General features: G+C 40.5%; 2 protein-coding genes and 4 long non-coding RNA genes across 8 annotated transcripts; 3 read left to right on the forward strand and 3 right to left on the reverse strand.

The window, feature by feature from the left end:
• Nucleotides 1-12,805: 12,805 nt before the first annotated feature.
• LOC147644748 (uncharacterized) lies at nucleotides 12,806-16,258 on the reverse strand. The gene has a single exon (XM_086841173.1). The coding sequence runs from the start codon at nucleotides 15,398-15,400 to the stop codon at nucleotides 14,846-14,848; it is 555 nt and encodes a 184-aa protein (XP_086697299.1). The 5' UTR covers nucleotides 15,401-16,258; the 3' UTR covers nucleotides 12,806-14,845.
• Nucleotides 16,259-22,851: 6,593 nt separating this feature from the next.
• Nucleotides 22,852-30,138, reverse strand: LOC147644749 (uncharacterized). The gene is made up of 3 exons (XM_086841170.1): nucleotides 29,578-30,138; nucleotides 27,678-27,974; nucleotides 22,852-23,016 (listed from the first exon to the last, which is right to left on the reverse strand). The coding sequence occupies exons 1-3, from the start codon at nucleotides 30,136-30,138 to the stop codon at nucleotides 22,852-22,854; spliced, it is 1,023 nt and encodes a 340-aa protein (XP_086697296.1).
• A 13,691-nt stretch (nucleotides 30,139-43,829) lies between these two features.
• On the forward strand, nucleotides 43,830-47,737 carry LOC147644750 (uncharacterized). Of its 2 annotated transcripts, XR_015273544.1 has the most exons (3): nucleotides 43,830-47,383; nucleotides 47,461-47,513; nucleotides 47,590-47,737. It is a non-coding gene; the product is annotated as an uncharacterized LOC147644750 (long non-coding RNA). The 2 variants fall into 2 exon arrangements; XR_015273543.1 differs by having other exon boundaries at nucleotides 43,830-47,513.
• A 679-nt stretch (nucleotides 47,738-48,416) lies between these two features.
• LOC147644751 (uncharacterized) lies at nucleotides 48,417-51,024 on the forward strand. Of its 2 annotated transcripts, XR_015273547.1 has the most exons (3): nucleotides 48,417-50,670; nucleotides 50,748-50,800; nucleotides 50,877-51,024. It is a non-coding gene; the product is annotated as an uncharacterized LOC147644751 (long non-coding RNA). The 2 variants fall into 2 exon arrangements; XR_015273546.1 differs by having other exon boundaries at nucleotides 48,417-50,800.
• Nucleotides 51,025-53,669: 2,645 nt separating this feature from the next.
• On the forward strand, nucleotides 53,670-54,241 carry LOC110185130 (uncharacterized). Its single transcript, XR_015273537.1, has 3 exons — nucleotides 53,670-53,959; nucleotides 54,037-54,089; nucleotides 54,166-54,241. It is a non-coding gene; the product is annotated as an uncharacterized LOC110185130 (long non-coding RNA).
• A 10,199-nt stretch (nucleotides 54,242-64,440) lies between these two features.
• LOC147644752 (uncharacterized) lies at nucleotides 64,441-64,942 on the reverse strand. Its single transcript, XR_015273545.1, has 2 exons — nucleotides 64,771-64,942; nucleotides 64,441-64,712 (listed from the first exon to the last, which is right to left on the reverse strand). It is a non-coding gene; the product is annotated as an uncharacterized LOC147644752 (long non-coding RNA).
• Nucleotides 64,943-72,089: the final 7,147 nt, after the last annotated feature.

Here is a 72,089-nt window from a genome sequence, read left to right on the forward strand (position 1 = left end):
AATAGTGTCCTGCAGTGTTTTTATGATTGCCTTTAATGACTTTCATTTTGAACTTTGTGCAAAGTGGATCCTATTATTTTTGAATTAATGACTTCAACAGCTAAATCTTCGAATGTGCCTTTAGTTAAGTCCGCCAACTTCAAAGCTGTTACAAATCTGTTAAGGTGTATCATTTGTCCGTTGAATTCCGGAATGGCCTTCGTAATATCTTTTATGGTCGGTTTTTCTTCTACAACGCTATTGTTTGAATCTGAGGCAGTTAAGTCATGATCTGATAATTCAGATTAAACATCGACGGCGGGGATGGTGAGGTTATTTATGTCTTTTCCCTCTATTTCTGATTCTATTTCCTCTCTAGGTTCTATGGTCAATGGAGTGTTTAATATGGTTGGTAGAAAAATATTTAGGTCGTATCTTTGTTTTATTGATATTAAGTTCTATCGTAATTTGATCAAGAACTTAGATACTTGAGACCAATGGGCTTTGTCTAGCCGGTCTCTCTGGCCATACATTAGTGTACGCACTGTGTTGAATCGGTCAACTAATATTTCAGTATGTTTAGCTAAAGTGATTTGCTGTACTGGCCTATTTCTTGCTAATGACCTATGAGACTTGTCAAACTCACTTTTAAAGTTATTTAACTCCTTGTATAGCTCATTCCATTCAATTATTTAATGGAAAATGAATTTTATCTTGAAATTATCATATTAGAAAACAATAAAAAGCATAGTAACAATAATAATTATTACGACAATCGTAAGTGTTATTACACTGCAGTACCGCATGTCATCAATAGGCTACTGTAATCAACTGTCATCAACGCGCCGACTGCGACTTCCACCGAGGCGACGCTCTGCCGACTGCGACTTCTACCGAGTCGACGCTCTGCCGAATGCGACTTCGACTTTGACGCTCTGCCCACAATTACGACGGTAGTCTAGACGGCAGTCGTCGGCAGTACCATGGCCCGGCCGTTGAGAAATTTGTTGATGAATTGTTGATGATTCATCGATGAATTGTTGATGAATTTGTTGATGATTCATTGATTAATTGTTGATGAATTAATAATGAATTTGTTGATGATTCATTCATTCATTGTTGTTAATGACAGCGTAGGACATACCCATTTTAAATTCATGTACAGTTTGTATGGCCATTCATCGATGAATCGTCAACAACATCGCTGTTTGTAGGGGGGCGATCCTGCCGCTAAAGATCCTGGAAAATGTAGCCCAATGAAAATTCCCACGTCCCAAGCGAAGTCGAAGAGTAAAGGCGGGGGCGTCGTGGGCAATTCAAAATCGTCAGCTTTATTTCGCTGCATACATAAGACTAATTAGCTTAAACGTAAGGGCTGCGCTCCCGACCGATAAGCTAAGCTTAACAGTGCGACAGCGGGCCCGAGAAGTGGAGCGCGAACTAGCCGTCCCTCAGCTCGCCTAGCAGCGAGCGAAGCTCGGGAACTCGGGAGCGGGCGTTCGCGAACATCGAAGAGTGGGCGCGGGAGCGCTTAGAACTAGCCCGATGAGCCGTGCGCGAAGAGCCGACTTGCGGGAGTGCAAGAGCGGCCAAGCTTTGGAAACTCGGTGGACAGAGGCGGCGCCGCGAAGGGCCTCCTGACGTGAACATTCTCCCCCCCCTTGCAATCACTCGGGCTGCAACATATTCGTCCTGTCTAGCACTGCCGCTTTCTTCAGGGTGTCCTGGCTAGCGGCGGAAAGTGCAGCGGACGATCGGTGGACGAAGGCCGTGGAGTGGCTGAGGAGGGCCGGGGAGAGACGCTGGATCCTAGAGATGACGTCGACGTCGATAGCGGATGAAGTTCGGTGGCAACCTCGGAATCGGTTGGATCGGACCTCTGATCAGAGCGTTCGCGTGGTGCGAAGCGGACTGGAAAAAATATATCATTTAGAAGAGCGGTCAGTAAATAACGCGAATTGGGAGCACGGAGTCATCCGATGCTGCGCTCGGGGTGCGGGAACTGGACTTCCAGGTATATGCAGGAGCGTGTGGTGAAGCTAATTGCACGTCTTGCATCGGTCACCAATGCGGCACTTGCCTTGGGATTGTTCGTGGGCCAAACAGTTCGAACAGTAGCGGTTGGTGGACACCGCGCTAAGCCTCTTCTCAGCACTAAGCCTGAGGAACTTGTGGCATTTTCGAAGCGGATGGATTCCGCTGCAGACTCGGCATGGGTAGGATAAAATACCTCGGGAACGTCTGCTCTTGATGTCGTAGAGTACTCATTAATTGAAGGCGTTGGGAGTAGTGATTCGCGTGGAGAACGCGGATATTCTTTGGATCGGTGCGGTTACTGGTCTGGAAGGTTCAGGAGCAATCTGAACACTGGAGGAACAGTTTCTGGGATGCAGCAGGGTGTGATGCCGTCTGCGGCATGTAAGGCAGGAGTGGACACTGGGGCAATCCCGCTGCTGATGGCCTCGTGCCAAACAATTCAAGCAGAGTTGCTTTCTTCGGACGATATTTGATCGCTCGACTACGGTCATTTTGAGGAAACGGGGACATCTTCGCAGGGGGTGGTTTTCCCTGGAACACAGGTCACACCTTCTGGGTGTTGGAGTCACCCTGCAGTCGAAAGAATGTAGCCGGGGCGCTGGGGCCCTCGAAGTCGCCAACTTTGGCGGAAAATGCCGTGAGCTGGTAGTCGTAACGTCGTCGATGGTCTCCAGCGTACGATGGCGTTCGGTCAGAAACGCGTCTAGCTAGTTCCAATCGGAATTTTGTCTTTGTTGTGGATGGATTGTTCCCACAGAGAAAGGGTTACTTCGGAAAGCTTTGAGGAAACCATATACACCAAAAGACAATCCCAAGCCTCAACTTGAATGGAGGACATCTCTAGGGCGGTCAGGCAGCTTTGGATGGTGCCTTGCAGCTCTTTTAGCGCGACTCCCGATTCTTGAGGGACAGCCTGGATGTTGAAGAGGATTTTCAACTGGCTGTTAATCAATAATCTTCGATTTTCGAAGCGGTCGGTGAGGCTTCGCCACGCCGACGAAACCTTCATTGGTGAGCGGGGCCTTGGAAACAATGGCGTGCGCTTCGCCAGTTGTTTTGGAGAGTAGGTGGAACAATTTCTCCACCGGGGTGAGACGAGGGTTGTGGATATATACCGCCGTGAAAAGGTCTCTGAACGTAGGCCAACGAAGATAGTCGCCCGCAAACACCTCGGTGTCTACCGCTGGTAAACGACAATCAGTGGAAGGGGGTGTATGGACGCTGCTGGATGCCAGAGTTGACTGGGCCGCGCCCCTTTCTATTATCTCCTGCAGCTGGGCCACACACCTGGAATAAACGGAGTAGCAGAAGCTATACTTAGCTTCTAACACCGTTGAAGTGTCCGCGCCGTCGTCGGACACGGAGAGCAGTTCGGAGCAGCTCTCGTAACTCTTCTCCACCTTTTCCCACAAAGCCCGAATTTGGTCGCGACGCACTTGACACGTGGAAGGAAAGGGCTGGGTGGTTTCCTTGGGCGTCTAGAGGTTGGATCTATGCCTCGAATTGACTCACTCCATCTGTCGTGGCAATAAACTTCCTCAACGCAATGTCTTTGGCAGTTTGAGCCATTTTTGTGGTCGTCCGTGAGTGATGGAGCTGGGCTAGTATTTAAAGCTGTTTGCTCTTGAGCGGACAGCAGTGGACTTTGCTTTAAGCGGAGAGGGTCGCGGAGATGCGGACTGGGATCTTCCCAAACGAATTGACGGAATCGGCCGTAATTAAATTATGGGAATAATTTTAATTCGAAATTAAAAGTCTTGTGTTTTTAGAATATATAATATTTCGGACGTGAAGGTTTGCTTATATTTTGCTCAGAAAATTGGCCACGAATTGTGGATGAATCCCGTAATAAATTAAATACGGATTTAGGAACGTATTGGTCGGAAGTAATTAATTGTTGCCAAATTTATTTATCACGGATCCGAAATGGTTGAAATAAACCCTTGGCTTTTGTTTGAGGGAAAACTCAATAGTTCATGCCGTCGGCAAAGCAGTGCATATGGGCGGAACTCAAAACAACTAAGCGTCAAGAACAACACGCCTGTTGCGGCGGCTAAGTTGAAAAGGTTAAATTAAAAATTAATTAACTTAAATTAATTAATCAAGTTTAAATTCTGGACCTGGATGGATGTGTGTATGTTGGTATTTCTTTGATAATGGGATAAATAAAATTCGGATAATTTAAAATCCTTGGTTTACGAAATTTCTCCAAAGTTGTAGGTGGCGGATTTTGTCTCGTAGGCACTGTTCGGCTGTGGTATGTATAAGTGCAGGTGCTTGTACACGCTCTAGGCACAAAGAGGAGACGGAAAAAAAGACAAATAATTACTTGATATGCCCTTATGGGGGCGTTTTTTTTTTTTATATATTCGTATTTATTTATAAAACAACATCTAACGTAACATTAATACTTAGAGACTAGGAACGAGGCAAGGGCCCTTATTGTGCGGTACGGCCGCAAAGCAATGCTTCGCACAATAGTAGGCCTCTTAGCCCGTCCGCTCTCCTTCTCCTCCTTCTACCCCTCTCCAGCACTCTGAGAGCCTTCAGCACCTTGGCAGAGAATGCTGCTGTCGCTTCCCACAACCTGGGATTCTCCAACATCATCGGCACCAGCGTGTCCACCCTGATCTCCGCTCCTGCTACCTCCTCCAGGGCGGCCCTCTCCTCGTCGAATCTGCGGCATTCGAAAACTATGTGGTATACATCCTCCGCAACTCCAGAACCGCACTCCGGGCAACCATCCTCGTCGTCATGACCGAACCTCTTGAGGTAGCTACGGAAGCAACCATGCCCGCTCAAAACCTGGGTCAGGTAGAAATCCACCTGACCATGCTTCCGCTCCATCCATGCCACTAGGTTGGGGATCAGCCTGTGCGTCCAGCGCCCTTTGGACGAGGCGTCCCACTTCGCCTGCCAGCTCTCGTAGCTCCTTCCTCTAGCCGCGCTCTTCGCCTCGGCCTTAGCGCCGCCTCCTGGTCCTTCGTGACTTCTCAGCGCACACCGAACCTCCGCCTTCTCACGGACCAGCTCCCTCAGGGGGACCATGCCGGCTATCACCAGAACGGCGTCGTCCGAAACCGTCCTGAACGCGCTCGCCACCCTAACAACGCACAGTCTGTAGGTGGCCTCAACGCCCCGCATATAGGATTTCGTCGCGGCTGCTTTTGCCCACACCGGCGCCGCATACAATATTTGTGATGTTACGACGCTCGTCAGCAGCTTCCTGGTGATCTGCTTGGGCCGTCTGGTGTTGAGCAGTATGCGGGCGAGACGTCCTGCCGTCCCGCTGGCCTTCTTCTGGGCATACTCCAGGTGCTCCCTGAATGGCAGCCGTGTGTCGATTAGGACGCCGAGGTATTTGATCGCCCTCTGCGATCTGATCGCGGTTCCACCGACCCGGATCTCGGCCGTTTCCACCGCTTTCCTGCTCGAGATCAGGACTGCCTCCTTATGCGGGCGTGTGTATATATGTATGTAATAGCTGGGAGATTGATGCTCAGCGCAGAATAGCGCGAAGCTTGCCCAATATATATGTATGTTCGCCCAATATATATTGGTATGTAAATATGTAGGGTTTGAATTGGCACAGTGGAGCGTCGAGAAGTGGGCTGTATTGAATTGTGCGAACAGAAAAATGTGTATGGATACAGCACAAAAAATTAGCGAAAAGGCGATCAGGGTGAATTCCCGCAACAAGCGCACACCGACTGGCCGATATTAATTATGCCTTTCTTTTTGTAACACAATTTCACTGTTCACGGAGAATTTTTTTTGTACGGAAATATTAGCACAACTTTAGAATGCGTGTGTATGTATGTGGCTGCACATAGGCCTCGACCGTTGGCAAGTGGATGAACAAGGGGGAATCGAAGAGACGGCGGGTGGAAAATTTCGAAGTTCGGAGGCGAATAGAAAGTGGAATTTCTCACTGCCGTGCACTATGTGGAATTTGACCCGTTTTCGTGGCCAAAACTCATTTTTCTTAAGTATCCAAATTTGCGTATTTTCAATGATACCATGTTATGAATTGATCAAACTGCTATGTTACATACCCAAAATGTCAACTTAACAGTTCAATGTTAAAATAACAGCTGTTAAAGTCAGCTGTTGCAAGCGAACACTACGGGCTGTCTTATAAGTTGACTTTGCGGTGCAGTTTCAAATTGGCATATCTCTGACATAAAATCATTAAATAACCTAATTCAAACTGAATATTAATTCTTCAGGTTATTACTATGTGTTGATACTAATATGTTGCGTGTTGCGTTCGTATTTTTCTAAAAATTTATACATTTAGCAAGTGGTGTCCATTTGTCACTTTTGGAAATAAAGTTGAACTTTCCAAAGGGTTTTAAAAAAAGGTTCAAATTGTATCAGCGAGTGTCAATTCTGAATTCAAAATATATAGGCTCATTGTGCGTTTTTTGCGGTCTTTTGCGTAATTTGAAATATTAAGAAGCAACATCTTGGTCAGAAATGCAGAACTGCTAGTAGTGTGGCGTAAGCAAGGGAGGTTTAATTTCTCCGGAAATATATTGTGGAACAATCAAACTCCGCAGAATATAAGGTTTTCTTAACCGTTAAATCTGATATCGACGTTAGGGAAGACGATAATACATATTTTTTTATAATAATAATGAAATTGATGACAATGATGAAGTTAATAATTAATATGTAGAATAATAAAACCAAAAATAATGATATTCTTAAATAACTTCTACATTTATTATCCGATCTGAACCAAATTTACAGGACAAATTTAAAATAAGAAATTCATCCTGTGTTCCAAAATTGGGGTCTCTAACTTGAAAATTGCTTTAAATATTTTTTTTCGATTTATGTGGGCGGAGGGGGGCGTTGACACGCCCACTTTTCTAAAATAGCTTCCTATAGTCATAACCATAATTATAAGAAACCTGCAGTGAAAAATGTTAATAATTTCAAAAATTTTAATTTTGGCCATGAAAACGGGTCAAATTCCACATAGTGCCGTGGTGTCAGGAAAACTCGGACGGGGAGTTGACACGAACAAAACAATAAATTTTGCAGCGGTGCGACCGAAATTAAATGTTCGGCCCACTGTTGAAAACCGGCAGCGAGGACAAGACGGAAGCAAGCATATACTTATCTTTAGCGAAAAAAATTGCCGGGAACTGCTGGTGAAAGGACGGAAGGATATCCGTATCCGGCTCGAAGGAGCAATGTTTGTAGGGGGGCGATCCTGCCGCTAAAGATCCTGGAAAATGTAGCCCAATGAAAATTCCCACGTCCCAAGCGAAGTCGAAGAGTAAAGGCGGGGGCGTCGTGGGCAATTCAAAATCGTCAGCTTTATTTCGCTGCATACATAAGACTAATTAGCTTAAACGTAAGGGCTGCGCTCCCGACCGATAAGCTAAGCTTAACAGTGCGACAGCGGGCCCGAGAAGTGGAGCGCGAACTAGCCGTCCCTCAGCTCGCCTAGCAGCGAGCGAAGCTCGGGAACTCGGGAGCGGGCGTTCGCGAACATCGAAGAGTGGGCGCGGGAGCGCTTAGAACTAGCCCGATGAGCCGTGCGCGAAGAGCCGACTTGCGGGAGTGCAAGAGCGGCCAAGCTTTGGAAACTCGGTGGACAGAGGCGGCGCCGCGAAGGGCCTCCTGACGTGAACATTCTCTCCCCCCTTGCAATCACTCGGGCTGCAACATATTCGTCCTGTCTAGCACTGCCGCTTTCTTCAGGGTGTCCTGGCTAGCGGCGGAAATTGCCTATCCGCACCGGAGTGCAGCGGACGATCGGTGGACGACGGCCGTGGAGTGGCTGAGGAGGGCCGGGGAGAGACGCTGGATCCTAGAGATGACGTCGACGTCGATAGCGGATGAAGTTCGGTGGCAACCTCGGAATCGGTTGGATCGGACCTCTGATCAGAGCGTTCGCGTGGTGCGAAGCGGACTGGAAAAAATATATCATTTAGAAGAGCGGTCAGTAAATAACGCGAATTGGGAGCACGGAGTCATCCGATGCTGCGCTCGGGGTGCGGGAACTGGACTTCCAGGTATATGCAGGAGCGTGTGGTGAAGCTAATTGCACGTCTTGCATCGGTCACCAATGCGGCACTTGCCTTGGGATTGTTCGTGGGCCAAACAGTTCGAACAGTAGCGGTTGGTGGACACCGCGCTAAGCCTCTTCTCAGCACTAAGCCTGAGGAACTTGTGGCATTTTCGAAGCGGATGGATTCCGCTGCAGACTCGGCATGGGTAGGATAAAATACCTCGGGAACGTCTGCTCTTGATGTCGTAGAGTACTCATTAATTGAAGGCGTTGGGAGTAGTGATTCGCGTGGAGAACGCGGATATTCTTTGGATCGGTGCGGTTACTGGTCTGGAAGGTTCAGGAGCAATCTGAACACTGGAGGAACAGTTTCTGGGATGCAGCAGGGTGTGATGCCGTCTGCGGCATGTAAGGCAGGAGTGGACACTGGGGCAATCCCGCTGCTGATGGCCTCGTGCCAAACAATTCAAGCAGAGTTGCTTTCTTCGGACGATATTTGATCGCTCGACTACGGTCATTTTGAGGAAACGGGGACATCTTCGCAGGGGGTGGTTTTCCCTGGAACACAGGTCACACCTTCTGGGTGTTGGAGTCACCCTGCAGTCGAAAGAATGTAGCCGGGGCGCTGGGGCCCTCGAAGTCGCCAACTTTGGCGGAAAATGCCGTGAGCTGGTAGTCGTAACGTCGTCGATGGTCTCCAGCGTACGATGGCGTTCGGTCAGAAACGCGTCTAGCTAGTTCCAATCGGAATTTTGTCTTTGTTGTGGATGGATTGTTCCCACAGAGAAAGGGTTACTTCGGAAAGCTTTGAGGAAACCATATACACCAAAAGACAATCCCAAGCCTCAACTTGAATGGAGGACATCTCTAGGGCGGTCAGGCAGCTTTGGATGGTGCCTTGCAGCTCTTTTAGCGCGACTCCCGATTCTTGAGGGACAGCCTGGATGTTGAAGAGGATTTTCAACTGGCTGTTAATCAATAATCTTCGATTTTCGAAGCGGTCGGTGAGGCTTCGCCACGCCGACGAAACCTTCATTGGTGAGCGGGGCCTTGGAAACAATGGCGTGCGCTTCGCCAGTTGTTTTGGAGAGTAGGTGGAACAATTTCTCCACCGGGGTGAGACGAGGGTTGTGGATATATACCGCCGTGAAAAGGTCTCTGAACGTAGGCCAACGAAGATAGTCGCCCGCAAACACCTCGGTGTCTACCGCTGGTAAACGACAACCAGTGGAAGGGGGTGTGTGGACGCTGCTGGATGCCAGAGTTGACTGGGCCGCGCCCCTTTCTATTATCTCCTGCAGCTGGGCCACACACCTGGAATAAACGGAGTAGCAGAAGCTATACTTAGCTTCTAACACCGTTGAAGTGTCCGCGCCGTCGTCGGACACGGAGAGCAGTTCGGAGCAGCTCTCGTAACTCTTCTCCACCTTTTCCCACAAAGCCCGAATTTGGTCGCGACGCACTTGACACGTGGAAGGAAAGGGCTGGGTGGTTTCCTGGGGCGTCTAGAGGTTGGATCTATGCCTCGAATTGACTCACACCATCTGTCGTGGCAATAAACTTCCTCAACGCAATGTCTTTGGCAGTTTGAGCCATTTTTGTGGTCGTCCGTGAGTGATGGAGCTGGGCTAGTATTTAAAGCTGTTTGCTCTTGAGCGGACAGCAGTGGACTTTGCTTTAAGCGGAGAGGGTCGCGGAGATGCGGACTGGGATCTTCCCAAACGAATTGACGGAATCGGCCGTAATTAAATTATGGGAATAATTTTAATTCGAAATTAAAAGTCTTGTGTTTTTAGAATATATAATATTTCGGACGTGAAGGTTTGCTTATATTTTGCTCAGAAAATTGGCCACGAATTGTGGATGAATCCCGTAATAAATTAAATACGGATTTAGGAACGTATTGGTCGGAAGTAATTAATTGTTGCCAAATTTATTTATCACGGATCCGAAATGGTTGAAATAAACCCTTGGCTTTTGTTTGAGGGAAAACTCAATAGTTCATGCCGTCGGCAAAGCAGTGCATATGGGCGGAACTCAAAACAACTAAGCGTCAAGAACAACACGCCTGTTGCGGCGGCTAAGTTGAAAAGGTTAAATTAAAAATTAATTAACTTAAATTAATTAATCAAGTTTAAATTCTGGACCTGGATGGATGTGTGTATGTTGGTATTTCTTTGATAATGGGATAAATAAAATTCGGATAATTAAAAATCCTTGGTTTACGAAATTTCTCCAAAGTTGTAGGTGGCGGATTTTGTCTCGTAGGCACTGTTCGGCTGTGGTATGTATGAGTGCAGGTGCTTGTACACGCTCTAGGCACAAAGAGGAGACGAAAAAAAAAGACAAATAATTACTTGATATGCCCTTATGGGGGCGTGTGTATATATGTATGTAATAGCTGGGAGATCGATGCTCAGCGCAGAATAGCGCGAAGCTTGCCCAATATATATGTATGTTCGCCCAATATATATTGGTATGTAAATATGTAGGGTTTGAATTGGCACAGTGGAGCGTCGAGAAGTGGACTGTATTGAATTGTGCGAACAGAAAAATGTGTATGGATACAGCACAAAAAATTAGCGAAAAGGCGATCAGGGTGAATTCCCGCAACAAGCGCACACCGACTGGCCGATATTAATTATGCCTTTCTTTTTGTAACACAATTTCACTGTTCACGGAGAATTTTTTTTGTACGGAAATATTAGCACAACTTTAGAATGCGTGTGTATGTATGTGGCTGCACATAGGCCTCGACCGTTGGCAAGTGGATGAACAAGGGGGAATCGAAGAGACGGCGGGTGGAAAATTTCGAAGTTCGGAGGCGAATAGAAAGTGGAATTTCTCACTGCCGTGCACTATGTGGAATTTGACCCGTTTTCGTGGCCAAAACTCATTTTTCTTAAGTATCCAAATTTGCGTATTTTCAATGATACCATGTTATGAATTGATCAAACTGCTATGTTACATACCCAAAATGTCAACTTAACAGTTCAATGTTAAAATAACAGCTGTTAAAGTCAGCTGTTGCAAGCGAACACTACGGGCTGTCTTATAAGTTGACTTTGCGGTGCAGTTTCAAATTGGCATATCTCTGACATAAAATCATTAAATAACCTAATTCAAACTGAATATTAATTCTTCAGGTTATTACTATGTGTTGATACTAATATGTTGCGTGTTGCGTTCGTATTTTTCTAAAAATTTATACATTTAGCAAGTGGTGTCCATTTGTCACTTTTGGAAATAAAGTTGAACTTTCCAAAGGGTTTTAAAAAAAGGTTCAAATTGTATCAGCGAGTGTCAATTCTGAATTCAAAATATATAGGCTCATTGTGCGTTTTTTGCGGTCTTTTGCGTAATTTGAAATATTAAGAAGCAACATCTTGGTCAGAAATGCAGAACTGCTAGTAGTGTGGCGTAAGCAAGGGAGGTTTAATTTCTCCGGAAATATATTGTGGAACAATCAAACTCCGCAGAATATAAGGTTTTCTTAACCGTTAAATCTGATATCGACGTTAGGGAAGACGATAATACATATTTTTTTATAATAATAATTAAATTGATGACAATGATGAAGTTAATAATTAATATGTAGAATAATAAAACCAAAAATAATGATATTCTTAAATAACTTCTACATTTATTATCCGATCTGAACCAAATTTACAGGACAAATTTAGAATAAGAAATTCATCCTGTGTTCCAAAATTGGGGTCTCTAACTTGAAAATTGCTTTAAATATTTTTTTTCGATTTCTGTGGGCGGAGGGGGGCGTTGACACGCCCACTTTTCTAAAATAGCTTCCTATAGTCATAACCATAATTATAAGAAACCTGCAGTGAAAAATGTTAATAATTTCAAAAATTTTAATTTTGGCCATGAAAACAGGTCAAATTCCACATAGTGCCGTGGTGTCAGGAAAACTCGGACGGGGAGTTGACACGAACAAAACAATAAATTTTGCAGCGGTGCGACCGAAATTAAATGTTCGGCCCACTGTTGAAAACCGGCAGCGAGGACAAGACGGAAGCAAGCATATACTTATCTTTAGCGAAAAAAATTGCCGGGAACTGCTGGTGAAAGGACGGAAGGATATCCGTATCCGGCTCGAAGGAGCAATGTTTGTAGGGGGGCGATCCTGCCGCTAAAGATCCTGGAAAATGTAGCCCAATGAAAATTCCCACGTCGCAAGCGAAGTCGAAGAGTAAAGGCGGGGGCGTCGTGGGCAATTCAAAATCGTCAGCTTTATTTCGCTGCATACATAAGACTAATTAGCTTAAACGTAAGGGCTGCGCTCCCGACCGATAAGCTAAGCTTAACAGTGCGAGAGCGGGCCCGAGAAGTGGAGCGCGAACTAGCCGTCCCTCAGCTCGCCTAGCAGCGAGCGAAGCTCGGGAACTCGGGAGTGGGCGTTCGCGAACATCGAAGAGTGGGCGCGGGAGCGCTTAGAACTAGCCCGATGAGCCGTGCGCGAAGAGCCGACTTGCGGGAGTGCAAGAGCGGCCAAGCTTTGGAAACTCGGTGGACAGAGGCGGCGCCGCGAAGGGCCTCCTGACGGGAACAACCGCATTTACTGTTGATAAATCGTTGCAGGGTAGCATATATATATATATATATATATATATATATATATATATGTATATATTGTTGTAGGTTAAACCGAGTGTTTTAATTCGTACTTCTTTATTTCACTCCACGCAACCGAATGTTTCACTTCTCCTGTTTCACATGATCTTTACATCTCTTAATATAGGCTTAACATAGAAGGGCTTAACATAGATGGGCTTAACATAGATGGCTCTCTGCTAGCCTACTACAATTCGGCCATACTGACCATCTGGATCCCCTGATCCAGGTTTCTTTTGAAATAAACATTTTTTTGTAACTAATTCTTCATTTTCTTATAGTAAGTTTATCGAATATTGGTTTCTTTATAACTTCGTTCGTTTTCCTATCCTAGGTTTTATGTTTTGAGCACTCCAAACACCCCTGTATGGATTCAGATAAACTTGAAAACCTTCAACATCTTTTAACAAAAACCTGTCATTCCGAAGCACTTTATCTATTACATACGGGCCCTTATTCTTTGGGATTAACTTCCTAGCAACTCCCGTAGTACTGTTAAAATTTTTAACCATTACATAATCTCCTATAGTATAATCCTTTGGCTTTTTCCTTATTTTATCATAATATGTTTCGTTATACGCCTGTGCTTGATTTTGATTATCTACAGCTAGTTTTCTGATTTCCTCTAAGCTTTCTACCTGTGTTGTATCGTTGATTTCTTCCAATCTCTCCCTGAGCTCATCAATAATTTGACCTTTTTGCCTAATATTGTTTCCGTTGCAAATTGTGCGAATTCATTAGATGTGAAACAACTGCCTCTATCAGAAACTATACATTTCGGTTTGCTGTATGACCTGAAATAATGGGCTAAAGCTTTCAGAACTTCTTTTGTGCTTATCGTCTTTGTCGTATATAATCTAACAAATTTCGTGAACCCATCTACTATTAAAAATATTTGTTTATTTGCTCTTCCTGCCGCAACTGGTAATGGTCGATGTGTAACAATTCAAAAGGCTTATCCCCTTTTGGAATGCTGTGTAAGAAACCTTCTGATTTTCCAGAGTTTGGAGAAAATGCTACACATTTTAGGCAGTTTTCTATGTGACTTTGGCATTTTTTCTTGATGTTTTTAAACCAATAACCCCTCGTAATCGCATCTATCATTTTATCCCTGCCAATGTGTCCAAACTCATTGTGGTATTTGTGCAAAACGTGACTTTCCATTTCTTCAGGTACAAAGAATAATAAACGGTCGTCATTAGTTTTCCTGTAAACAACGCCATTTCTCATTTCGAATAGTTTGTGCTGATTTCTTTCTAGTTCTTCTTTAATTTGTTCTATTTTTAAATCTTTTGATTGACAGATTAAGAGATTTTCTTCAAAACTAGTGGTTTATACTACTAAAATGTTACATCTGCTCAAAGCATCTACGTGTCCCGGATCTATGGATGAGTTCATAATCATAATTTTGAAGTTCAAGTGCCCATCGTGCGATTCTAGGATTTAGTTCGACTCTGTTCAAAGTAAGCGTTAGAGAACTGCAATCGGTTATTATTTTGAAATGTCTGCCTTGTAAATAGATTCGGAATCTACGCAAGGCGTAGATAATGGCCAGAGTTTCCAGCTCAAAGCTGTTATACTTTGCTTCAGTTTCCATACTTCGCTTAGAAAAATATAACATGGGATGCAGTTTTCCATCTCCCTTTCTTTGCATCAATACCGCACCAAAGCCCATAGAACTTGCTTCGCAATGCAATTCAACCTCGTCTTTGTGATTATAAATGGCTGAAACCGGTGGCTCTATAAGTTTTTTCTTAAGGTTTAAAAAACAATTTAGCTCTTAAAAAAAAATCCTTGTCTTTTTTTAAAATATTGTAAAGTGGCTTAGCTAACGTAGAGAAGTATTTTATAAATCTTCTAAAGTAGGAACATAAACCTAAGAAACGTTGGACGTTGTGTACTTTTTCAGGAATTGAACAATTTTTAATAGCATCAATATTCCTTTCATCAGCTCTGATTCCTTTTTTATCAATGCAAAATCCCAGGTACTTTATACTGGATAAATTTCAAGTCGGCTCTTGTTTAAACCATGATAAATTTCGTTCAAATTTCCCAATGATACTTTAGATGGAATTTTGGACTGCTTAATGAAAGATATCGCGCTTCCTGAGTCTATGAGGCATTCTGCAATAGTGGGTTCAGTAAAATCAATAAAGAAAATTCTTAATCTTCTTACATAGTTGTTAACGCTGCTGCCATTGTTACTTTTCCGTTTTCCGTCTCACCGCAAGCATAGCAGGATCCTGGTGGCCTTGTTGGTTTGCGACAGTCTTTCGCAAAATGGCCCTTGGAGTTGCAGTTCCTACAGCGCAAGTTGTTGGCCTCCGACGTCTCCGGTGTCGACTTCTTCGTAGCATAGTTTCCGGCTTGTTGAAGGCGCACGTTGGCAAATGCCAGCAGCATTTGTTCAGGATCAGCGAATCTCTGGACGCGGGCTTGATCACGCAAGCTCGCCGATGGGATTCCGTCGATAAGATGCTCGAGTAGCTCCTCCGTGTCCATGATGGTTTGGGACATCATTAATTTCTCTTCGAAATACATGGTGAAACGCTCATCCCTGTTCCATTTGCGTTGCTCAAATTTCCGACTACGCTCTGACTTAGACGCTGTTTCACCAAATGCAACGATCAGTTGCTCGCACAGCCGTTCAAACGAATCCAGCATTCGTGTTGGGTTGGCATACAGCCAGCGTTGTGCGTTGCCTTTCAGTTTGTTGACGAGCAACATCCGCAGACTGTCGTTGTCAAGATTGTAAATCTGACCGAGGTTCCTGAGGTGATCCACCCAGTTTCGAACGCCAATGTTGCCTTCGAAATCGATGGCCGCTTCCTTGGCAAAAGAGAGTGATCCAGCCCCGGTATGGTGTCTGTCTTCCTGGGCGTACCGCAGCTTGGCTGTTGATGTTGTTGCTGGCTTGCGGCGCCTTGTTGTCGCGCCTGTATTGCGACGCGCGTCTCTCGTTGTTGTTCCATTTGAATTCGTGGAATGGTGCTGAGTTCTTCGATTTGTTGTTGCTGAGCGGCGCCACGAGCTTCTGCTTGTTGCAACGCATTTTCCTGCAGTTGTGTGATGATTTCTAGAAGTTCACGGTGGTCTGGAAAACTTTCGGCATCACTTTTCTGCAACTATTGGGTTGCATTTCCCGTCTCGGTGTTGACCTGTTGGGGTCCGGTGCTGGAGGTGCTGGTCTGATCCTCTAAAATTATCTGGCAGGCTTCCTCCTCTGGCATTTGACCTCGTTGCTCAGGTGGTATTTGCCCTAGACGCGGCATCAATTCAGTTTTAACACCTTGGGTTGGCAGCCCCAACGGATGACCGAAAAACCGTTTAAATTAATTTCGTCCATTTCGTAGATTGATCCCACTTTTGAATTTGTGGTAGGTTAAACCGAGCGTTTTAATTCGTACTTCTTTATTTCACTCCACGCAACCGAATGTTTCACTTCTCCTGTTTCACATGATCTTTACATCTCTTAACATAGGCTTAACATACATAGGCTTAACATAGAAGGGCTTAACATAGATAGGCTTAATATAGATGGCTCTCTGCTAGCCTACTACAATATATAATTTTTTTTTATGTCTCTTTTTATAGATCTCTTTTTAAGACATTTATTGTGCAATTTGTATATTTTTATAAATGCTTTTGCCAACATAAGAATTACTATTATCCACAAAAATATTATTATCATATCTGTATCCACTTTTTCTGATTCTATTTTAATAACGACGTTTTGCGTTGAATCGACAACTTTGGTATCTACTAAACCCATTTCGTGTGTTTTTTCCAAATTTTTCTATATTTCCAATATCTGGGTTATATTTGAATTTAGAATTTATTTGCCATTTATATTGGCTCATGTAACTTAAAAAAAAAATGTGTTCACGTCAGGAGGCCCTTCGCGGCGCCGCCTCTGTCCACCGAGTTTCCGAAGCTTTGCTGCTCTTGCACTCCCTCAAGTCGGCTCTTCGCGCACTGCTCATCGGGCTAGTCTAAGCGCTCCCGCGCCCACTCTTCGATGTTCGCGAACACCCGCTCCCGAGTTCCCGAGCTTCGCTCGCTACTAGACGAGCTGAGGGACGGCTAATTCGCGCTCCACTACTCGGGCCCGCTCTCTCGTTCAGGAGCGCAGCCCTTATGTTTAAGCTAGTGAGTTCTATGTATGATGCGTAATAAAGCAGAAGCAATTATTCGAGCTCCACGACGCCCCCGACTTATGATTTAACCACTATGGGTTATATATTTTCTGACTGCGTCGCGGGAGCTATTTTCCAGTACAGGATCTTTAGCGGCAGGATCGCCCCCATCCTTTTCATGGTCCTTCGAGCCGGATACGGATATCCTATATATATGCTTGCTTCCGTCTTGTTCTCGCTGCCGGTCTTCAACAGTGGGTCGAACATTTAATTTCGGTCGCACCGCTGCAAAATTGATTGGTTTGTTCGTGTCAACTCCCCGTCCGAGTTTTCCTGACACCACGGCAGTGAAAAATTCCACTAACTATTCGCCTTCGAACTTCGAAATTTTCCATCCGTGTCCGTTTTGTGTGAGCCGCCATCCTCCTCGCCGTCTCTTCGATTCCCCGTTGTTCATCCACTTGCCAACGGTCGAGGCCTATGTGCAGCCACATACACACACACGCATTCCCCGTTTCCCCGTGCCCCTACTGCTGCGTCCTCTACAGGCAGCCAGCTGAATCAAAGCATTTCCTGTCAAACATTCAAAACATATTGAAAGAAGAAATTGGAGATAAAAATGTTATTTTTTTGTTCAGGTTGAGTAAGAAACGAAGTCTAGTATATATATATATTCCAAAATACAAAAGAATTGTAATGTCAAATTAGAAATAAAATTAATCCTGTATTTTAATTACGGCCGATTCCGTCAATCCGTTTGGGAAGATCCCAGTCCGCATCTCCGCGACCCTCTCCGCTTAAAGCAAAGTCCACTGCTGTCCGCTCAAGAGCAAACAGCTTTAAATACTAGCCCAGCCCTCTCCTTCCACGTGTCAAGTGCGTCGCGACAAAATTCGGGTTTTGTGGGAAAAGGTGGAGAAGAGTTACGAGAGCTGCTCCGAACTGCTCTCCGTGTCCGACGACGGCGCGGACTTCAACGGTGTTAGAAGCTAAGTATAGCTACTGCTACTCCGTCTTGTTCAGGTGTGTAGCCCAGCTGCAGGAGATAATAGAAAGGGGCGCGGCCCAGTCAACTCTGGCTTCCAGCAGCGTCCACACACCCCCTGCCGCCGGTTGTCGTTTACCACCGGTAGACACCGAGGTGTTTGCGGGCGACTATCTTCGCTGGCCCACGTTTAGAGACCTTTTCACGGTGGTATGTATTCATAACCCTCGTCTCACCCCGGTGGAGAAATTGTTCCACCTACGACCCAAGACAACTGGCGAGGCGCACGCCATTGTTTCCAAAGCCCCGCTCACCAATGAGGGATTCGTCGCAGCTTGGCAAAGCCTCACCGACCGCTTCGAGAACCGGTGGTTGTTGGTCAACAGCCAGTTGAAAATCCTTTTCAACATCCAGGCTATCCCCCAAGAGTCCGGCAGCGCGCTAAGGGAGCTGCAAGGCACTATCCAAAATTGGCTAGCGGCATTAGAGATGACCGCTATTCAGGTCGAAGCCTGGGACTGCCTCCTGGTGTACATGGTTTCCTCGAAGCTCCCCAAGCTCACGCTCTCCATGTGGGAGCAATCTATCCACAATAAAGGCATAATTCCAACTTGGAACGAGCTAGACGCGTTTCTGACCGAACGCCATCGTACGCTGGAGGCCATCGACGACGTTACGCCTACCAACTCAGGGCATTTTCCACCAAAGTTGTCGACTCCGAGAGCCCCAGCGCCCCGGCTTCATTCTTTCACCCAGAAGGTGTGACCTGTGTTCCAGGGAAAACCACCCTCTGCGAAGATGTCCCCGTTTCCTCAAAATGACCGTAGTCGAGAGATCAAATATCGTCCGAAGAAAGCAACTCTGCTAGAATTGTTTGGCACGAGGCCATCAGCAGCGGGATTGCCCCAGTGTCCACTCCTGCCTTAAATGCCGCAGACGGCATCACACCCTGCTGCATCCCACAAACTGTTCCTCCAGTGTTCAAATTGCTCCTGAACCTTCCAGCCCAGTAACCCAAAGGGTATCCGCGTTCTCCACGCGAATCACTACTCCCAACGCCTTCGATTACTGGGTACCCTACGACATCAAAAGCAGACGTTCCCGAAGTATTTTATCCTACCCATGCCGAGTCTGCAGCGGAATCCATCCGCTTCGAAAATGCCACAAGTTCCTCAGGCTTAGTGCTGAGAAGAGGCTTAGCGCGGTGTCCACCAACCGCTACTGTTCGAACTGTTTGGCCCACGAACAATCCCAAGGCAAGTGCCGCATTGGTGACCGATGCAAGACGTGCAATTAGCTTCTCCACACGCTCCTGCATATGCCCGGAAGTCCAGTTCCCGCACCCCGAGCGCAGCATCGGATAACTCCGTGCTCCCAATTCGCGTTATTAACTGACCGCTCTTCTAAATGATACATTTTTTTTTTTTCAGTCCGCTTCGAGAAGATGCCACCGCTTCGCACCACGCGAACGCTCTGATCAGAGGTCCGATCCAACCAATTCCGAGGTTGCCACCGAACTTCATCCGCTACCGACGTCGACGTCTGCTCTAGGATCCAGCGTCTCTCCCCGGCCCTCCTCAGCCACTCCACGGCCGTCGTCCACCGATCGTCCGCTGCACTCCGGTGCGGATAGGCAATTTCCGCCGCTAGCCAGGACACCCTGAAGAAAGCGGCAGTGCTAGACAGGACGAATATGTTGCAGCCCGAGTGATTGCAAGGGGGGAGAGAATGTTCACGTCAGGAGGCCCTTCGCGGCGCCGCCTCTGTCCACCGAGTTTCCAAAGCTTGGCCGCTCTTGCACTCCCGCAAGTCGGCTCTTCGCGCACGGCTCATCGGGCTAGTTCTAAGCGCTCCCGCGCCCACTCTTCGATGTTCGCGAACGCCCGCTCCCGAGTTCCCGAGCTTCGCTCGCTGCTAGGCGAGCTGAGGGACGGCTAGTTCGCGCTCCACTTCTCGGGCCCGCTGTCGCACTGTTAAGCTTAGCTTATCGGTCAGAAGCGCAGCCCTTATGTTTAAGCTAGTGAGTTCTATGTATGATGTGTAATAAAGTGGAAGCAATTATTCGAGCTCCACGACGCCCCCGACTTATGATTTAACCACTATGGGTTATATATTTTCTGACTGCGTCGCGGGAGCTATTTTCCAGTACAGGATCTTTAGCGGCAGGATCGCCGCCCTCCTTTTCAAAATGGAAGAAGAAAAAATTATGTTAATTTACATAAAACTGATTTACAATAACTTGTAATGGTAATAACTTGTAATCGTTTGGACACACCTCTAGAGTTTCTTTTAGGATCGGTGCATTCCTTTGCTCGACAGGAGCAAATACCTTTCACGACAGTGCAAAGGACGGATTGCCTTCCGCACTCATTTATGTCCGGCGTTGATGCAGTCGGCGGTTTTTAATTATTTTCGGCGTTTTAAGAGTTCTTTTCAGAGCGTTTTGTTTCAAGCTGTTTTTAGCCCTTGGCTCACTTTTTATGATATTGTATTTTTAGTAGCACAATTATTAGCCTTTGGCTCACTTTTATTATAACTTTAGCTTTGTGTTGTAGTTTCCGAATCCTTTCTGTTTTAATTAATTTTTCAGCCACTTAATTTCATTTAGTTTAATGTCCGTTAGTCACTGTCTCGGTCGCCATGTAGTTTATTTAATTTGATTCTATTTTCCATTTTTATTGAGAAGAAAGTGGGTGTGTGTGTTATTAGTTTTATTTATTAAAGTTGGAAGCAGTGGTGCCGCATTCATGGGTAAATCATTTCTGAATTTTAGCAAAAATATTTTATATCTAGAACCGCACAACTGCGCTGCCAAGAACGTCGGCAGCGGAGCGGCTGCTTTATGTATAGCTTATGTATGTGTATGTATGCTCCTCGCTGCTGACAGTGGGTAGCTCAAGAGAGTTGGATGTACATGCTAGTGTATGCATAAGTCGAATCGTGGGAATGCTGACTTTTGCATTTATTGTCGTCAAAGCAGGGCTCGGGTGATCGTGTTACGGTCAGCTCGAACTATGCCTTTTGTTTATGTAAACACTGCAACAAAGTGTTACAGAGTGTATCCCTTAAGTACTCTTGGTACAGTGGGCATTAGTTTTTCATGTATATACTTCACCACAGGAGAGGCGATAGGACTTCAGCTTGCGGCGTGCCTCTGTGCACTCATTTCACTATGGAAGCGGTGCCCCAATCTGATTGTACTCTCCTTCAACTTTGTGGACTTCCTATCTTTTAGGATCAGAGGTCCAAACCAACCAATTCCGAGGTTGCCCCCGAACTTCATCCGCTACCGACGTCGACGTCTGCTCTAGGATCCTGCGCCTCTCCCCGGCACTCCTCAGCCACTCCACGGCCTTCGTCCACCGCTCCTCAGCTGCACTCCGGTGCGCATAGGCAATTTCCGCCGCTAGCCAGGACACCCTGCAGAACGCGGCAGCGCTTATACAAGACGAATATGTTGCAACCCGAGTGATTGCAAGAGGGAAGAGAATGTTCACGTCAGGTGGCCCTTCGCGGCGCCGCCTCTGTCCACCGAGTTTCCAAAGCTTTGCCGCTCTTGCACTCCCGCAAGTCGGCTCTTCGCGCACTGCTCATTGGGCTAGTCTAAGCGCTTTCGCGCCCACTCTTCGATGTTCGCGAACACCCGCTCCCGAGTTCCCGAGCTTCGCTCGCTGCTAGGCAAGCTGAGGGACGGCTAATTCGCGCTCCACTTCTCGGGCCCGCTCTCGCACTGTTAAGCTTAGCTTATCGGTCAGAAGCGCAGCCCTTATGTTTAAGCTAGTGAGTTCTATGTATGATGTGCGACCCCGACTTATGATTTAACCACTATGGGTTATATATTTTCTGACTGCGTCGCGGGAGCTATTTTCCAGTACAGGATCTTTAGCGGCAGGATCGCCCCCCTCCTTTTCAAAATGGAAGAAGAAAAAATTATGTTAATTTACATAAAACTGATTTACAATAACTTGTAATGGTAATAACTTGTAATCGTTTGGACACACCTCTAGAGCTTCTTTTAGGATCGGTGCATTCCTTTGCTCGACAGGAGCAAATACCTTCCACGACAGTGCAAAGGACGGATTGCCTTCCGCACTCATTTATGTCCCGCGTTGATGCAGTCGGCGGTTTTTAATTATTTTCGGCGTTTTAAGAGTTCTTTTCAGAGCGTTTTGTTTCAAGCTGTTTTTAGCACCTTGGCGGTGCCCCAATCTGATTGTACTCTCCTTCAACTTTGTGGACTTCCTATCCAAAAGTTGATGACGGGGTGCGTGTTGGTAGCTCTTAGGCGGTCCATTAATTATCTGTGCTTACATTGTTTAATGTCCCGGATATGTCTACAAAGACTCCGAGCGCATATTCCTTTCTGTGCAGGGCAGCTTTTCTAGGCCCATGAGTAAAAAAAAGAGGTTAGGTCCATCAGCCTGTAGTCCTGCTCTTTCGTGCTTTAGGCAGAAACAGTTGCTTAAACAAGCTGATTTCTTCTCGATCTTTCATCTACTACTGATGCTTTTATCCCCGAAAGGGAATCTATAGGCCAGTGGATTCTTTATAAAGGATATTAGATCTGTTGGGAGAAGCTCTTTTTTAGTCGCTAGTACTTGGTGCTCTTTGTCATCGGTGACCTTTGTGCAACGTGTGTGTGTGTGCATTAGTGCTGTTAGGGTCTCTTCGATGCCCTCAGTGCACTATCCGTCGTCACGTTTGAGCTGCCGTTTCTATGTTGGAGCAGAAGCTTCTCCAAGAGCTTCTTGGTGCCCTGCGAATTTCCTTTTTGTAATCCCTTCACAGGAGTTTGTATTTCTAGTTTATTATATCATCCTTAGCCTACTTGGCGATTTTAAAAATTATCTGAGGGTATTGCGTTGGAGTGAAAGGTCCCTGTTCCACCAGTGTGGTCTGGTCCCCTTTGTGGGTCTTGATATGGGGCGTGATGCAAAGTATGCGCCTAGTTTTTCTTGAAGAGGGTCTCTAGGGACTTTTCTATGACTTTCTCGAATTTTATAGAGCCCGGACAAGTCAGGAGTTTAATAGCGATTGTTTTTTTTTTTTAACTTCCCCTAGATGGTATTCCGGAAGTTTCTAAAGACGGGTTGATTACTAACGTCAAGACATCGTCTTCCTCCTTCCTGGGCGCCGTCAACGACGGTTTCCAGACCTAGGTCCTGATGCACCTCGCCTGCTTTCAGGGTGTGGCAATCTTCTGGGTGGCCCCACGCCATTATCTGGGTATCCTGAGATTCAGGATGGATCTGCAGTACCTTCTAGTCTGCGGTTGGGATGTCCGGATTCTGAGGCTGTAGCATAGCCATGGCGAAAAATACCTTCGCCTTTTAGAAGGATGGAATGGGATTAGTTCCCTATCCATCACCTCCAGTTCTGCCACGTCCCACAGCGCTTCCATGTGGCGGACCATTTGCGTCAACCACTTTCTCGTCGGGTTATCTATACACTTTAGGATTTTGACCCCATTCAGTCACCCGGCACCATCAAATGTGGGCATGGACGCCAAGGGGTCTTCCTCCTTCCGTGTAATCAATGACTCCACAAGCCGCGCATGCACCATCTTTCACCGCGCCTCGGTGCACCTTTAGCCATAGCTAATGATTCATTTCCTCCAACGTTTAGGCGGGAGGATTTGAATCGAAGCCTTTGCTAGACATAGGATTGGACCGGACAGAGTATGCGGCAATACATTACCCGTTGTACGGGATAACACAGTGTCTTGAAGGGTTCAGCTGAATGGTTATCGCCGACCGATCTAGAATTAGGCAATGAAATCACCAGGCGACACAGTATTTGTAAAAGAAAGATAAAAGACTAGGAACGAAACTTATATCCAGATATTAAACATTGAAAGTAGAAGAAAATAAAAGCATAATAATGATCAGAAACTCGATAAATAATACATAAAAATGGTAATGGAAATACTTATCTGGGGGCCGATATAGCTCAGGATGCCCAGGGTGGGGTTTTACCCAATATCCGTAGTCCGCACAATCGAGTATATCGGTCGTCTCGAAAACATTCAAACCTGACATCACTTGAAACAAAAACAAAAATAAACAGATATGTGTGGACGATACTTTTGGGACAGAATTGGTGGCATTGATGTTTCCGCCACGATGGGCTGGAGCTATACCAGGAGGTCTGGTGACCGACTCATCTTCCCCAACTATACACACTACTTAAGATTCAAAGCCCAGTTTTAATTCATTATAACTTTTCAGGTGTTTTTTTTGCGAACATGGCAGAACAAGATTAATTTAGGGCTATCTTGTCCCCGGCGGGAGCGTGGCCTCAGCCAGGTATGCGCTCGCACCGAGGCTGCCTTTCAAGTTCTTCGCGGAGAAGAAGCGGTGGTCCGCTACGACCCTGGCTACAGCTGGGCCTCATAGAACTCCCTTTTACCTACCTAGTATCCCTGCTGGAGCCCTAAAAGAAATAAAAGAGAGTGGCTTTTTCAAAAAGATTCAGCTTCGACTTCCTGCACGATTGCGGCACTCGTGTTGCAAAAATCCCAGACAAAAGGCTCCGACAATGCGGAGGACTAGGTACAAACAAACTTTAGGACACAAATAATTGATAACTAAATAACTATAATGATAAAACTAACAATAAAACTGTTTATAAACGAATCCACTAGTGTTACTGTTTAATATTTTTATTGGTTAATATTCAATACCCGATTTGATTACGACGACCGCGATGCGTTTGATTGCATTAAGAGCAAAAATGTGAATGAAAAAGCTTGCACATCATACGATAAGTTTAGTCGAAGATGTAAACAAGTTACAGTTAGGAGTTAGAAGTTTATGGAAAAGTACTAGATAAGCTCTATAACAAGTGCAGCGGCGGGAAGCTCGAATTGATTTCGCTGATAAGCGGCGGACAAAGCCAGAAACAAAAACAAATATACAGGGTGTCTCGTTCCCAAACATACCGGCCCCCTGAACGGTCGTTCAGCACAGAGGCAGGATAGCAATCTTGGAAATTGGTCGTTTGGGCAGTTTTCACCGTTACGACCCGGACCTTGTCATCCAATCCTGGGTGGACCTCCGTAATACGTCCAAGGATCCATTTAGAGGGTGATAAATTAGGTTCCTTGAGGACTAACAGTGTGCCGATCTTCAAATTCTCTGTTTCTTTCCAACAAGTTCTCAAACATTAACATGGTCTTAGTTATGTTTATGCTTAAGTAATGATATTCGTAACTCATGCGTATCTCCGTAACTCCTGTTTGAAATAATAGGTATCCATTTTTAGCACTTATTGAATTTACTTCTATGCTACTGCCTTGGACTACGGTGATGAGAGCGATGATTGCCAGACATATAATCATTATGGGGAATACGGGGCATCTCTTAATCTTCTTCGATGGGTCTGGAATTATCGTATTAACTTTTGTAAGTTTTCTTTTGTTTATTGAACTTGGACTTGTAATGTACGATTTTCCTGCCTCTATTTGTTTCTTCAATCTGACCTGTTTTCTTAAACGGGTTGGTCACCTTACTTTTGACTAATGGGGATTGCCTGTATTTCGTATGAACATCATAACTGTGTCTGTTTCTCCTTTTACTACCTCTATTTGTCTAGAAAAAGGGTCTTTTGGTGATGGAGATGTAATTTAAGTTATCTTCTGCAGCGCTATGAATTGTTGCATCCATGTTATCAGCCATTTCGCCAACCATGGTTTCTTCTATTACTGTGCGGGAAAGAGCATCCGCTACATAATTTTCTTTGCCTGGAAGATACTTAATTTTGTAATCAAATTCGTTCAATTTGATTTTCCACCTTTGTAGTTTCATGTTAGGTTCCTTTATGTTGTTAAGCCACACCAGTGGTTTGTGATCACTTAATATTTTAAATGGCCTTCCGAATAGATATGACCTAAAATATTTAGTTGCCCAAACTATAGCTAACAATTCTTTATCGAAAGTAGCATAGTTTATTTCGTGTTCATTTAGCGTTCTGCTTGCGTAACATACGGGCTTATGGTTTTGTGACAAAACAGCACCAATTGTTAAATTGCTAGCGTCAGTTGTTAGGGAAAAGAGTTTTGAGAAATCAGGGTAGATTAAAATCGGGTCTGAAGTTATCAATACCTTTAGTTTTTCAAATGACTCTACATAATCTCTGCATTTGGTATAAATTACCGCTCCTTTTTTTTTAACTTTAGGGTCATAGATTTAACTACCTTAGCAAAGTTAGGAATAAATTTGTGATAGAACCCACATAACCCTAAAAATGATTTTATTTGTTTAGGAGTTTTTGGTAATGGGAAATTTGTGATTGCGTTCGTCTTGTTTGGGTTAGGTCGAATTCCATTAGTAGTGACAATGTGTCCTAGGAATTCCGTTTCCTTCCTCATGAACTCACATTTATCTAATTTCAATTTTAATTTAGCGTCCCTTTATTTTTCAAAGACTTTCTTCAATGATAAAATATGTTCCTCCAATGAAGTGGAGTAAATTATGATATCATCCAAGTATACCAAACAATCCTTGTAGATTAAATCTTCTAACAAGTTGTTCATGCATCTCTGAAAAGTTGCCGGTGCATTTTTAAGGCCAAAGGGCATGCGGCTCTATTCGTAATGCCCATGTTTGGTTGAAAACGCTGTTACGCTGAAAACTCGTTACATTCGCGTAATTCGTTATTGTTTCGTCAGTAATGGATGTGGGATCGGATTGCATTGCATCTGCATCCTCAGCATCTTTACTGTTTTTGGGAGTAAGCCACTTTAGGGGTGCGGTCTTCTCCACTTTTTGTTTGGTTTTGGTGTTAACCTTTTTGTCTTTTGGACTGGGACACTTTTTTAGTGTGGTCTCACCCTTTTTGATTGGGTCAAGGCATCTAATTGAAGCGGTCTTGCCCTTTTTGGTTGGGTCAAGGCATCTAGTTGATGCGGTCTCGCCCTATTTATCATCGTACCTGAATTTATAGGTTTTCGAACCTAAGGTTACAGTCTTCTTCTCATAATCAATCTTTGCTTTGGTATCAACTAAGTATTGACGACCTAACAGGAAATCATAATTTTGAGAAAATTTACGAACATAGAATTTTTGTTCGAACGGACATATTACATTGGGCTTAATCATTATACTTTTCGTTAATTTTATTAGGCCCTTAATTGTATATACCGTGAGGTTTTCTTTAGTTTCTTTTAAATTTGCAAAATTTTCCCTAATGATGTAATTGAATGACCCTGTGTCTATCATACCTTAGTAAAGATTGTTCTGATAATCAATTCTTACATATGGACTGACTCTTCCTCTTCTCCCATGTCCGAGATTTCCGAGGCAGTTTGATGAAAATTTACGTCTACCTTCATTTTAGTCTGTCCACTACTAGTTTCTCTTTGTCTTTTTACGGGACCATTATTACCCGAGTTGTGCGAAGTAGAGGGCTGATAATATAATGGGTTATTCTGCCTACCTTGATTTAACTTGTTCCTAAAATTGTGATTAAGTTGTGGGTAATAGTAGGGTTACTTGGATTGGTTTGGGTTGATTATTATTTTGAAACGTAGACGAATAGTAAGACTTTGTATTATGTTTGGTATTGTAATATCTTTGATTATTACTCCGATTTTTGTTTCCCTTACTCTTGCGATTATAATCGTGAGATTTTTAAAAATACATGTCTTCAGGATTTGCATCATAAAGACCAAGTTCCATGGTGGCTTGTTTTAAATTTGGGATAGCGTCAATATCCTTACGAGCCAACGACATGTACATTCTATCTGGTAATTTCTTATCAATTGTAGACTTGATAGTCTATTTTAACATATCGGAATAGTTGCTCTTAATTACGGGGTTACATACTAATTCTAACTTATCAAAGATATTACGATGCTGTGCTTCCAGCATCTGGATGAACTTACTGTGCTCCCTGAGTATGGCGTCTCCTCCAGTTGTTTTATCAGCGTCACATATGGTCTATGATCCTTAAACGAAGTGGAAAGGGCTTCTCGGATCTCCATCCATGATGTTGCTCCTGCCTGGATTACAGCTTCTAATGCTTTGTCCACTATCACTCGTTTGATAGCGCCGTAGATTATATCAGCTAGCCGGGCATCTTGTGTTGGGTACAGAGTCAACAACTGATCAACCTGGCTGAATATTGATAGCTTTCCTGGTGTGCCATCGTAATAGTGCAGCTCCTTGATTTGGTTCAGCAACTGATTTAAGTGAAGCTCGGAGAGTTGTTGCACTGTTGCCATTTTTAGTTTTGTTTTTGGTAAGTTTTGGTTGTATTAAAAGTCACAGAATTAAAAATTCGAATTTGAACTTTATTTCCGACCGCACAGGATTTTCGATTTAGAATACTACTTGCACGTAGATTCTTTAGCGGATCAATTTTTGAATCACTATTTCAATTCGCTGGTCTGGATAGCTAGTTGTTGTAGCCGCCTTTTAGTAAACACTTCTTATTCTTCTCGTCTCTTACTAATATTTTCTTTATTATTTAATCTGGAACTTTTTATACTTGGTTTTATCTTTTCTTCACTCTTGTCTCTTTTTTACACTTATTGTCTTATTCACATCTACTCTCGTTCCGATCTTCTCACCAAGTGATCTGCTGCTCTCAGCAACCACTCAATCAACCCCCATTCTCCGCCAGTCGCTCTCTCATGCTCTCTTTTGAGAGAGCGTAACATCTCAATTAGAGTGGCCAGAGCATACTTATCTTAACTGACCTGCTACAACTCGGCCGTCCTGACTTTGAGATAGCCCTCTATCTCTGCTTAGAATTATAACTTAACTATTATTTACAATTTGATTTTCATTTACAATTCAATTCTTAGTTTACTATTTTAATTACAGTTTTAACCAATGTCTTATATTATTTGCACTCCAAACACCTTGATATGGATTGCGAGACAACTGAAACCCATCAATATCTTTAAGCAAATATCTGTCATTTCCCTATCAAAATTTTCGTCCAACACACCTCGATGTTCCTCACCTAACCCTTTTGTACCTAAAGTTTGTTCCCGTATAACATCTGTACCTAAATTATTATCTTCTAAACATTCACCTAAGCTTTTACCTAAAAATGTTCTCATCTAAACTTTTACCTAAATTATTTTCTCCTAAATTTGTACCTAAAATGTCCTTATCTAAACTTGTACCTAAAAGATTCTCTCCTAAACTTGTACCTAAAATGTTCTCACCTAAACTTGTACCTAAATCATCTTCTCCTAAATTTTTACCTAAAATGTTCTAACCTAACCTTGTACCTAAAATATTCTCACCTAAAATTGTACCTAAATCTTTTTGATCCAAATCTGTACTGAACCTACCTTTATCTAAATTTTTGTCCACTAAAATTTCACTTTCTAAATTTTCGCAATCTAATACTCTATCCAATTCATAAGGGTCCTTAGTATTGTCATTCACTAAGCTAATGTTTGTATCACGACCGACTTGGGTTTTACATTCCTCGATTGTAATCATTTTTAAGGTTTCTAAATTAATTTCTAATTTACAAGCTTTCATAAAATCTCTCCCCAGCACAATATTACAGAGCATAGATTCGCTAGCCACAACAATTAATTTAAACCAAATCTTTATTTCATTTTTTAATACAAAGCATAATATTTTACCATAGCTTTTCAATAAGCTTTTGTTTAATCAGAAATAACTTTCGCTTAAAGGTTCTAACTTAATGTTTTTCGGTACACAAGAACGTTTTATTAGCGGGCTTCCTGAATCTTTTTGGCACTTTGTAATAATAGGCTGGTTCGTATTTTCCACACAAAAAATTTTAAATACTCTTACATAATTGTTTTCCACCTCCTTCTTATTCTGGGGACATACAGCAATACGGTGATCCTCTGCGCCACAGCCATAACACGATCCAGGCTCTCGCTTTGGCTTGGTGCACTTCCACTTCCAGTGCCCCTTGCCGTTGCAGTTGAAGCATCGAGTTTCGTTGTTCGTCGAAACCGCCTTTGCCGCCGACGCCTTCGCCTTAAATAACGCCCTCGCTGGCAGCTTGATGTCCGCAAACGCTCGCAACATTTTCCTTGGTGCATCAAAACATTGCATTTTAGCCTGCATTCGAAGACTTGGTAATGGAATGCCCTCTACAAGCCCATCCACCAGCTCATCCTCCAATCTGCACTTCTCCTCGAAGTACATCGCAAATTGTTCATCCGGCGACCAGACGCGTGCCTCAAACTTGCGCCTTAATGCCGCTTTTGACTCAATGCTCCCAAAAGCTAGCTTTAATTCTTCGATGAGCTCGTCCATTGGCTTCGCCAACCGTCCGGCCTCAGCATGCAGCCATTGTAGGGAATCTCCCTTGAGCTTGCTGATCAACAGAATTCGCCGCTGCATGTCTGTTAATCTATGAAGGGCCGAAATACTGTCCCACTGGTCAATCCACGATCGCACATACACCTTGCTGCCGAAGTCCATTAGCATTTCTCTGGCCATGTTAAAACCCGGTGTTGCGAAACTGTCTGTTGCTATTTCGCCATCTCGCTGTACGTCGCCTCTGCCGTCGCCTCGTTGCATGTTCTGAAAACTTCTGGTAGGTAGCTGTTCAAAGTTCTCGGAATTGTTGTTGTTGGCGTCGTTGTTTCATCGCCCGCCACTGTCGCCAACTTTAACGCCTAGCTGTCCTTCCTTCTCGGAACCATGCCGAATTCGAGCATTTTCGTCTCTTTCATTCCCGCCGTCTTCGTTGCTCTGGCTGCCGCCGACATTGGCGCCGATCTGGCGATTCAAATTTGCCAGAATTTTTCTCGCCTTGGCAGTTTCCTCGCGCAATTCTCCAAGAGTTTCTTTGGCGATCTCCAGCTCACCGTCGATTTCCACGTCCGTGTCACCTAACTTTTCCATCTCCACACACCCTTTCGGATCACTGCCTCGAATCCCAGTCGGGACCTTGGCTAGCCTTGCGAACAGCTCCGCTTTTGTGCCCTTTGTGGGCAAATTTAACCGCTCCAACCACCATTATTTTATTTTATTTTTCCAAATGATGAGAAAAAAATGTTGTTTCTGATCCCACTTCTGAAGTTTGTAGCCGCCTTTTAGTAAACACTTCTTGTTCTTCTCGTCTCTTACTAATATTTTCTTTATTATTTAATCTGGAACTTTTTATACTTGGTTTTATCTTTTCTTCACTCTTGTCTCTTTTTTACACTTATTGTCTTGTCTACTCTCGTTCCGATCTTCTCACCAAGTGATCTGCCGCTCTCAGCAACCACTCAATCAACCCCCATTCTCCGCCAGTCGCTCTCTCATGCTCTCTTTTGAGAGAGCGTAACATCTCAATTAGAGTGGCCAGAGCATACTTATCTTAACTGGCCTGCTACATTGTATAGCTTATCCTTTAAGTTGCCAAGTACCATACTAAAATTTAAATAATTTTTGATCCTTCCGGCTGCGCCAATTAAATACTTGGTTATTCGTTAGTTAAAAAAAATTATTTTTATTTTTATTTAACCGAATAATTTACAAGATATTTTTATGAGAAGAACACCGACCGAATAATTTCGTGTCTCAAACTGAACTCTGCTTATTGAACTAGGATGGGTGACGATCAAGCCTCGGTTTCGAGCTTTTGTGGATCTTGATGGATTTCGAAAGATTCTGAGAGAGAGCTTAATTGATTCTTTAATTTCTCTTGGATTCAAGTGAATTCGCTCTTGGATACAAGTGCTCTTTTGAAATTTGATAATTTTGTTCTCGAGCTAACGAGTCCGAACTTTGAGCGTGTGAACGCGACAAATAGGAAAGGATGTTTATACAATAAAATTGTTTAGTCTACTACTGGGGACTTGTGTTTCTTCTACTGTCGGACTCGTGTGGAGTTGTGGTGTCCGATGACTGTATGGTTATCATTCGATGATGATTCATGGGTGTACATATATGTGGAATAAGTAGGCATGTGCTAAAGTCTATGGGACTGTGGATATGTCACTATATATTATATCTGTCTGAAAATTATTATGGAAGCCCTTTATAATATAGAGTATATATAATAATATAGAGAGCTCCGAAAGATTTGTTGTTCTTGGTCTTCGTGACCTACATCTACAAAGGTGCTGCAAGTGAAGAGTAATTATGTTTTCGAATAGTTTAGGGATAGCCCACAACTTAGAGATTCTTCTATAATTGCTGGCATCCAATTTTCTACCTTCTTTTGGAGAGGAATTATAAACTAGCTTGACACGATGAAGAGAAGAGAGATTTCGTTTCAGTTAGGTCTGAAAATTAAGTTAGATTTCTGTATGACGTAGGAAGAAGTCTGATTTAAATTCAAAGAGTTTGAATAAGTTCTTTGAAAAAACTTTTATCCAATGAAAGCGAGGAAGGATTTGTGTTAGGCTTAGTTAGTTAGTTTTTATAACCCTGCGCGTTTAGAACGGTAAAGCTTGACCGAGCCGATAAATAAAAGCAAACGGCAGATTGAGAACCGCATACAGCCAAGATTTTTTATTTTTATAGTGGTACAACTCTTTAGTAAACCACGGAGACTTATTCCAGTTTGGCGGAGGATTAACGGGACTCTAAGGTGTCAAAATTTAAGACCCTCAAGGGGACAAATGGAAATCACCGGCAGCACGTGCACTCCCAAGGAACATTCGGGGACCGAATCTTTCCTACCGCTCGATCTAAGTACATTTGGGATCCGCCTACATGCTGCCCACCAATTGCGGTTTTTGTGCCTCGAAGACTCATTTAATAGCGTAATATGCTGTATTCTAAAACTGTATCCTTGTAACTTTAAAGCGCATCGAGCTAAACGGCTACTGAGATCGGATTGAGTCACCAACCACCATCACGGTTATTACCGTGAAAGGATGTCCCTCGATATACGCTCTGAACTTTTTATAGCCTTGCAGGGTATTATAATTTCAGTCAGAAGCTTGCAACGCAGGCACCTCCGACCATATAAAGTTTATATATTCTTGATCAGGATCAACAGCCGAGTCGATCTAGCCATGTCCGTCTGTCCGTCTGTCCGTGTATACGCAAATGCGAAAAGTGCCATGTTTTTGAAATTTTTTTCCCGACGACACAGTTAAATTGTAATAATTTAATGAATGGTACATTAAAGTATAACATCGTATATATGTCGGAACGGACGCCTATATCATATAGCTGCCATAGGAATGATCGAAAAAAATTTTACAAAAAAAAATTATAACATTTTTAGTTTTCAACAGAATTTGATCAAATTTGAGATATAGCTGTTCATATTATTTTATAATTTTGTGTATAATTTTATGAAAATCGGACTAACTATATCATATAGCTTCAATAGGAACGATCGAGAAATTAATACAATTAAATTTATAACTTTTTAGTTTTCAGCTAATTTTCATCAAATTTGAGGTATAGCCATTTTATATAAGTCTTAAATTTTGTGGCAAATTTCATGAAAATCGGACGACTATATCATATAGGTGCCATACAAACGATCGTTTGATGTGGAGGAAAAATGCAAATCAGTGAATGTAAAAGTGCAAATATAATATGTATAGGTGAATGAAATGAAAGCAGGTATTATAGAAGAACTGCAAAGTTTCATTCAGATAGCTTCAAAACTGAGAGACTAGTTTGCGTAGAAACGGACAGACGGACAGACGGACATGGCTAGATCGACTCGGCCGTTGGTCCTGATCAAGAATATATATACTCTATATAGTCGGAGGTGCCTCCTTCACTGCGTTGCAAACTTCTGACTGAAATTATAATACCCTGCAAGGGTATAAAAATGTAAATTAACCCTAAAAAATTGTGTTTATGGTGGCTTGTCTTGATTTTATGGTGCCATTCCCTAAATTTATGAAAACCTTTTCCTAATTCTAGATAATTTTTTCTTAGTTTAAGGGCGATTATTTTTTAGGGCGATTTTTCTTAAATCTATAAAAATATTTTTGTGAGTGTAGATTCTATATTTTCTGTACTATTAAATTGTTTCGGTAAATTATTTGTTTTACATTCTAGCTTATATGGACAATAATTATGTACCTTTGAGGGGGTCGTGTTCAATCAAAAAACTTATATTGTAGCCATACGCCACAATTACTTTTGTTAACCGATATATATGAGCGTATGTATTCATCAAAAGTTCAATGACTTCTACTGTTTCTACTGTTTCAACTATCTGGTGGTGGTGCCGTAGATGTTTTATATTTAGTTTTTAGGTATTTGCACAAATCATCTATAATTATTGTATATTTTTATATTCTGTTCCCATGTCCGTATTGAAGGTCTTTATTGTTCGCGCTCTTATTTGGAACTGGTATGGCAATTAAATATTTAGTTAAGTCACATATTAGAGTGACTAAATATTCATTGCCATTTTCTGATTTTGGTAGTGGACCAATTGTCAAAAGCATTTATTGGAATGTCTGTGATTGTCATAGGAGTCTTTATATGTGTGTATGCTATGTAAATGCCACCATGTAGTACCGCATGTCATTAATAGGCCACTGTCATCGACTGTCATGAACGCGCCGACTGCAACTTCTACCGAGGCGACGCTCTGCGACTGCAACTTCTACCTAGTCGACGTTCTGCCAACTGCGACTTCTACTTCGACGCTCTGCCCACGATACAGTTACGACGGTAGTCTAAACGGCAGTCGTCGGCAGTACCATGGGCCGGCCGTTGATGAATTTTGTTGATGAATCATCGTTGAATTGTTGATGCATTTGTTGTTGAATTGTTGATGAACCATCGATGAATTGTTAATGAATCATTGATGAATTGTTGATGAACTGTTGATGACAGCCTAGGACATGGCCTTGTTAAATTTATCAACAATTTGTACGGCCATTCATTGATGAATCATCAACAACACCACCTTGACTGTTGATGAAACGTTAATGAATTACTGATACTGTACTGCAGGGCATGCTTAAGTTTTTGGATTTGGAATCAATACACTGTCTTCTTTTGAGCCTAGTTGAATTTTTGTAATAACTTCGGATCTTGCTGGGAGAAGTATTGAGTTATTTCCAGAACTGTATGCTATTGGAACTTAAATTGAAAAATTTAAGTTATTCGGTCTTATTATAAACCAATCTTCAGATGGCTTGAAATCTAATTGACAGTTGTATTTTTTAATAAAATCGATTCCTATTATGCCATCACAGAGGATAGCTAATTGTAGGTCCTCAATATGAAAATCATGTGGTTTTATATACTTAGTGGTCTGTATTAAAAAAAAAAAAATAATACTTTGGTTGGATTTGGTAACCTCTTGACTTATTCCTCTTATGTAAATAATGTTATTATCTTGTATGTCTTCAAAAACATCCGAATTTGGTTTAACTATTAAAATTTGAGCTCCTGTGTCTACTAAAAAGACATACTCTTTCATATTCTACTGTTAAGTACTCTGATATTATTTGGGGTAATATTTTTGTACCCTCGATTCGAGTTGCCACGGCCTCTTGAGTTTCCTCTAAATTGGCCTCTTCCATTGTGTTCACGTCAGGAGGCCCTTCGCGGCGCCGCCTCTGTCCACCGAGTTTCCAAAGCTTTGCCGCTCTTGCACTCCCGCAAGTCGGCTCTTCACGCGCTGCTCATCGGGCTAGTCTAAGCGCTCCCGCGCCCACACTTCGATGCTCGCGAACGCCCGCTCCCGAAATCCCGAGCTTCGCTAGCTACTAGGCGAGGTAAGGGACGGCTAGTTCGCGCTCCACTTCTCGAGCCCGCTCTCGCACTGTTAAGCTTAGCTTATCGGTCAGGAGCGCAGCTAGTTAGTTCTATGTATGATGCGTAATAAAGCGGAAGCACTCATTCGAGCTCCACGACGCCCCCGACTTATGATTTTAACCACTACGGGTTATGTACTTTCTGACTGCGTCGCGGGACCTATTTTCCAGAACAGGATCTTTAGCGGCAGGATCGCCCCTGCAAACATTGGTCCTTCGAGCCGGATCCGGATATCCTTCCGTCCTTTCACCAGCAGTTCCCGGTGATTTTTCCGCTAGAGATAATTATATGCTTGAATCCGTCTTGTTCTCGCTGCCGGTCTTCAACAGTGGGCCGAACATTTAATTTCGGTCGCACCGCTGCTAAATGTATTGTTTTTGTTCGTGTCAACTCCCCGTCCGAGTTTTTCCTGACACCACGGCGGTGAGAAATTCCACTAGCTATTCGCCTCCGAACTTCGCAATTTTCCATCCGTTTCCGTTTTGTGTGCGCCTCCATCTTCCTCGCCGTCTCTTCGATTCCCCGTTGTTCATCCACTTGCCAACGGTCGTGACCTATGTGCAGCCACATACACACACTCGCATTTTAAACTTGTGCTAATATTTCCGTACAAAAAAAAGTTCTCCGTGAACAGTGAAATTGTGTTACAAAAAGAAAGGCATAATTAATATCGGCCAGCCGGTGTGCGGTTGTTGCGGGAATTCACCCTGCTCGCCGAACATTCCGCCGCTGTCACGATATTTTCGCTAATTTTTGTGCTGTATCCATACACATTTTTTCTGTTTGCACAATTCTATACAGTCCACTTCTCGACGCTCCACTGTGCCAATACAAACCCTGCATGTTTACATACCAACATATACATTGGGCAAGCATACAGATATATTGGGCAAGCTTCGCGCTATTCTGCGCTGAGCATCGATCTCAACAATTATCTATATATGTTACATATATACCAATATATTGGGCAAGCTTCGCGCTATTATGCGCTAAGCATCGATCTCCCAGCTATTACATACATATATACACACGCCCGCATAAGGGCATATCAAGCGATTATTTGTCTTTTTTTTCGTCTCCTCTTCGTGCCTAGAGCGTGTACAAGCACCTGCACTTATACCTTCCAGAGCCGAACAGTGCCTACGAGACAAAATCCGCCACCTACAACTTTTAAAGAAATAAATTTCGTGAACCAAGGATTTAAAATTATCCGAATTTTATTTATCCTATTTTCATTTATATCAAAAAAAATACCAATTATCACACATACAAGGGCAAGCTTCGCACTATTCTGAGCTGAGCAGCAAAACACAAACACAACCGAGTGTATATAATTGTCTTCAATTTAGCCGCCGACACGGCCGTGTTGTTGTTGCTCTGTAGTTCGTTGGGTCCCTCACTGACCACTGCTTTGCCGACGGCGTATCCCAGTGAGCTCTTCTCCGCGACCAAAAACGGATGTTTGTTTTTTAAATTCCACCTTCCCGGTGTTTAAATAATTAAACATCTGCGGCTCATAACTTTAGAAATTAACAAATAGCTCAACATTTATCAATAGATCCAGAATTTGAATTTGATTAATTAATTTAAGTTAATTAATTTTTAATTTAATCTTTTCAACTTAGCCGCCGCAACGGTCGTGCTGTTCTTGCCGCTTGGTTCTTTTGAGTTCCGCCCATATGCACTGCTTTGCCGACGACATGACCCATTGAGGTTTCTCTCAAACAAAAGCCAAGGTTTTATTTCGACCATTTCGGATCCGTGATAAATAAATTTGGCAACAATTAATTACTTTCGACTAATACGTTCCCAAATCCGTATTTAATTTATTACGGGATCCATCCACAATTCGTGACCAATTTTCTGGGCAAAATATAAGCAAACCTCCACGTCCGAAAAATATTAAATATTAAGAGAAAATACGAGGATTTTAATTCGCAAATTCACTACTAGGCCGACCTACCACCCATATATAGTGACATATTCACAAATTCTGTTAAGTTCCAAGAAATATGAATCTGCAGCGTAGGCGATCCCACGCTGAACCAATGTAAACAATCCACATCCGGAGCAAGCAATGCTCCTTCTCAATAACATAAATAATTCTTCAATCAATATCCCAAGCGGGCGATCTCGCTCCCCAACTTTTGTAAACAAAGGGCAGTAGAAGTAAGATTTTTGTCACAATAATTTAGTCTTAAGCTGAGATCATTTGAATAAAGACGTGAAGCGGAATATTCGTTTTATTAATTCAACTTAGCGTTGTCCTTAGTCAACTGACGGGACATTAGTTCGACTCACAAAACAGAAACACTTCACTGGCGCAGTCGGTAGGATACAAAAAGTATCCGAAAAAAAGAACCTCGAGTGAAAAATAAATTAAATTTTATAATTCAGTCCTCGAACAATAATTACGCAAAACGTTTTAAAACACTTCAACTTGGATTATAATTCCAATTCGGTTGTCCAACAAAAAGTGGAACAACAAAACAAAACAAAACACAATAAGTCCAACGGCACCTAAAAGTTAATAACAACAAATAATTTTTAAGAAAATTAATTTAAACAAACACTTCAACTTTAAAAAGTGAAATCAAAAATAAACTAAAATAAATTTTTATTTTACTATAACAACAAATTTACTGTAACAATGGCACAACCAGTTATCGCCGCACCCCAAATCGTTGCACTAAGCGACAACAACCTTGCTGAAGCTCGTCGGCAACTAAAAGACATCATGCCATTTAAGGGTGATCCAGAAACTCTCTACACTTTCGTCAGCAGAGTGGACTATGTAATTTCACTCTACCAAACTAATGATGTGCGACAACAGAGGATTCTTCTTGGAGCCATCGAAAGAAACTTGGACGGACATGTAACACGATCATTGGGCCTTCCGAACATTGAAGATTGGCCTACCCTTAGATCGAGACTAGTTGCAGAATTTAAACCCCAAACACCGAACTACAAACTACTGGAGAACTTCAGGGAGACACCTTACAAGGGAAATCTGAGAGCATTCTGCGAAGAAGCAGAAAGACGACGTCAAGTACTAATTTCGAAATTGCATCTAGAAGGTAACCAGCCAGGTTTTCTTATTTATATTCAGGCGATTAAAGATTCCATTAAAATATTGATCAGAAAATTACCAATACAATTATTTACTATTTTGGCTCATCATAACATTGAAGACTTAAGATCATTAATCACTATCGCACAAAATGAGGGAATATATGAAGAACATGTTAATTTTGAATTAAATAAAATTCCACAAAATCTTAATAAAAACTCAAACCCTAATCAGAATTCTAAACCACACAAATTCAATACAAATACACAAACCCAATATCGACCAAGTTACCCACAATATTCTCAACCATTCCAACCTAATTTTAATCAATACACGCAATCATTTAGACCCACCTATACACAACAGATACCTAACAACCAAACTATGTGGCCAAATCATTTTGGACCCAACCAATACATGAACACACAACCATTTACTCACAAAAATCCTTTTCCACAATATTCAAATAATATTCAAAATCCTCAAACAGCACATTTTAAAGCAAATACATACCCTCAACAACAACAACCCTCTACATCTAAAAATACTAACTTCCCGGTTACCAAACGACTAAGACCATCGGACAGTGAACAAACCAAAATGTCTATTGACGAATTAAGATTTCAAGACGCACACGAACACGAATACGAAGAAATACAACCTAATTATTATGAACATCAGTATTATGACCACAATCAATACCATAGGTTGACTAATGAACATATATGAAGAAAGAGACAATCTAACATTTACAAATACCATTAAACACGTACTAAATACAACACATAACTCCCCAATTTATTCAAAACAGTACCCACTTGCTCAAGCGCACGAAATTGAAGTCGATAACCAAGTACAGGAAAAGCTTAATCAGGGATTAATTAGGGAAAGTAATTCACCATACAATAGTCCTACCTGGGTAGTACCCAAAAAACCTGATGCATCTGGAAAAATTAAGTATAGAGTAGTAATTCATTATAGAAAGCTAAATGAAATAACTATTCCCGACAGATACCCAATACCAAACATGGACGAAATCGTTGGTAAACTAGGTAAATGCCAATATTTTACAACTATCGATTTGGCAAAGGGATTTCATCAAATAGAAATGGACTCAGAATCAATACCTAAAACTGCATTCTCAACCAAAAGAGGTCATTACGAATACCTTCGAATGCCATTTGGCCTTAGAAATGCACCTGCTACTTTTCAAAGGTGTATGAATAATATCCTTCGACCGTTGCTCAATAAACACTGTTTAGTGTATTTAGATGACATCATAATTTTTTCCACATCCCTTACCGAACATTTAAATTCATTACAGCTAGTTTTTTCCAAACTTGCAGAAGCAAATTTAAAGTTACAGTTAGAAAAATGTGAATTCTTAAAAAAGGAAGCTAGTTTTCTTGGTCACATCGTAACCCCCAATGGTATAAAACCAAACCCCCTTAAAGTTAAAGCCATAGTTTCATATCCAATTCCAACAAAAGTAAAAGAGATCAGAGCTTTCCTTGGATTAACCGGTTATTATCGTAAATTTATCCCAAACTACGCAGACATAGCAAAACCAATGACCAAATGTTTAAAAAAAAGGAGCAAAAATAGATACACAAAATATCGATTACATAGAAGCATTCAATAAACTTAAAACATTATTAATTAGAGAACCAATTCTCCAATTACCCGATTTCGAAAAAAAAATTCACTTTAACCACAGATGCCAGTAATCTAGCCCTTGGAGCCGTACTTTCTCAAAATGGTCATCCTATATCCTTTATTAGCAGAACACTTAATGAACATGAATTAAATTACAGTGCTATCGAAAAGGAATTACTTGCCATTGTTTGGCCACTAAAACTTTTCGACATTATTTACTAGGACGACATTTTCTCATTGCTAGTGACCATCAACCTCTTAGATGGCTGCATACTTTAAAAGAACCAAATGCCAAGTTACAAAGATGGAAAGCCAAGTTAAACGAATACCAATTTAAAATCGACTATATTAAAGGGAAAGAAAATTCAGTTGCCGATGCATTATCAAGAATTAAAATTGAAGAAAATCACCATAGTGAAGTTACTCAACATAGTGCAGAAGAAGATAATAGTAACCTAATTCATTTAACAGAAAAACCAATAAACTATTTCAAAAAACAAATAATTTTCATTAAATCCGATAGCAATAAAGTAGAGCATTCAACAATATTCGGTAACTCCATTACAACAATTCAATATAACGTAATGACACTCGACAAAGCCAAACAAATTTTACTTGATCATTTTATTCATAGAAACATTACCATTCATATTGAAAGCGATGTAGATTTTGAAATCATTCAAAGAGCACACAGAGAAATTATTAATACCACTTACACTAAAGTAATTCGCAGTCCCACTTATTAAAGAATGTTTGTTCATACGCCGAATTCAAAGAAATTATACTTCAATCACATGAAAAACTTTTACATCCAGGTATACAGAAAATGACTAAATTATTCAAAGAAAATCACTTTTTTCCAAATAGCCAACTATTAATTCAGAATATAATAAATGAATGCAACATATGCAATTTGGCTAAAACAGAACACAGAAATACCAAAATGCCTCTTAAAATCACACCCAACCCTGAACATTGTCAATACAAATTTGTGGTAGATATTTATTCATCTGAGGGAAAACATTACATCAGTTGCATTGACATTTATTCAAAATTCGCTACACTTGAACATATTAAATAAAAGGATTGGATAGAATGCAGGAACGCACTAATGCGCATTTTTAATCAGTTAGGTAAACCCAAATTACTAAAGGCAGACAGAGACGGAGCTTTCACCAGCTTGACTCTAAAGCGATGGCTTGAAGCAGAAGGAATTGAATTACAACTTAACACGGCAAAAACCGGTGTAGCAGACGTCGAAAGACTACATAAGACAATAAATGAAAAAAACCCGAATAATCAACTCATCCGATGATTAAGAAGTAAAATTAAGCAAGATAGAGACAATTCTTTACACATACAATCATAAAATAAAACATGACACCACTGGACAAACACCTGCTCAAATATTCTTATACGCTGGACATCCAATATTAAACACTCAAAATATTAAAGAAAGGAAAATAGATAAAATAAATGAAGATCGACAGGAATTTAACATTGACACTAGATACAGAAAAGGTCCACTTCAAAAGGGAAAATTAGAAAATCCATTTAAAGCTAATAAAAATGTAGAAAAAATAGACGAAGACCATTACAAAATTATTAATCGAAATAGGGAAACCCAATACTACAAAACACAATTAAAGAAACAAAAGAAAACTAATGCCGTTAAACTTCCACAGGAATCTTCTGTACGATGATGTTATTTCTATTATTCACCACGGGCCACACTCAACAAATTCAAATACATCCAGCACCGCACAGATCCAAAAACTCCATGTTTCACAATGAAATCCATCAGTGACTTGAGCTTTTGTCTGAAAACACGGGCTGTGATGTCATGCCTATCCTTATATGATTGTTCAGGATATAGCAGCTGTACTATCTCATCCCAAGCTGGATTGCATGTGAAGGTGATAAATAAATCTGGACGGCCGTAGCAACGGACATATGCCATGGCATCTTGAGCATATTCATGCATGTGGCGTGGACTACCTATGTATGAGGATGGCAAAATCGTGAGCTTTCCAACGTTGGTTGTATTATTCATCACAGCATCCCGAAAATGGATATATTCCTCGGACCAAAGTTTCGTCTGATTCAATCGAAGGAGCCTGACAGTATATGCAGACCTGATGCATCCGGCCAATAACGACATTGCGATTCGAGCTGTAATCAACAGTTGGATTATATCTGAATGCAAAACGATTGTATTGCAGGTTTTGATCTGCTGCAAGCTGTAAACGCGCTTCAGCTACCCTTGCCCTGTCGCGTTCATTATTTTGAGAGTGAATCAAATCGATTGCTGCAGAACGCGACTGCCTAACTCTCAATCGTTTTCTCTTAAGCCTATCTGCTCGTCTTTCTGCTGATTCCGCGTTGTGCATCTGCATTGCTTTCAGCCGCTCAGTCTCTCGGATGGAGGCCCGTTCTTCGTCAGTCATATTCGTGATGTTACGTCTTTTTGCTTCTGTATTGCGAGTTCGACGGCCCAAACTCGACTTCTTGGGTGGCATGACTTCGTTTCTTACTGAACCTGAACAAAAAAATAACATTTTCATCTCCAATTTATTCTTTCAATATGTTTTGAATGTTTGACAGGAAATGGTTTGATTTAGCTGGCTCCCTCTATATAATTACGCGAAGGCAAGCGGAAAGAGCAAATTAAATGAGCGTAAAATATTAGAGCGGGCAGTGGGAAAGAGCGAGCGGTAAGTGAAACCAAATCGGGTTACACAGCCAAAAGTGCCAGGGTAGCCATCAGAGCCAGAAGACACAGCACAGTGCCAGCACTACAACTATCAGCACCAACGGAGGATCCATCTTTCCTCATGAACAGTACCTTAGTGCTCAGCACTTCCTCCAAGGCAATAGTTTTAGGCCTCTGACCTCTGGGGTGTGAAATAGCCAGACGACGGGCAGTGATGTCGGAGCTATGGTCACCGTAAATTGCTGCAAACCAAAGAAAAAGAGAAAACCGAAACCGGCGTTAGAACTGGATCCATCACATCTGTGGAATCGTTGGAATATCTACGCCACACTCTTCTACCGTCCGCTAAGCATCCTGCTGTTGAGAACCTTCTTCTTAATTTGGCATGATAGTTCACTCACCACAATGCAATTTGCCATTCATCCGATTACGGAACTGCTTATCGGTACCCTGTACTGTACTTCGTTCTGATTCTGTTCATTACGGTTCTGGTATCGCAGAGCATCGGATTGTCAGTGGGAGCGGCTCTGAGCCTTAAGCTTAACTGCATCCTGGGACCCTTCTTCATCTGCCCTTTCCTGTAGTTCAGTGGGTTCTTTTTAATGGAAAAGGATGCACCAATCTATTTGCGTTCGATGTTTGACATATCGTTCTTAGAGTACAGTCTGAAGATGTATTATTTTCTGATGGTACCCAAGAATATACTTCAGAACCTGGACATGGCCGACGCGAACAACAACTTGGTACTCATCATTTGTACCAAAGAGCTTAAGAAAATCGTGATATATATATATATATATTTTTTTTTAATAGACGTTGATGCACTAAGGTCAGTACATTCAAGTGGCCCGTATGACACCAGGCACGTGCCTGTTTGGGTTAGGTGTTCTGTTAGGACAGAATACGAGGAAATTGACTACCGGCGTGCTGCCAGATTGTTAGCTTGCATGTTTACTAAGTGTGTTAGTATTAAAGATTTTAATTTGGGAAGAGTATCTACGTTAGAGATTGGTATGTACAAATCATTATAATTTGCACATCACACTCTAAAAGGATCATGCAGTTCAAAGGAGGTTCTACAGTGGCGCAACACTAATGGGATATAGGATCTAGTAGTCCTACATGGTACATGGAAATTAAGCTGACTCAACAAGTCAGCACTTTCCACATCACCATGGATAAGGTTAAAAATAAAGGTTATCCCTAGCATTGTTCTACGATTGGCTAAGGACGGCAAGTTTATTAATAGGAGTCTACTAGAGTAGGAAGGTAATCTTTGGTTTGCATCCCAATTTAAACCGCGTAGAGCGAAAAGTAAAAAGTTCTTTTGAACCGACTCAATGCGTTTACTATGGACGCCGTACTGAGGGCTCCAAACGCAGCATCCATATTCTAAGATAGGACGAACTAAGGAAGTATGTAAGGATTTAGTAACATAGGGGTCATTGAATTCCTTCGACCACCGTTTAATAAATCCAAGCACACCCCTGGCTCTATTCACCATAGACGAAATATGATATAACTGAAACAAAGGATAATAGAACACACCCACATATAAAACATACACACACTCCTAGAGTTTACCAAGATCAAGAACTGTAAATAAATCACTGTATTAGCACAGAGCTCTGCAGTCAGATAGTTCCATCGTCTGTGTGCTGCTTTAAATGTAAGCCCCGACTGATGACTCAAATTATGGAAAATCTCCCCGCAGATATGGTAGGTAGATTACAGTGGTGAAGCCCGATACTAGGGCCTCCAATTAGAGCTTAGCTTCTTTTTGATCCACTCCCTCTGTTTGTTGTTGGTGATCACTATCAGTACCACCCAGAGTCAGTAAGGAATCCTAGGATTGCCGAAACTTTCAGCTTTCCTATACTTCCCAGTGACTCCATCTGGTAGGCACCAAAGGGGCGAAGTCTGATGAGGTTTAGCGCTGGGCAGAAGCAGAGCAGATGTTCCGTTGTCTCTTGCTCTGTAGGTTGCTTACAGCTTCTACAGATTGCATTGTATGGCAGTCCCAACTTCATTGCATGCGAACCGATCGCCCAATGTCTCGTGGTGAGTGCCGTGAACCTGCTACCCATGTTACTTGTACCTCATTTTTGTCAGCAAGTCTGTTAGGGGCCTTCTTACATTCTGCTACTAGTCGTGAGTTCGTTTTCACGGCAGCTAGGGATTTTATAGCCACTTGGCTATCCGAGTAGATTCGCACTCTGTTGCTCCTGCGGTCCTGCCTTAAGGAAAGTTCGACTGCTTCCCTTATGGCTAGTAACTCAGCCTGAAAGACCGTCGCTGAGATGGAGAGATTGAAAGCCTTTTCAGTTCCCAATTTTCAGCGTAGATCCCAGCCCCTACGCCGCAGCTCATTTTTGGGCCATCGGTGTAGAGGGACACCTCATTCTCTACTACTACTTTGCCCCTACTCCAGTCTTCCCTTCATAGGTATGAGGTCGAGAATGCATTCCCGAATTTCATCTCCGCGATCATGTACTCGGTCTTAACGTTTGTATTTATGTCGCTGCTTCCAATGATCTTGCCGTGCCCGGCGCCGTAACCCACTGAATTCGCTCAGTGGTGATGATGTCTTTTGTAGGCGTGTCCATTTGAGCGTTCGTTCCCTCCCCGGGTTCCGAGATCACTCTTAGGCTTCCTGGGAAGTGGATGTCAACTAGTAGCTCTAGTGACTCCTCAATTGTCGTCGTAGCAGACCCGTCTGCTCTGTTGATCAGGGTTGGGCTTATGTGCCCCTTGGCGAGAATTTTGCTTACTCTCACCGTGTCCTTTATGCCTTCTAGTGACTCGCAGTAGTTTTGCCAGGACTCTTTCTTGGCCTTGTATACTGCCTTTTAGTAAGTTTTTTGTGCTTCTTTGTATGTTTCCAAGTCCTGGGTTACATAGCTGTTGTTGAAGGACTTTCTCGCGCTCTTTCTGAGCTCGCTTAGTTCCTTTGTCCACCACAGTGGATATTTCTTCTTCGAGAATGATAGCTTACATGTCTCTTTGAAGGCGTTGTTCAGTATATTCGTTAGGTCCTCCACCTCCTTGTCGAGTGCCTTTGCAGTGGATATTGTCTTAATCCTCCCGCCATTTACTTTAGATTGAACAATTTCGCTGAACTTCTTCCAATCGGTCTAACGGGGGTTCCTTCTTGGCACCTGTTTATTAACTGGTGTCGTTAGTTCAAAGAAAATATACCTATGGTCTGAGAAGGAGTGTTCTGTCATTACTCTACTACAAATGATACTATCAAAGAGTGACTCACCTCTTTCGTTTGTCTCTGAACTTCCCCAGAGCGTGTGCCTCGCATTTCTGTGAACGAATTCGCTTCGCCTTCGAGGGCTGGAACGCCGACGGGTTTGCCGCTTTGTATGCCTCGAATTCCGCGATCTCCGCAAGGAATTTGGCCTTGTCCTCGGCATCCCGAGGGTCAGTCTTGCCCTCAGCCTCGTTCTTGGCTATCTTGCCCTGTGCACCCTATCGGCTGACGGCCCCCCGCAGATATATGGCTCTGATTTTTGTAGCCCTGTTTATACCACATTAAAAATTCGAGGAAGGCCTCCATACAAGTCCTATGTTGTCTTATATGTTTGTTTTGCGTCCAAGCCAATTCACTTAGAAATTGTTTCACCATTTCCACGCTCTTCGCGAACGGTTCAAAAAACGGCTCTCATCAAAAAACCGGATGCGAATTTAGGTTGCAAATTCGGGGCAACAGGCACCAGCAGGATAACGTCGAGGAAGGACAGCTCTTCATCGTGGCAGAGGATAACCGACCGCCTCAACAGTGCCTCGTAGGACAGATCGTCGTCCCGCACGAAAGGACGGCATGGTCAGGAGGGCGATACATAAGCTGGCACCGGACAGTGGCGCCTCTGGAATAAACACCGTTGCAAAAATAAAAAAAGTCATAGTCTCAAAATCGTTTTAAATCACACCTAAGCCATACTATACCTATCTGTCAAAAAATGATTCAAAAATTCCGAATCTGGAACAAAAATATTATTAGGATTTTTATGCAGAATATATGAGCATCCAAAGTTGAAATTTGTTTCGATCTTTGCAATATACAAGAAACAATTTTAAATTTGTAGACTGTCAGATATTATTACAAAAAAACATATATACATACCCTTCAGTACCAAAATTCCTTTCCTGTCCGATTCCTGGTGTCATGTTCAAAAAACAAAAACAAATCTCATGGGTTTCGGTAAGGGAACTCCAAAACAAAGTATGCAATGAAAATTCTACCTGTGTTCGGATACTGCCAAACAATTAATTGTTGTTTTTGACGGGATTCGGAGCAGTGGTTCGGAAATTAGATTGAGATTATGAAAAATATTATTGAACGAAATAAAAAGAATCGATAGTCTCGTTAGTGAAATCAATTTTTTCACAGCTCTAATGACAGCTGAAGTATTCATACGTTTTTTGCAATGTAATTCATTAAATATTGTTAAAGGGTAAGTGACTTATTTGTATTCAGTTAATAAATTCTTTTCCAGAATTGCTTTTGAACCTGGACACTTTTTTAACCTAGACGGTGTGAACGGAAGGAGATTATATATCCAGTATTTGTTTTCTTCTTAATTGGTGTGTATATTTGTGAAAAATATTGTCCATTTGATTCTAATATCCATATGTATATACATATGAATTTTAATTATAGATTGACGAGGCAACAGCCAGAAGGAAAGACACGTAACATACTTTTAGGGGAAATGCAAGAAGTTATGCTAAGAAAAATTGTGGTAATCATTGAATAAATTATAAAGTTTTTTAAATGAATAAATAAATAAAAAAAAATGTATTAAAAATTGCATCAGATATTTACTATGGGGCGGGGGGTTCCTTGGATCTTCTACACGTTTTCCTCTGGGATTCCTATCTGATTCTACTCTAAATTCCACTAAGATTCTTTGAGGATAGTTCCATCGTCTGTGTGCTGCTTTAAATGTAAGCCCCGACTGATGACTCAAATTATGGAAAATCTCCCCGCAGATATGGTAGGTAGATTACAGTGGTGAAGCCCGATACTAGGGCCTCCAATTAGAGCTTAGCTTCTTTTTGATCCACTCCCTCTGTTTGTTGTTGGTGATCACTATCAGTACCACCCAGAGTCAGTAAGGAATCCTAGGATTGCCGAAACTTTCAGCTTTCCTATACTTCCCAGTGACTCCATCTGGTAGGCACCAAAGGGGCGAAGTCTGATGAGGTTTAGCGCTGGGCAGAAGCAGAGCAAATGTTCCGTTGTCTCTTGCTCTGTAGGTTGCTTACAGCTTCTACAGATTGCATTGTATGGCAGTCCCAACTTCATTGCATGCGAACCGATCGCCCAATGTCTCGTGGTGAGTGCCGTGAACCTGCTACCCATGTTACTTGTACCTCATTTTTGTCAGCAAGTCTGTTAGGGGCCTTCTTACATTCTGCCACTAGTCGTGAGTTCGTTTTCACGGCAGCTAGGGATTTCATAGCCACTTGGCTATCCGAGTAGATTCGCACTCTGTTGCTCCTGCGGTCCTGCCTTAAGGAAAGTTCGACTGCTTCCCTTATGGCTAGTAACTCAGCCTGAAAGACCGTCGCTGAGATGGAGAGATTGAAAGCCTTTTCAGTTCCCAATTTTCAGCGTAGATCCCAGCCCCTACGCCGCAGCTCATTTTTGGGCCATCGGTGTAGAGGGACACCTCATTCTCTACTACTACTTTGCCCCTACTCCAGTCTTCCCTTCATAGGTATGAGGTCGAGAATGCATTCCCGAATTTCATCTCCGCGATCATGTACTCGGTCTTAACGTTTGTATTTATGTCGCTGCTTCCAATGATCTTGCCGTGCCCGGCGCCGTAACCCACTGAATTCGCTCAGTGGTGATGATGTCTTTTGTAGGCGTGTCCATTTGAGCGTTCGTTCCCTCCCCGGGTTCCGAGATCACTCTTAGGCTTCCTGGGAAGTGGATGTCAACTAGTAGCTCTAGTGACTCCTCAATTGTCGTCGTAGCAGACCCGTCTGCTCTGTTGATCAGGGTTGGGCTTATGTGCCCCTTGGCGAGAATTTTGCTTACTCTCACCGTGTCCTTTATGCCTTCTAGTGACTCGCAGTAGTTTTGCCAGGACTCTTTCTTGGCCTTGTATACTGCCTTTTAGTAAGTTTTTTGTGCTTCTTTGTATGTTTCCAAGTCCTGGGTTACATAGCTGTTGTTGAAGGACTTTCTCGCGCTCTTTCTGAGCTCGCTTAGTTCCTTTGTCCACCACAGTGGATATTTCTTCTTCGAGAATGATAGCTTACATGTCTCTTTGAAGGCGTTGTTCAGTATATTCGTTAGGTCCTCCACCTCCTTGTCGAGTGCCTTTGCAGTGGATATTGTCTTAATCCTCCCGCCATTTACTTTAGATTGAACAATTTCGCTGAACTTCTTCCAATCGGTCTAACGGGGGTTCCTTCTTGGCACCTGTTTATTAACTGGTGTCGTTAGTTCAAAGAAAATATACCTATGGTCTGAGAAGGAGTGTTCTGTCATTACTCTACTACAAATGATACTATCAAAGAGTGACTCACCTCTTTCGTTTGTCTCTGAACTTCCCCAGAGCGTGTGCCTCGCATTTCTGTGAACGAATTCGCTTCGCCTTCGAGGGCTGGAACGCCGACGGGTTTGCCGCTTTGTATGCCTCGAATTCCGCGATCTCCGCAAGGAATTTGGCCTTGTCCTCGGCATCCCGAGGGTCAGTCTTGCCCTCAGCCTCGTTCTTGGCTATCTTGCCCTGTGCACCCTATCGGCTGACGGCCCCCCGCAGATATATGGCTCTGATTTTTGTAGCCCTGTTTATACCACATTAAAAATTCGAGGAAGGCCTCCATACAAGTCCTATGTTGTCTTATATGTTTGTTTTGCGTCCAAGCCAATTCACTTAGAAATTGTTTCACCATTTCCACGCTCTTCGCGAACGGTTCAAAAAACGGCTCTCATCAAAAAACCGGATGCGAATTTAGGTTGCAAATTCGGGGCAACAGGCACCAGCAGGATAACGTCGAGGAAGGACAGCTCTTCATCGTGGCAGAGGATAACCGACCGCCTCAACAGTGCCTCGTAGGACAGATCGTCGTCCCGCACGAAAGGACGGCATGGTCAGGAGGGCGATACATAAGCTGGCACCGGACAGTGGCGCCTCTGGAATAAACACCGTTGCAAAAATAAAAAAAGTCATAGTCTCAAAATCGTTTTAAATCACACCTAAGCCATACTATACCTATCTGTCAAAAAATGATTCAAAAATTCCGAATCTGGAACAAAAATATTATTAGGATTTTTATGCAGAATATATGAGCATCCAAAGTTGAAATTTGTTTCGATCTTTGCAATATACAAGAAACAATTTTAAATTTGTAGACTGTCAGATATTATTACAAAAAAACATATATACATACCCTTCAGTACCAAAATTCCTTTCCTGTCCGATTCCTGGTGTCATGTTCAAAAAACAAAAACAAATCTCATGGGTTTCGGTAAGGGAACTCCAAAACAAAGTATGCAATGAAAATTCTACCTGTGTTCGGATACTGCCAAACAATTAATTGTTGTTTTTGACGGGATTCGGAGCAGTGGTTCGGAAATTAGATTGAGATTATGAAAAATATTATTGAACGAAATAAAAAGAATCGATAGTCTCGTTAGTGAAATCAATTTTTTCACAGCTCTAATGACAGCTGAAGTATTCATACGTTTTTTGCAATGTAATTCATTAAATATTGTTAAAGGGTAAGTGACTTATTTGTATTCAGTTAATAAATTCTTTTCCAGAATTGCTTTTGAACCTGGACACTTTTTTAACCTAGACGGTGTGAACGGAAGGAGATTATATATCCAGTATTTGTTTTCTTCTTAATTGGTGTGTATATTTGTGAAAAATATTGTCCATTTGATTCTAATATCCATATGTATATACATATGAATTTTAATTATAGATTGACGAGGCAACAGCCAGAAGGAAAGACACGTAACATACTTTTAGGGGAAATGCAAGAAGTTATGCTAAGAAAAATTGTGGTAATCATTGAATAAATTATAAAGTTTTTTAAATGAATAAATAAATAAAAAAAAATGTATTAAAAATTGCATCAGATATTTACTATGGGGCGGGGGGTTCCTTGGATCTTCTACACGTTTTCCTCTGGGATTCCTATCTGATTCTACTCTAAATTCCACTAAGATTCTTTGAGGATAGTTCCATCGTCTGTGTGCTGCTTTAAATGTAAGCCCCGACTGATGACTCAAATTATGGAAAATCTCCCCGCAGATATGGTAGGTAGATTACAGTGGTGAAGCCCGATACTAGGGCCTCCAATTAGAGCTTAGCTTCTTTTTGATCCACTCCCTCTGTTTGTTGTTGGTGATCACTATCAGTACCACCCAGAGTCAGTAAGGAATCCTAGGATTGCCGAAACTTTCAGCTTTCCTATACTTCCCAGTGACTCCATCTGGTAGGCACCAAAGGGGCGAAGTCTGATGAGGTTTAGCGCTGGGCAGAAGCAGAGCAGATGTTCCGTTGTCTCTTGCTCTGTAGGTTGCTTACAGCTTCTACAGATTGCATTGTATGGCAGTCCCAACTTCATTGCATGCGAACCGATCGCCCAATGTCTCGTGGTGAGTGCCGTGAACCTGCTACCCATGTTACTTGTACCTCATTTTTGTCAGCAAGTCTGTTAGGGGCCTTCTTACATTCTGCCACTAGTCGTGAGTTCGTTTTCACGGCAGCTAGGGATTTTATAGCCACTTGGCTATCCGAGTAGATTCGCACTCTGTTGCTCCTGCGGTCCTGCCTTAAGGAAAGTTCGACTGCTTCCCTTATGGCTAGTAACTCAGCCTGAAAGACCGTCGCTGAGATGGAGAGATTGAAAGCCTTTTCAGTTCCCAATTTTCAGCGTAGATCCCAGCCCCTACGCCGCAGCTCATTTTTGGGCCATCGGTGTAGAGGGACACCTCGTTCTCTACTACTACTTTGCCCCTACTCCAGTCTTACCTTCATAGGTATGAGGTCGAGAATGCATTCCCGAATTTCATCTCCGCGATCATGTACTCGGTCTTAACGTTTGTATTTATGTCGCTGCTTCCAATGATCTTGCCGTGCCCGGCGCCGTAACCCACTGAATTCGCTCAGTGGTGATGATGTCTTTTGTAGGCGTGTCCATTTGAGCGTTCGTTCCCTCCCCGGGTTCCGAGATCACTCTTAGGCTTCCTGGGAAGTGGATGTCAACTAGTAGCTCTAGTGACTCCTCAATTGTCGTCGTAGCAGACCCGTCTGCTCTGTTGATCAGGGTTGGGCTTATGTGCCCCTTGGCGAGAATTTTGCTTACTCTCACCGTGTCCTTTATGCCTTCTAGTGACTCGCAGTAGTTTTGCCAGGACTCTTTCTTGGCCTTGTATACTGCCTTTTAGTAAGTTTTTTGTGCTTCTTTGTATGTTTCCAAGTCCTGGGTTACATAGCTGTTGTTGAAGGACTTTCTCGCGCTCTTTCTGAGCTCGCTTAGTTCCTTTGTCCACCACAGTGGATATTGCTTCTTCGAGAATGATAGCTTACATGTCTCTTTGAAGGCGTTGTTCAGTATATTCGTTAGGTCCTCCACCTCCTTGTCGAGTGCCTTTGCAGTGGATATTGTCTTAATCCTCCCGCCATTTACTTTAGATTGAACAATTTCGCTGAACTTCTTCCAATCGGTCTAACGGGGGTTCCTTCTTGGCACCTGTTTATTAACTGGTGTCGTTAGTTCAAAGAAAATATACCTATGGTCTGAGAAGGAGTGTTCTGTCATTACTCTACTACAAATGATACTATCAAAGAGTGACTCACCTCTTTCGTTTGTCTCTGAACTTCCCCAGAGCGTGTGCCTCGCATTTCTGTGAACGAATTCGCTTCGCCTTCGAGGGCTGGAACGCCGACGGGTTTGCCGCTTTGTATGCCTCGAATTCCGCGATCTCCGCAAGGAATTTGGCCTTGTCCTCGGCATCCCGAGGGTCAGTCTTGCCCTCAGCCTCGTTCTTGGCTATCTTGCCCTGTGCACCCTATCGGCTGACGGCCCCCCGCAGATATATGGCTCTGATTTTTGTAGCCCTGTTTATACCACATTAAAAATTCGAGGAAGGCCTCCATACAAGTCCTATGTTGTCTTATATGTTTGTTTTGCGTCCAAGCCAATTCACTTAGAAATTGTTTCACCATTTCCACGCTCTTCGCGAACGGTTCAAAAAACGGCTCTCATCAAAAAACCGGATGCGAATTTAGGTTGCAAATTCGGGGCAACAGGCACCAGCAGGATAACGTCGAGGAAGGACAGCTCTTCATCGTGGCAGAGGATAACCGACCGCCTCAACAGTGCCTCGTAGGACAGATCGTCGTCCCGCACGAAAGGACGGCATGGTCAGGAGGGCGATACATAAGCTGGCACCGGACAGTGGCGCCTCTGGAATAAACACCGTTGCAAAAATAAAAAAAGTCATAGTCTCAAAATCGTTTTAAATCACACCTAAGCCATACTATACCTATCTGTCAAAAAATGATTCAAAAATTCCGAATCTGGAACAAAAATATTATTAGGATTTTTATGCAGAATATATGAGCATCCAAAGTTGAAATTTGTTTCGATCTTTGAAATATACAAGAAACAATTTAAAATTTGTAGACTGTCAGATATTATTACAAAAAAAAACATATATACATACCCTTCAGTACCAAAATTCCTTTCCTGTCCGATTCCTGGTGTCATGTTCAAAAAACAAAAACAAATCTCATGGGTTTCGGTAAGGGAACTCCAAAACAAAGTATGCAATGAAAATTCTACCTGTGTTCGGATACTGCCAAACAATTAATTGTTGTTTTTGACGGGATTCGGAGCAGTGGTTCGGAAATTAGATTGAGATTATGAAAAATATTATTGAACGAAATAAAAAGAATCGATAGTCTCGTTAGTGAAATCAATTTTTTCACAGCTCTAATGACAGCTGAAGTATTCATACGTTTTTTGCAATGTAATTCATTAAATATTGTTAAAGGGTAAGTGACTTATTTGTATTCAGTTAATAAATTCTTTTCCAGAATTGCTTTTGAACCTGGACACTTTTTTAACCTAGACGGTGTGAACGGAAGGAGATTATATATCCAGTATTTGTTTTCTTCTTAATTGGTGTGTATATTTGTGAAAAATATTGTCCATTTGATTCTAATATCCATATGTATATACATATGAATTTTAATTATAGATTGACGAGGCAACAGCCAGAAGGAAAGACACGTAACATACTTTTAGGGGAAATGCAAGAAGTTATGCTAAGAAAAATTGTGGTAATCATTGAATAAATTATAAAGTTTTTTAAATGAATAAATAAATAAAAAAAAATGTATTAAAAATTGCATCAGATATTTACTATGGGGCGGGGGGTTCCTTGGATCTTCTACACGTTTTCCTCTGGGATTCCTATCTGATTCTACTCTAAATTCCACTAAGATTCTTTGGGGATTCCGCCTGGTACTCCTTTGAGAGTCTTACCTGATTCTACTCTGAATCCCCCTACGATTACTACCTGATTCCGTTCCAAATTCCTGGATGATTCTGTTCAGAATCCCTTCCGAAATTCCCTTCTGATTCAGGGTGGAATTCGTGCCGAAATTCACGATAAATTCCTGGCAAGATTCCTTTATGATTCCCTGAAAATTCATCGGGTAGTCCGAATTCAGGTTTGCTAACGCCTACTGTATGCAAATTCCTGGATGGCTTGTATGAAAGCTCCCTAATGATTCAGGATGGAGTCCAGTTCATTCCAAACTGATTCAGACCTGAATCCTAAAGGATTGGTACTGAAGGGTATATTACCTGTCGTTATGTTTTTATACCCTTGCAGGGTATTATAATTTCAGTCAGAAGTTTGCAACGCAGTGAAGGAGGCACCTCCGACTATATAAAGTATATATATTCTTGATCAGGATCAACAGCCGAGTCGATCTAGCCATGTCCGTCTGTCCGTTTCTACGCAAACTAGTCTCTCAGTTTTGAAGCTATCTGAATGAAACTTTGTAGTTAGCCTTCTATATACTCTCAATCGTATATATGTCGGAACGGGCCGGATCGGACGACTATATCATATAGCTGCCATAGGAATGATCGGAAAATTTTTACATAAAAAAATTTAACTTTTTCAGTTTTCAATAGAATTGGATCAAATTTGAGATATAGCCATTTTACTATACTCTTCAATTTTGTACAAAATTTTATAAAATTCGGAATACTATATCATATAGTTCCCATAGGAACGATCGAAAAATTAATACAATTAAATTTATAACTTTTTTAGTTTTCAGCTGATTTTCATCAAATTTAAGGTATAGCCATTTTATATAAATCTTAAATTTTGTGGCAAATTTTATGAAAATCGGACGACTATATCATATAGGTGCCATACAAACGATCGTTTGATGTGGAGGAAAAATGCAAATCAGTGAATGTAAAACTGCAAATATAATATGTATAGGTGAATGAAATGAAAGCAGGTATTACTTCATTGTTTTTTAACACAAATAAATATAATTTATATGGTTGGGATTCCAAGTCATAGAAGTTCTATCTGCAAGGGTATATAAACTTCGGCGTGCCGAAGTTAGCTTCCTTTCTTGTTTTACTTTAAATTATAGATACATTCATAAACTGTAAGCCAAACTAAAAAAAACGGCAGGTTGGTTTGGGTTTGTACAGGTAAATTGCTACCTGCCAGGCGGCAATTATATGCACTTTTTTCTGCCTAAAGTAGTTTATTATTTCTGAAGCTGCCAAAAGTCGCCTACTACAAAACGCCTATACTCGCGAAAATAAATAAAATCAAGTGATTATAGTCCAGAAATTATTAATCCTTCATAAATTCAGTAAATATATATTTTTAGTAAAAAGTAGTCAAAATGATGAACAAAATATCAACGATCGTTTGATGTAGAGGAAAAATGCAAATCTGTGACTGTAAAACTGCAAATATAATATGTATAGGTGAATGAAATGAAAGCAGGTATTACTTCATTGTTTTTTAACACAAATATATATAATATATATTGTACGGATTCCTATTCATAGAAGTTCTATCTGCAAGGGTATATAAACTTCGGCGTGCCGAAGTTAGCTTCCTTTCTTGTTTTTGTTTAGTTTATATGAAAGTAAAATGTTTAAGTCTAGTGCAAGTTAGGGTGGGGCAAAGTGGGGCAGTCCATATTGAACCGATGACTGATGAATGCTCAGCGTCGCAATTGTATTTCCGTTGAAGGCAGACGTACATGAAGTAACACAGGAGCGCCATTTCTCAATTAAATCATAACTTTTAAACCAAAAAATATGATAAAATAATAATAATTTAAACAGGATTTCACAGGTGACTGTTGTAAAACAGTTTTTCCCTTTTTAATAGAGTATCAAAGTGAAAAAATCCACTTTCTCAATGAAAGTTTAATTTTTTTTATTGATTGTTCATAAAAAAACAAATTGAAAACTAAAAAAAATCAAAGTTTTCATTTTTATTTCAATTTTTATTTTATTTTGTTTTTGTATTTTTATAATTTCAGTATTTATAATTTATAATTTCAGTATTTGCAACGCAGTGAAGGAATCATCTCCGACCATATAAAGTATATATATTCTTGATCAGCATCAATAGCCGAGTCGATATAACCATGTCCGACTGTCCGTCTGTCAGTTTCTACGCAAACTAGTCTTTGAATGTAAGACTGTAAATATAATATCTAAAGGTGAATGAAATGAAAGCAGGCATTACTTCATTGTTTTTTAACATAAATATATACATACAATTATTATTGTCTAAGTTCCTAGTAATCGAAGTTCTACCTGCAAGAGTGTATAGCTTCTTTTGTTGTTTTATATCTATATATATAAAAATGCTCTGTTCGTGTCTACTTCCTTTATAGACTTGAAAAGGTCTTAACCGCTGAAGCCCAAATTTTTACACAACATGCGTTGAGGTTCCAGCTCGGTTATTGTCTACTTTTGATGTTGATAGCTTATCTGCGTTTGCGAATATATCAGTTTTTTTTTCGCGTTTTCCCGTGCCCCTACTGCTGCGCCCTCTACAGGCAGCCAGCTGAATCGAAGCATTTCCTGTCAAACATCCCCAACATATTGAAAGAAGAAATTGGAGATTATAATTTTATTTTTTTTTTGTTCAGTTTCAGTAAGAAACGAAGTTATGCCACCCAAGAAGTTGAGTTTGGGTCGTCGTACTTGCAATACAGAAGCAAAAAGACGTAACATTACGAATATGACTGACGAAGAACGGGCCTCCATCCGAGAGACTGAGCGGCTGAGAGCAATGCAGAAGAACAACGCGGAATCAGCAGAAAGACGAGCAGATAGGCTTAAGAGAAAACGATTGAGAGTTAGGCAGACGCGTTCTGCAGCAATCGATTTGATTCACTCTTAAAATAATGAACGCGTTTAAAGCTTGCAGAAGATCAAAACCTGCAATACAATCGTCTTGCATTCCGATATAATACAACTGTTGATTATAGCTCGAATTGCAATATCGTTATTGGCCGGATGCATCAGGTGTGCACATACTGTGAGGCTCTCAAATTGCCTCAACTTGAAGCACCACAAGAGCCTCTGCACTCTCTATTCGCTGGATCTACTGCTGAATCGAAGCATTTCCTGTCGAACATTAGGAAATACAACTCTTGCTTAGAATTGACGTCATTTGGTGCGGAAATTATAAATGCGCAATTCATGACAACTTTTAAAAGAAGAAAAAGAAAAAGCGGCCTGTAGGAATAACTCTTCCCAGGCCTGATGTTACCACTGCGCCTTCTACGTCTTCCAATCCCGACCCAAAAAACTAACCTACTCCTTAGGTATTTCCTATCAGAATGCAAGAGGCTTACGTAGTAAGCTCCTTAACTTGTATTCTGATAGCCTTTCGTTTGCATCTCAGGTTATTGTGCTCACAGAAACCTGGTTAAAGCCGGAGATTTTGAGCTCCGAAGTTTTTCCAGCTGTGTTCACGGTATATCGGCTAGATCGCCCTATCAGACGCGGGGGTGGAGTTCTTATAGCGGTGGACTTCTCACTCACGTCAGAATTATTAACCTTCGAGGAATGCAACGATGTTGAATTTCTCTGTGTGAAGCTATCTATGAAAGGTAGCTCCATTTTTATTACCTGTTCCTACATACCTCCACTGTCGGAACTTCCTATTTATTGGAATCACCTTTCCGCTATTCAGATGGTTTCCAGTAGACTTTTGGATAGAGACCAGTTGGTAGTTCTTGGAGATTTTAATATCCCTAGTGCTATTTGATGCTCAAATAATTCCACCAATACTCTCAATACACCTACACAACATGACTATCGCTGGCTTGTTTGACATTTCGCTGTCTCAAGTCAACCATGTGCGAAATTCCTTACAGCGCTTGCTTGATCTTTGCTTCGTCTCTGATCCTGCGAGAGTCAGTTTAGCAAGGGTGGCGCCTCTGACGCAGCCCGAGGATCCTTATCATCCAACTTTCGATGTGACTCTTGATATTGGGTGTGACGTACAGAATATTTCTGACCGTCCAGCCAATAAAGTCCTATGTTTTCGCAAAACGGACTTTGAACGGCTGAATAATTTTATAAACGAGTTCAATTGGTCCGATCTATACATGTGCACTGACATGGCAGTTGCCGTGGATATTTTTTACAGTGCTATGAATTCATTTTTTACTGAATGTGTTCCGTTATATTATCCGCCAAGCTCGAATAAACCGCCGTGGTTTACTAAAGAGTTGAGCCGACTTAAAAATAAAAAATCTAGACTGTATGCTAAATTTAAAATCACCGGTCCTCAATCTGCCCTTTCATTTTATTTATCAGCTCGGTCAAACTTTACCGTGCTGAACGCGCAGTGTTATAAAAACTATTTAAATCGTTGTAGGGCCCAGTTCTCACAGGACCCAAAACAGTTTTATAATTTCGTTAACACTAAACGTAAACCTAAAACAAATCCTTCCTCGCTTTCATTTGAAAATACTACCGCAAATAATGATCAGGCAATAGCCGATCTATTTTCGCAGTTTTTTCAAACAACCTATTCTAGCTCTTCGTATATATACCAGACTTATTCCTACGACATACCCAAATCGAACTTAATTTTCTGTCCTAGCCTAAACGAAAGCTCTCTCCTTTTAGATCTTCATCGTGTCAAGCCAGTTTATTCGCCAGGTCCCGACGGAATTCCTGGCTGTGTGCTCAGGTATTGTGCCGACGCCCTGTGCTATCCCCTTCTGAAATTGTTTACCTTGTCCTTAGAAACCTCCCACTTTCCCATTATTTGGAAGGAATCGTTTATTATTCCTCTCCACAAAAAAAGGTAGCAAATTGGATGCCAGCAATTATAGAGGAATCTCTAAGTTGTCGGCCATCCCTAAATTATTTGAAAATATTATCACCCCTCACTTACAGCACCTTTGTAGATCGGTTATTTCTCCATGTCAACATGGTTTTATTAAGCGAAGATCAACAACAACAAATCTTTTGGAGCTCTCTTCCTATATTATAAAGGGCTTCCATAATAATTGTCAGACAGATGTAATCTATACTGATTTCAGTAAAGCATTTGACTCTGTTAACCATTCTCTCCTCGTTAGAAAACTCGATTCAATGGGTTTTCCAAGTGATCTTCTTAATTGGATCTCAAGTTATTTGAATGGCAGGACGCAAAAGGTCCTCTTTAAGAATAATTTATCCAATGTTCTAAGGGTTACATCTGGTGTCCCGCAAGGAAGCCATTTGGGACCCTTATTGTTTACATTGTTCATAAATGACCTGCCCAAAGTCTTGACTAACTCCAGAGTACTTATGTACGCGGATGACGTCAAGCTTTGCGTGCAATACAATGACGTTGCCTGCCAGTCGGATTTACAAACAGATCTTAATAATTTTCAAACTTGGTGCCGTGTAAACTTATTAAACTTAAATGGCTCGAAATGCAAGCTAATGACATTCTCTCGTGTCGCTCCTAAGCTTGCTACTTACACGCTGAACTGCTGCTCTTTGGAAAGAATTAATACAGTTGACGATTTGGGCGTCCGCTTGGACCCAAAACTTGACTTTATTGATCATATTTCGTCTATGGTGAATAGAGCCAGGGGTGTGCTTGGATTTATTAAACGGTAGTCGAAGGAATTCAATGACCCCTATGTTACTAAATCCTTATATACTTCCTTAGTTCGTCCTATCCTAGAATATGGATGCTGCGTTTGGAGCCCTCAGTACGGCGTCCATAGTAAACGCATTGAGTCGGTTCAAAAGAACTTTTTACTTTTCGCTCTACGCGGTTTAAATTGGGATGCAAACCAAAGATTACCTTCCTACTCTAGTAGACTCCTATTAATAAACTTGCCGTCCTTAGCCAATCGTAGAACAATGCTAGGGATAACCTTTATTTTTAACCTTATACATGGTGATGTGGAAAGTGCTGACTTGTTGAGTCAGCTTAATTTCCATGTGCCATGTAGAGCCACTAGATCCTATATCCCATTAGTGTTGGGCCACTGTAGGACCTCCTTTGAACTGCATGAACCTTTTATAGTGTTATGTGCAAATTATAATGATTTGTACACACTAATCTCTAACGTAGATTCCCTTCCCAAATTAAAATCTTTAATACTAACACACTTAGTAAGCATGCATGCTAACAATCTGGCAGCACGCCGGTAGTCAATTTTCCTCGTATTCTGTCCTATATTTCCCATCGCGCCTACTAACACCTAACCCAAACAGGCACGTGCCTGGTGTCATACGGGCCACTTATATGTACTGACCTTAGTGCATCAACGTCCAAGTAAAAAAAAAAAAAAAAAAAAAAATCAAAGGACAAATCTATCACAAAGCAGGTTCACTGCTTCCGTTCCCAGACAGCGAACACAAATTTCTTTAAATGTACTTCATTGGTGATGATGGAGATGAAGTAGATGTACGTTATGGAATCAATACCTCGCTGAAGAAGCACATTATTTCGCAGGTACGGAAGCTTTTTCACGAACGGAACAATTTGGTGCGTTTGTTCAAAACAGCAATCGATATGATGCCTTCGGATACCCATAAAATTGTCATTCATGCAGACAAAACGCCTGCTGGAGAACATATCAGGAGATATAATGCTCCAACTATAGACGAAGTGGCAATTGTCATAGTCGGGGATCAGTTCCAACCTTGAGATATTACTCTCCATCGACGAAACGATCGATTGGTAAACGCTGAAACTCACGTTGTTACGATGCTTTGCAGTATCCACTCATATTCCGGGATGGTGCCGATGGATACCAGTCAATGGTGTAGAAACGAATAAAAAGTGCAGCGCGATGAACTTTTCTCATACCGATTAATGGTTCGGAGGACCGATGACAATCATATATTGAAATGTCGTCAGTTGTTTCTTCAGTACATTGTCGATATGAATGCAAAAATTGAAACAGAACGTTTGCTGTTCCTCCGATTGAATCAGACGAAACTTCAGTCCGAGGAATATATCCATTTGCGGGATGCTGTGATGAATGACCGTAACACAACCAACGTTGAAAAGCTCACGATTTTGCCATCCTCATACATAGGTAGTCAACGCCACATTCAAGAATATGCTCAAGATGCCATGGCATATGTTCGTTGCTACGGCCGTCCAGACTTATTTATCACCTTCACATGCAATGCAGCTTGGGACGAGATAGTGCAGCTGTTATTTCCTGGACAATCGACTAGGGATAGGCATGACATCACATCCCGTGTTTTCAGACAAAAGCTCAAGTCACCGAATATGGGTGTCCAGTTACAGAACGATGACTCAGCCGACGTATTCTCACGACAGCTACTGGACATTGGGAACGGAAAGCTGAAAGCTGCCCTACGGAATTTCTAAACTCACTTGATCTGCCTGGAATCCCACCACATATTGAAATTAAAAATAGGTGTGCCGATTATCATGCTCCGGAATATAAATCAGCCGAAACTCTGCAACGGTACGCGACTCGCAGTCAAGAAATTGATGAACAACGTAGTAGAAGCAACGATCATAACTGGTCCTTTTAAAGGTGAAGATGTCCTCATTACTAGGATTCCTCTGATCCCGACTGATACACCGTTTCAGTTCAAGAGATTGCAGTTTCCCATTCGTTTGGCGTTCGCAATGACCATTAATAAAGCTCAAGGTCAATCTCTGGAGTTGTGTGGTCTAGATTTGGATACAGATTGTTTTTCACACGGACAATTATATGTTGCGTGTTCCCGTGTCGGAAAACCAGATAGTCTTTATATTTACGCAGAGAATGGAGAAACGAAGAATATTGTATACCAACAAGTATTACAGAATTAAATGAATTTGAAAATTATTCTTTTTGTTCGACTTATTTCTTCTGCGTGCAACCACAATATGCCACAGAGAAACATGGCAGGGTACAACTAGTTTTTTTTAAATTTTGATTACTTGTTACTAATATAAATCCCTAACTGATTTTCTGATAGATTAAGCATTTCTGGACTATAATCACCAAATTTGATGTATTTTTTCCGATGTTACAAAAAAAACATCAACAGGTTCATAGTATTAACACTGCAAATCAGATGCACGCTACGATAAGCACTGAACTACTTGCATGCATTTTATCGGTTATTTTACCCTGGTTTTTTTCATTGTGCATCCATAAGTTTCCAGAGTCGCAACTCAACGCAGACTATTGAAACTTATTCTGATTCAGGAAATACATACGCTGAGTATAGGAGTAGCGGCTTTTGGCATCTTCAGAAGTTATAGACTTCTCTAGGAGGATAAAATTGAAAAAAATAGACGCCTGGCAGGTAGGCAGGTGTACAAGCACAAGCCGACCTGCCGTTTTTTTTAGTTTGGCTTACAGTTTATTAATGTATTGAAATACAAGGCTCGATCAATTGTGGCTATTATTCGAAAATATATACAGTGTAAGCCAGCATATCTTCATTTATTCATTTGGAAAGCTGGGAACCTATCTTATTCTTACCCCAACATTTCCTTAAACATTTGCGTTTTTTTACCCTTAGTTTAAATATTTTAAATAAATCAAAATGTTAAAAATGTTTTTTATTTCTACGGTTTCCATAGAAAATGTCTACTTAACTCTTTATTTCAGTCTTTCTACAATTTCCATATGCCTGATACTTTCGCGTTTCAATTTGTTTGAAATTATTAAAAATCAATAGGGAGAGCCAATATTACATGGTTAATACATCGCAGATACTAATATGTACTTCTGAAGATCCTTGCGAATTGTGACTTCGACAATAGAGAATTGCATCATTCTTTTTTCTCCACATTTATTATTATTACGATCTACATATTACATAACAGAAATGTTTCCGTTAATACAATTTTGAATAAATATATAAAATTTTATGAAAATCGGACAACTATATCATATAGCTCCGATAGGAACGATCGAGAAATTAAGACAATTAAAAATTATAACATTTTCAGTTTTCAACAGATTTTCATCAAATTTGAGATATAGCCATTTTATATCAGTCTTAAATTTTGTGTAAAATTTTATGAAAATCGGACGACTATATCATATAGGTGCCATACAAACGATCGTTAGATGTGGAGAAAAATGCACATCTGTGACTGTAAAACTGCAAATATAATATGTAAAGGTTAATGAAATGAAAGCAGGTATTACTTCATTGTTTTTTAACACAAATAAATATAATTTATATTGTTGGGATTCCAAGTCAAAGAAGTTCTATCTGCAAGGGTCGGCGTGCCGAAGTTAGCTTCCTTTCTTGTTTTTAACTTAACTAACCTAAAGTTTTATCTTCAAATACTTATTTTTTAATCAACCAGGTCATTATGACCTCCCCCATAACACCTCTCTCTATATTGCGGAGAAGTTTTCCAATCTTAGGACACAGACGCAAATTCCCTAGTTCCCTCCACATGCTCTTCCTTGTGTTGGGACTCATCATTACTTTTGAACTCTTCATTTAATTTGATAATTAATTGTTTATTGGCAACGCTCTTAGAAATTCATGAGAATATTTGAATAATCGCTTCTTAACTAATGATTTTAATTAATATCGATCTGCGTCAAGTAATTTGATTACTTTAAAAGGACCCTTATTAAACCAAACTGGGGTCAAGTTTTTAATTGTTATGCAAAATTCTCGGAAATTATTTCTAGCGAAACTGAATTGTTTTGTGATGATATGACGGAAGGATAAAGCTGACTTTATAGGTTTAATTCAATTTTTGAAGTCTAAATTAAGAGTAAGATGTAAGTAAACATTCTTGGTAAACGCGTCTGTTTGACCAAAAATATATTCCTTTAAGTCATTCTTTCCACTAAGTTTGAATCTTATTTCAATTTGTTTGAAATTATTAAAAATCAATAGGGAGAGCCAATATTACATGGTTAATACATCGCAGATACTAATATGTACTTCTGAAGATCCTTGCGAATTGTGACTTCGACAATAGAGAATTGCATCATTCTTTTTTCTCCACATTTATTATTATTACGATCTACATATTACATAGCAGAAATGTTTCGGTTAATACAATTTTGAATGAATATATATTCAATTAGAGCCATTAGAACTTTTCGTTGAACAGTTTCCCCCAAGAATATACATGGATTTATTGGCATCTCGTTCACTACCATAAATTTTTCCAGCCTTTTTTGCCATCGATCCCAGTAGGTCTTGAGACAATTTGTGTGCTGATCTTAGAGATGAAGCCCATTCCTTTAAACCTATTTCGTCCTGGAATAAAATAAAGCTTATTTTACTAAAAGTTAGAGAATATACATGTGTGTCTTACAGAATTAGTTAACATGATTCTACCATCTCGAGTACCATCGATAATTCGAATTTGGATACAATTCTCGTTTTTGTGTTGAATGAAATCGGTTGAAATATCTTCCACTTGGTCCATAAATATTAATTCTGGTTTATTATTTCCACTTTCAGAGTGAAGCTCTAATCTGAAATGAATTATTAAAATCAGAGTTAGTTATGCTCAAATATAAAAACATATTATATATAGAATTTATCTTTAATTTTTATGGTTCGACAATAATATAAATTAATTGTTCCAACTTAATCAATACATAGCCTCTGACTTTGTATTTTTATACCCTTGAAGGGTATTATAATTTCAGTCAAAAGTTTGCAACGCATTGAAGGAGGCACCTCCGACCATATAAAGAATATATATTCTTGATCAGGATCAACAGCCGAGTCGATCTAGCCATGTCCGTCTGTCCGTCTGTTCATCTGTCCGTCTGTCCGTCTGTCCGTTTCTACGCAAACTAGTCTCTCAGTTTTGAAGCTATCTGAATGAAACTTTGGAGTTAGCCTTCTATATACTCTCACTCGTATATAACTCGGAACGAGCCGGATCGGACGACTATATCATATAGCTGTGAAAATTTTATGAAAATCGGACAACTATATCATATAGCTCCGATAGGAACGATCGAGAAATTAAGACAATTAAAAATTATAACATTTTCAGTTTTCAACAGATTTTCATCAAATTTGAGGTATAGCCATTTTATATTAGTCTTAAATTTTGTGTAAAATTTTATGAAAATCGGACGACTATATCATATAGGTGCCATACAAACGATCGTTAGATGTGGAGAAAAATGCACATCTGTGACTGTAAAACTGCAAATATAATATGTAAAGGTTAATGAAATGAAAGCAGGTATTACTTCATTGTTTTTTAACACAAATAAATATAATTTATATTGTTGGGATTCCAAGTCATAGAAGTTCTATCTGCAAGGGTCGGCGTGCCGAAGTTAGCTTCCTTTCTTGTTTTTAACTTAACTAACCTAAAGTTTTATCTTCAAATACTTATTTTTTAATCAACCAGGTCATTATGACCTCCCCCATAACACCTCTCTCTATATTGCGGAGAAGTTTTCCAATCTTGGGACACAGACGCACATTCCCTAGTTCCCTCCACATGCTCTTCCTTGTGTTGGGACTCATCATTACTTTTGAACTCTTCATTTAATTTGATAATTAATTGTTTATTGGCAACGCTCTTAGAAAGTCATGAGAATATTTGAATTATCGTTTATTAACTAATGATTTTAATTAATATCGATCTGCGTCAAGTAATTTGACTACTTTAAAAGGACCCTTATTAAACCAAACTGGGGTCAAGTTTTTAATTGTTATGCAAAATTCTCGGAAATTATTTCTAGCGAAACTGAATTGTTTTGTGATGATATGACGGAAGGATAAAGCTGACTTTATATGTTTAATTCAATTTTTGAAGTCTAAATTAAGAGTAAGATGTAAGTAAACATACTTGGTAAACGCGTCTGTTTGACCAAAAATATATTCCTTTAAGTCATTCTTTCCACTAAGTTTGAATCTTATTTACGCGTGAATAGTATGTCAGGTTATATCAATCTTAGGAATGGGATGAAGTTCTATTTGTACTTTTCCTAAAGGCGATTTAGATATTTTGCAAGTTATGCAATTTTCAACCAATAACCAGAACTGTTCATAAACTTCATCTGGATTTTTTTGCCACCCTAAATGCATCATGGCTTTGCGTTTATGTTTTATGACGGACCACCCAAACGCCTTGGACACATTTGTTCCTATTGTATCTTCCGATATATATCTATATATCTATATATCTATATATCTATATATCTATATATCTATATATCTATATATCTATATATCTATATATCTATATATCTATATATCTATATATCTATATATCTATATATCTATATATCTATATATCTATATATCTATATATCTATATATCTATATATCTATATATCTATATATCTATATATCTATATATCTATATATCTATATATCTATATATCTATATATCTATATATCTATATATCTATATATCTATATATCTATATATCTATATATCTATATATCTATATATCTATATATCTATATATCTATATATCTATATATCTATATATCTATATATCTATATATCTATATATCTATATATCTATATATCTATATATCTATATATCTATATATCTATATATCTATATATCTATATATCTATATATCTATATATCTATATATCTATATATCTATATATCTATATATCTATATATCTATATATCTATATATCTATATATCTATATATCTATATATCTATATATCTATATATCTATATATCTATATATCTATATATCTATATATCTATATATCTATATATCTATATATCTATATATCTATATATCTATATATCTATATATCTATATATCTATATATCTATATATCTATATATCTATATATCTATATATCTATATATCTATATATCTATATATCTATATATCTATATATCTATATATCTATATATCTATATATCTATATATCTATATATCTATATATCTATATATCTATATATCTATATATCTATATATCTATATATCTATATATCTATATATCTATATATCTATATATCTATATATCTATATATCTATATATCTATCTAATATATAAAATTCTCGTGTCACAGTTTTCGTGCCCTTACTCCTCCGAAACGGCTTGACCGATTTTGATGAAATTTTTTGTGCTTATCCGGTATCTATGAGAATAGGCCAACATCTATTTTTCATCCCCCTAAATGTTAGGGGTAGTCCACCCTTAGCGTTTCCAAGTGACCCTACTGCTGCGCCATCTACAGGCAGCCAGCTGAATCAAAGCATTTCCTGTCAAACATTCAAAACATATTGAAAGAAGAAACTTGAAAAGTTCTGAACCTTTTATGCCCAAATTTTTAGAGAACATGCGTTGAGGTTCCAGCTCGGTTATTGACTACTTTTGATGTTGATAGCTTATCTGCGGCTGCGAATATATCTATTTTTTTAGCGTTTCCCCGTGCCCCTACTACTGCGCCCTCTACAAGCAAATCAAAGCATTTCCTGTCAAACATTAAAAACATATTGAAAGAAGAAATTGGAGATACAAATTTTATTTTTTGAACCTGAGTTCAGTAAGAAACGAAGTCATGCCACCAAAAAAGTCGAGATTGGGTCGTTGTATTCGCGATACAGAAGCAAAAAGACGTAAGATTACGAATATGACTGACGAAGAACGGGCCTCCATCCGAGAGACGCGGCTGCGCGATGAACTTTTACTCATACAGGTTAATGGTTCGGAGGACCGATTGCAATCATATATTGAAATGTCGTCGGTTGTTTCATCAGTATATTGTCGATATGTATGCAAAAATTGAAACAACGTTTGCTGTTCCTCCGATTGAATCAGAAGAAACTTCGGTCCGAGGAATATATCCATTTGCAGGATGCTGTGATGAATGACCGTAATACAACCAACGTTGGAAAGCTCACGATTTTGCCATCCTCATACATAGGTAGTCCGAGCCACATGCATGAATATGCTCAAGATGCCCAGGCATATGTTCGTTGCTACGGCCGTCCAGACTTATTTATCACCTTCACATGCAATCCAGCTTGGGACGAGATAGTTCAGCTGTTATTTCCTGGACAATCATATAGGGATAGGCATGACATCACAGCCCGTGTTTTTAGACAAAAGCTCAAGTCACTGATGGATTTCATTGTGAAACATGGAGTTTTGGGATCTGAGCGGTGCTGGATGTATTCAGTAGAATGGCAGAAGAGAGGATTGCCGCATGCGCACATACTGATTTGGCTGTATGATAAAATTACTCCAGACGAAATTGACAATGTAATATGCGCTGAGATTCCACGGGCAGAGGTTGATACAGATTTGCATGCAGTTGTCATCAAGAACATGATCCATGGCCCATGTGGTACCCTCAACCGAAGTTCACCATGCATGGTAGACGGGAAGTGTTCCAAGCGATATCCTCGAGCATTTACAGCCAACACCGTAACAGGGGACGATGGATATCCTCTGTATAGGAGACGGTCAACTGAAGATGGAGGGACTTCGGCAACTTTAAACATGAGAATTGGTGATATTGAGGTAGACAATCGTTGGGTGGTTCCATACTCACCACTATTGTCAAAATCATACAAAGCGCACATCAACGTAGAATATTGCAATTCCGTGAAATCGATTAAATATATCTGCAAGTACGTGAATAAAGGCAGCGATATGGCAGTTTTTGGTGTTCAGGCAGAAAATGGGGACAGCAATGCAGTACGAGTTGTCGATGAAATATCTCAATACCAGGCTGGAAGATACAAAAGCAGCAACGAGGTTGCATGGAGAATTTGTTCGTTCCCCATTCATGAACGCTATCCAGCTTTAGTTCACTTGGCAGTCCATTTGGAGAATGGTCAACGTATCTATTTCACAGAAAGAAATGTGCAAGATAGAGTCCTGAATCCGCCAGCGACAACTCTGACTGCCTTCTTCACCTTATGCCAGGAAGATGATTTTGCCGGAACATTGATGTATTCAGAAGTGCCCTCTTAACTACAATATGCCACAGAGAAACGTGGCAGGGTACAGCTAGTATATCTATATATCTATATATCTATATATCTATATATCTATATATCTATATATCTATATATCTATATATCTATATATCTATATATCTATATATCTATATATCTATATATCTATATATCTATATATCTATATATCTATATATCTATATATCTATATATCTATATATCTATATATCTATATATCTATATATCTATATATCTATATATCTATATATCTATATATCTATATATCTATATATCTATATATCTATATATCTATATATCTATATATCTATATATCTATATATCTATATATCTATATATCTATATATCTATATATCTATATATCTATATATCTATATATCTATATATCTATATATCTATATATCTATATATCTATATATCTATATATCTATATATCTATATATCTATATATCTATATATCTATATATCTATATATCTATATATCTATATATCTATATATCTATATATCTATATATCTATATATCTATATATCTATATATCTATATATCTATATATCTATATATCTATATATCTATATATCTATATATCTATATATCTATATATCTATATATCTATATATCTATATATCTATATATCTATATATCTATATATCTATATATCTATATATCTATATATCTATATATCTATATATCTATATATCTATATATCTATATATCTATATATCTATATATCTATATATCTATATATCTATATATCTATATATCTATATATCTATATATCTATATATCTATATATCTATATATCTATATATCTATATATCTATATATCTATATATCTATATATCTATATATCTATATATCTATATATCTATATATCTATATATCTATATATCTATATATCTATATATCTATATATCTATATATCTATATATCTATATATCTATATATCTATATATCTATATATCTATATATCTATATATCTATATATCTATATATCTATATATCTATATATCTATATATCTATATATCTATATATCTATATATGTAGATATTTTCGAATAACATTTACTGACAGGTGCTACGATGAGGAGTACCGGGAAGAGCCAGGAGAAAAAATCACTACTACAGACAGAGTGGCGACCAAGTGATTTTTTTATTGCAAGTCGCGATCGTAGAGTTTTGTGGTTTCCTCCGAATTCTTGAATCCAAATTTCAATAGAATTTTTTTGTAAATCTTCACGGATCGCTGAACGCGAGTGAACATTTTCTAAAGGTCTTGCTTGTGCCAGCAACTGCGAAATGTATACATACATATATACGTGTGCCTTTAAAAATTAAATATAAATATAAAAAATTAAGCAAAAAATTTTATTTTTTCACGAATAATTAACGGATAATTAACGGCAAATTCTGGCATAAAAAGTTTTTGGAAATTTTAAGGATTTCAGGTGTTGTCCTGCTAACTTGAAATCAAATTAGCAGGGAAACTTTGAGTTTTTAAAAAATAAAAAAAATATAAAAAATGGAGCGACAAATTTGATTCTTTCACGAATAATTAACGGATAAAAAATGACAAATTCTGGCGTAAAAAGTTTTTGGAAATGTGAAGGATGTCAGGAGTTGTCCTGCTAACTTGATAACAACTTACCAGGGCAACTTTGAGTTAAAAAAAAAACACACACATATAAAAAATTGAGCGACAAATTTGATTTCTCTCACGAATAATTAACGGATAATTAACACCAAATTCTGATTAAAAAAGTTTTTGGAAATATTTAAGTTTTCAGAAGTTGCCCTGCTAACTTGATATCAACTTAGCAGGACATTAAAAAATTAAGGTAAAAAATAGAACGGCAAATTTTGTTCTTTCACGAATAATTAACGGCAAATTATGGTATAGTCAAAAATTTCATTTTCCAAAGTTGCCCTGCTAACTTGATGCACATTGTAGATCAACGTCAATTATTGGGGAAAAAAAGAAAAATAAAATAAAATAATAAAATTCTGTTGAAAACTAAAGATTTCAGAATGTTTTTGTCAAAATTTTCCGATCGCTCCTATGGCAGATATATAATATAGTCGTCTGGTCCGGCCCGTTCCCACATATACACGAGTGGGAGTATATACAAGACTAACAATGTCTCTTTAACTTCACGCTGTCATTCCTTCACCGAAAAAAATCAAATGAAAATGACATTCAATTTGTTCTAACTATAAGCGGCTGCGACAGAATCTGTAGGTCAATTAAGAAACATAATCACTGAAATTGATTCTAGTCCCATATCTCATAAAAGGGACCTTTTATATGGAAAATGGTTTAACTCAAAAGCAATACCTTATTATAAAACAACTAATAAAGAACAAGGGTGCGATATCTACCCCGCATTTTGGAAATATGTTGAGGAGGAATTAAAATGTAGGCCTGATGGAATTATTTTTACCGAAAATGAAGCTCAAGTTTCTTTACAAAATTTATTGAACTATACCGCTTCCCGAATATTATTATTAGAATTAAAAACGGAGCCCTCCCAGGGCCAGGCAACCCTGGGTCGGAAGTGACTTTGCCATTGCTTTGCGCCACCTTCTTGAATACTCCAAGCCCCTCGATCACGCCGCACTCACCTCGACGAGCAACGTTCATTGTTTTGCTGCGCTCTGATGACGAGACGCTAACTCATTCGAGTTCGGTGGGTAATGCT

The sequence above is a fragment of the Drosophila serrata genome, unplaced genomic scaffold (genome assembly GCF_035046125.1).
Source record: "Drosophila serrata isolate PLE 108 unplaced genomic scaffold, ASM3504612v1 contig_107, whole genome shotgun sequence".
Classification (NCBI taxonomy): domain Eukaryota; kingdom Metazoa; phylum Arthropoda; class Insecta; order Diptera; family Drosophilidae; genus Drosophila; species Drosophila serrata.

Excerpts from the sequence above, each read along its gene's own strand:
- LOC147644748 (XM_086841173.1), bottom strand. The coding sequence starts at position 15,400 with ATGTTGCTCGTCAACAAACTGAAAGGCAACGCACAACGCTGGCTGTAT.
- LOC147644749 (XM_086841170.1), bottom strand. The coding sequence starts at position 30,138 with ATGCAGCGGCGAATTCTGTTGATCAGCAAGCTCAAGGGAGATTCCCTA. Across the intron at positions 27,975-29,577 it reads AGGAGGTGGAAAACAATTAT|TTGCTGAACCAAATCAAGGA; the intron begins GTAAGAGTATTT and ends CACTTAAATCAG. Across the intron at positions 23,017-27,677 it reads CGCCATACTCAGGGAGCACA|ATAATGGCGTGGGGCCACCC; the intron begins GTAAGTTCATCC and ends CAGGATACCCAG.